The sequence below is a fragment of the Vigna unguiculata genome, chromosome 10 (genome assembly GCF_004118075.2).
Source record: "Vigna unguiculata cultivar IT97K-499-35 chromosome 10, ASM411807v1, whole genome shotgun sequence".
In the NCBI taxonomy this organism is placed as follows: Eukaryota; Viridiplantae; Streptophyta; class Magnoliopsida; order Fabales; family Fabaceae; genus Vigna; species Vigna unguiculata.
The window spans coordinates 22315364-22387452 of record NC_040288.1 but is presented as its reverse complement, the minus strand read 5'-3'; the positions used below and the strand labels follow the sequence as shown (position 1 = coordinate 22387452).

Sequence of the window (72089 nt, the reverse complement as noted above, 5' to 3'; positions counted from 1 at the left end):
TTGGCTTCAAAATTTTCCTTTGAATGTCATAATAAAACCATAAATCATGTTTGCCTATATTTTACAAAACTACATGTGGGATTCAGTTATAATAGCTATGCACAATATATTTTCGAACCCCACCTTCATTGATGTTTGTGTCTTCAACTTTAACTAAATAATTTATAGTTTATTCAAATTTTAAAAATATATATAATGCTTCCGTAATAGTTTTTTTTTTTTATTACATTTTCAAAATCATTTTTGACACAGACACTTCAACATCGTAAAAGGGGTCACCTTGGTTAGAGTCCATTTGCAACTAAGTTGATTTTGTTCCGACATGGAAGTGTTTTATTTCTTTTGTTCATTTTTTTTCTGACGTTATTTGGGCCTTTTTCTCTGCGATGGCCCGCCATAATATCGTTCACACATTGATGTGGAGACTATCCAAATAGAGACAACATTTCATTTCACACCCCATTTCGTCTTTTTTTTTTTTTTTAATGTTGATTACATTTATTTTATGTTCACAGTGACAACGATAGCCAGAGACGGATATATGGTCTCCTATAACTTAGTGTACAAGAATACTAATAGAATAAGAACGAGAAATTATATATATATATATATATATATATATATATATATATATATATATATATATATATATATATATATATATATTAAATTTAAGGTTATATTCTTGATCTAAAAATATTACTGGATAGCTTTGTTTCATTTGTTGAAGGATCACGAGTTAGAGTTGATGAGATTAAAAGAAGAAAAAGCGTTTAGCATTTAAAACTACTACATCAAGAAGATATCTTGGAGAGAAATAATAATATTAAGAAAATGAGCATTTGAATTTAATGGTTTATAATTTTTTAAGATTTTTTAGGAAACAAAAAAGTAATTTTTTTAACATAAAAGATGTTGAAAGTTTTCCAAGAGAGGATTCTTACTATACACAAATACAATGGATATGTGTCCCTTTGAGCTCCATGTGTTCTTTGTCTACTCAAAAGGTAAAACTTATTTAACATATTTTCTTTGATTTTCTATTATTGTCTACTATTGGTTGGAGAGGACGTTGAAAGTTCCACGTCAACTAAATATAAGGTCAATTTAAAATATATAAGTAGGCGCAAACAGTGACCGAACACTATGATGGCAAGGTTTGAAATTTTTTTATATTATAGATATTTTAAAAATTTTTATATTATAGATATTTTAAATTTTTATATTATAAATATTAGAAAATATATTACAAATTAATGATTAAATCAAATATTTTATCTTTTATAAAAATAATAATTAATGTTAATAAATAATAAAATAAAATTAAACATAATAAAAAATAAAGAATAAAAAGATTTATCAAGATATTTTTTATTTTTTTATTTATTATGGTTTGAATTTATCACAAATTGTTCTCGTATCCCATTTTTGTAATAAAATTAGTAAAAATATTATGAGAAAATAAATAGGTAAATTTCTAAGGCATGTTGAAAACACTGCCCTTAAGAATTTATCTGCAGTATATGTGCAAATCCCCCAGAATACAATAGAAACTTTTCAAAATTACTGAGGATCTTAGAAACTAGCAAGATAACTCTTAGATAGAGTAGGTATAACCAGGATATAAGAGAAGAGAGAAAAGAAAGAAGATAAGAAAATGAGAGATGAAAAAAGGTTGTGTTTTGGAAGAGGATTTCAGCATCTATTTAGAGGTGATGAGTGGATTTAAAAAATCCATGCTCCATAACTGAAGCCTGGTGTGAAAAATAATATCCCATAAAATGTGGATGTGGGGTCAATCTTGTGGAGGAGATCCCGCTGCAACAACATACATTATCCAAAAAGGAGGGAGGCTTGCTAACCTTGCAACAACTACAACATTATTATTTTTGCAATAAAATTATAAATATAACAATTTTTAGCTGTTTTCTTTTGTTCTTGAAGAGAAAAAGATATATTATTTTTGCTCTTATTTCTCCTTTGTCTTCTTCCATTCTCGTGGGAGAAAAGAAGAAGGTAATTCTTTGGTCTCAATTGATAGTGAAATATTAGTTTAATAATTTATTTAATGAGCCTCTTTTATATTCATTTTTTATTTTATGAACATAGAAGAAAAAATATTATACTGTGTGTTTTTTTATAATCGAATTTTAATTGTGGTTCCATTATATGTCTTGAGTTTTTCACAAATTGTTCTCATATCTCATTCTCACCTGTTTTCTTTTGTTTTTGAAGAGAAAAAAAAAATATTATTTTTGCTCTTATTTCTCCCCTGTTCTCTTCCATTTTCAAGGGAGAAGAGAATGAGGTCATTCTTTGGTCTCAATTGATAGTGAAATATTAGTTTAATAATTTATTTAATGAGCCTCTTTTATATTAATTTTTTATTTTATGAATATAGAAGAAAAAATATTATACTGTGTGTTTTTTATAACCGAATTTTAATTGTGGTTCCATTATATGTCTTGAGTTTCTCATAAATTGTTCTCATCTCTCATTGTCACCTATTTAATTTTGTTTTTGAAGAGAAAAAGATATATTACTTTTGCTCTCATCTCTCAACTGTTCTCTTCCATTCTCGAAGAAATAAGAAGAAATAAAGAAAGTAATTCTCTCTTGACTCACTTGACAGTGAAATATTAGTTTAATCATTTATTTAATGAGCCTCTTGTATATTAATTATTTCTTTTATGAACATAGAAGAAAAAGAATTGTACTGTGTGTTTTTTTATAACTGAATTTTAAGTGTGGTTTGATTATCATCGAATTTTCTTTTGACAATCTTTTAGATATGTGTGATTTCTTTTTTTAGTTATCGTTATACTAAATTATGTATTCATTTTTATTTTATTAGTGACAATAATTAAATGTATCAATTTTGGATGTATTATTTTGGTTCCCCAAACAATGTTGGTCAAGATCCGCCACTGGGTGCAAACCTTACCTTATAAGTCAGTTTTGTAAGGTTCAGTTGGACTTAAAGTTCACTATTTAACATGGTATCAAAGTCATGAGTTAGAGCCTAGTCTCACGCTTGAGATTTATATGCCCCAACATGAGTGAGATGTGTTTAAAGTCCCACATTGACTAGAGATAAAACAAATTTACAATATATATATATATATATATATATATATATATATATATATATATATATATATATATATATATATATATTTGCAAACCTTACTTTATAAACCAATTTTCTAATAAAATTCAAATTCTAATGTTTTCTAAATTAAATATACATGAAGTTGACAAGATACTCTAGTTGCAATGTTGGTTGCAAGGCAAGCTGATACCAAAATTCATCTCCACATGCCTAATTAATGCTTTTCAAATGGAGTACAAATGAAACTTCTCATGGCCATGAATGTTATGGTTAGGTCATCTATGGTTGACTCATTTTAAGGTCCATGGTTAGCCCAATTTGAAACCCGAATTAATTTACATCTCTACTAAAGATAGATAAAAATAATTTTCTCCCTACACTTGCCTTTTTTTTTTCTAACACCCATAAACCTATAATCTTCAAATTACCCTTCATTATTAAAATTATAATAAAAACCCCACACCTCCCTTTTCTAATACCTTTTGGACCGATTATTCTTGGAAATACCTTCCAAAATACTCAATCTGATATGAATAACAAAATATATTTTGGATTGAATGTTCCGAAAGGTATTTTCAAATCAAAAAATATCTTTTGGAACATCTTTTCCAAAATATAAAAATAATTTTTAGACTATTATTTCGAAAGATATTTCTTGATATGGAAATATATTTCGAAACACTTAATTTAGAATAGATATTCTCGATTGAATGTTTCAAAAGTATTTTCGGATCTAAAAAACCTTTTGGAATATTTATTATGAAATATTTAAAACAAAATTCTTCCTATAATGGTGAATCTGGAATGCATGATTCTTCCCTTTCAAAAAATTACGAACAACTTCGTTCACTATGTTGCTTCCTCCACCTTCACACTTCCTCTCCGTCCTCCTTGCCCCGTCTTCTTCCCCTTCCTTGCTGGACTTCACAACCCTTTGCAGAATCATTACACGCTTCTTCCCCCTCACTTACCTCCCATCCAATCACCTGCCTCCTACTCGTGTCCTACATAATTAGATTCACCTTGTTTTTCCCTTCCCGCCTTCTTGCCATACATCATCTTCACCACACATTACACCTTTTCCCTCGCCATCTCCATTATGTACACCGCCTCCAGTATGCCTAGGAGTAGCTAACTCTCTCAATCACGAGGGTTAGGTGTAATGTATTCTTAATTCTGTGTGAATTCTTCATTCCATATAATTCTTTTCTATAATCTCTTATGTTTGATTCTTGTTTTAATTGCATAGTATATGAATTTTTCACATGCGGGTGTCCATACCAATTCGAAGATAGTTTGGAAACCTAATTTATGATCTTATGTTCTAGATATGATGCATATGTGGGAGTACCGATTGATCCGAAAAATAGCTTGGGAAACTTGAGTAGGATAAAACAACTTTTGATTTTACATGCTAGACATGGATGTGGTTATTGGTCATTCTTAAGCATTAGCATATTGGTCATTAATGCAAACATAACAATAAAAATTGCTAAACATAGAATTTTTATTATTTTAGTTTAGGCTTGTCTGCGACGAAATCGAGGCATGTTACAAATGATGTTAGTGTGAGACACGAAAATTGAATTATATTGTTTGTTGATTTTTCCTTTGAATGGAATCGTGAAACCCAATTTCGATGAAGCTTTTATCTTATATTTTTTTAAATCAAACTATTTACTTCCATTGTGTCAATTCTCATTATATTTTATATTCTACATTTATTTTTCCTTTAACCCATAAATGTTTTGTTATTCTCACCCTTTATCAAGAACTAACCAATTAATTTAGATCACATTAGTCCCTGTGGGATACGATATTTGGACTTGTCCATTGTATTACTTGTGCAATTTGGTACACTTGACAATTACGTAACAAGATTCCACATTATAAAAATTGAAAGACTCATGAAAATAAAATTGAGTATTTTGTTTTTTGAAAACCCTTGCAAATAGGCATGACAAATAAATTTGTACCTATGGGTATTGTCCAAACTTATCCCTATTATGTCAGAAAATCCCTACATTGATTGGATATGAGTATGGGTATCAATAATGTCCAATGTTTTCAATTGGAAATGAGGATGTACATATTTGCGTCGTCCTCATACTCGCCATAATACCCATCCCCACCTCATCTCCATTCTCGTTTAAATTACCAAAATACCTATAAGTTATTAGGTAACAATATATATATATATATATATATATATATATATATATATATTATTCTTAGTCTTTAGTTTTATAACTCTAGTTTTGTTTAGCTATACACATTTTTTCTCTTTCTAATTGTTTGGCTTGCCACAAAATTCATTCACATTTCTAAGATACTTTTCCTTTCATCACAACCTTTATGTAGTTATGTTTGAATAATGTATCCTAATTAAATATTTTTTTATGTCTCACATTTGAATACTTTTATTCATTTTTAATATTTTTATTTATTTATTATTTATTTATTTATTTCATATCATAATGTTTTATTCACAATTTAAGTGTTCAATAAAATAATCATTTATTTACTAGGTAATATAAAATACTTATTCTCTTATTCTTAGTTTTTGCTTAATTTGAAGAATATTTTGTTTTTCTAAAATAATTTTCATTATTTCTCGATTGTTAGACTAGTTTGATATTTGGAAAGATTTCTTAAATCTCTAAGGTATTTTTCATCTTATCATACATTTAATTATACATTTGTTTTCCTTTATGTGATTTGGATGGTGTATCAAATTATTTCCAAGACACACATTTGATTATATTTACTTGTTTTTAGTATTTTTATTTGCTTTTTATTTTTATCATATTGAATATTGTTTTAATAATTTTTATTTTCTAACTCATTATCATAAGTGTAATTTTATCAATGTAATTCTATAAAGACATTTCATTTACCATAATATATATTAATTAATGTTATTGCCATAATCTTGTTTATCACCACCTAATATACATTGAAATTCAAAAGATGTAATATCTATTCTAAATTTCAATTATTATTAGTGTAATTTTTGTTCTTTGTTTGATTTCGTTCAAGTGATGTATTATATTTTTATTACTGTATAAATAAAAGATTTCATTAGAATTTAAAGAATAAAAGTAAAAAGACATTTAAAATATTTTTTAAATTTGAACATCTGTTTTCTTTTTAAATTTGTAAAAATGTTTGTAAATTTTATCAACTTTGTTTCATCTAATTTAATAAATGTTTTGGTTTTTATGAAAATTTATTTAATACACTAATTTGAAATGTATACAATTATAATAATTTCTTTCTAAATATTTAATATTGAAAAAACGACAATATATCCTTTGAATGTTAAATATTTGATAAGATTTATCTTTCATTTGCCATAATTTTTTATGATTTTATAAAAATTAATTAATTAATATTCAAATTGTAAGAAAACAGGTAGAAGTATAAATATACGAGTATACTCGTTATTCGATGGAGATCATGATAAGATAAAAAAATTATACCTATTAGATTTGAGAATAGGAATAATGATATACGGATATCTATTCTTGTATGACAAAAGTGTCATGGATAGAGATAGAATTGGATATTCATACAAAAATAAATGAAAAGGACATACTTCTAGTACATGCTTTATGAAAATTCATTTTGTCAAAGTAGGAAATTTGTCCGGTTCTCAAGAAAAATCACAGTACCGAATTGTGCGAGTACCGAAAGGAATGAATTGAGTACCGAAAACTATTGATTAACTTGTTTTGCAGGTTTATCCTCTTGCTGCTAAAGAGATGGATATACAAGAGTTTTTTTTTTCTTTTTCCATTTCCTTTTCTAAACCTTTTACTAGCTAGTTTTGACTAATCATATTTATATTTTGTGGTGTATTGTTGGTAAGCTGTGTATTTTCCGTTCTTGTGGCTACTAGAATATATTCTTAGTACTTGAAAATTTGCAAAGGATTGTTAATGGATAATTCATGTGTGTCTTTAGATGCTAATTTTTTTTTCTAACAATGCCTAATGGATTATTTCATTGATTGATTAAATGCATCAACGCATTTAATTGATAAAAGAATTTCGACATATAAATAAGCAATTATTCAAAGTGTTAATCAATAAAATGTGTCACACATTTACATTGTTTTTCTACTTAAAATAATCGCTGCTAGATAATTAATTATATAATATCAAGAAATTTCTCTATAACTGTATATATGGTATCTATATATAGATTTTAATTTCTAATAGTTAAACATGGTTGTTTAAGAAATCTGGATAATAGATGAATAATTTATATTATCGCAAAAATAAAAATACTAACCTCGATAATTTTTATAATGTGGTAATTAATTATTCTTTATATTGACAAGATTTACACATAAACTATCCAAACTTTCTCCTAAACCGATCAAACGAGTCAACAAAGCTAGAAAATGTAAAACGAAAATAAAAGATAAAAATCTCAAGATAATTATAAAATGTAGGAAAAAATTGAGTGTTCATGAAGAGTGAAGTCTAATGGGTTGCCATCTCTTTTTGTGTCCCGACAAGGCACAAGGAAAGTGATTGAGGTTTACGTAAACACGTTTTGAAATGGAGGGTAGCCTAGTGCAATCAAACATCACAATGCAATTGCTATATATTTTCCTTGCACGCATAAAATTCATAGGCATATCTTATCACAAAACCTTCTCATTTCATTGCCTCACCCATCTTCCAAAGTGAAATGTATTATTGTAAGTAACCATTATTACGAAATATTCATGCATTTGTTTGTCACTTTATGTTATAGTTGAAAGCGAGGAATGAGACCAAAGAAGAATAAAAAATGCGGGTTCTAGGATTTTAATGTAAATTAATGTGTAGTTTTCTTACATTCTTATTTTATTTCAAAAAACTATTCTAAGACCTTATAAAATTTACGATTCTCACAATATAATCATAGTAAAATACTAACGTTGATCCATAAGAGATCTTATGGGAACACGTTCTTCAATTTGTCTTTCTCTAATCTCCGTTTCTAAATCTCAATCTCTCTCTTTGCCTTTCTTTCTCCTCTCACACTTACTTGTTGGGTAATTGTAAAAGAACCTTATGGCCAGAGATAGAGCTCTAATCCCTTTTATAAACCAATGTCTATCAAGTTGGATTTTATTTTATCTTTATTTTATTTTATTATAAGTTTCCAAAATAATCAATAAGTCCTTATATCTTACTAAATCATATTTGGACCCAACATAATATTTCAAATGATTCACGTAATATAATTAATTCGTCAATTAATAATAACATTCTTCCACTTAACTCATATGATGTCATAACATTATGTGATTTAATAGATACACATTTTGTGCATTAAAGGACCTTACATAAATTGCTTCCATTATTATTCATAAAGACACAAAGTGGTTGCACACCATTTAATATGACATGTTCCCTTGTATGTACTATTGTATTATTCTTTTCTCCTTAATATGACTTTACAATGAGAAGTCCATAATGTGTTCAAACATAATATCAACATAATTTGTTTTCTTCATCATAATCTAGATGTACAAACATAAAGAAGAAAACACAAATTTAAGAAGCTTATACGTTAAATAGCTAAGAGTGTCACATAAGCATTAATAACATCAATATTCAACATTTAACATTCACTAGTAGACATATTGCCCATATTCTTTACATGACCAACAAACAATTTTAGCGATAACTCTTTTATTAAAGGGTCAATAATCATAATATCAGTGCTAATATGTTCTTTTGAAACTTTACGTTTTTGAACTTCTTTAATGACAAAGTATTTCAATTCCATGTGCTTATCACCTTTGGAATACTTATCGTTATTAGAAAAGAAGACTATTACAGAATTATCAAAATAAATTTTCTATGGCTTGGCAATACTGTCGACTACTCCTAGCCTTAAATAAAGTTCCGTAACAAATTAGTCTGAACAATGGCCTTAAAACATGCCACAAATTCAACTTCCATGGTGGATGCAACAATAATGGACTACTTCGCACTTTTCCATGAAATCGCTCCTCTAGCTAAAAGATAGACATAACCAAATGTAGACTTTCTTGTATCCATACAACCGAAAAAGTCTGAATCTGTATAACCAATCACCTCAAGGTGATCATATTTCTTATAATTAGGCATGTGACTATTTTTTCCTTGTAGGTATCTTAAAACTTCCTTTGTAGCTTTCCAATGATGCATAATTGAATTACTTTGGTATCTACTAAGCATGCCACTTGCAAAACTAATATATGGCCTCGTACATGTTTGAGCATACATCAAACTCCCAACAACAAATGCATAAAGGTTATCTTCCATTTATTTCCGTTCCAAACCATTATTTGGACATTGCATGAGACTAAACTTGTCTCCTTTCTGTATTGGAATGGGAGATGAACATTTATCCATTTTGAATCTCTCTAAAACTTTCTTAATATATGTTTTCTGAGACAAACCTAACAATCCTATCACATGGTATGCCTCATCTATATCTTTTATTTCAAAGTTATTAGAGAGAAACCTCTCAGTCTCACTTAATAGACCAAGATCATTAGTCGCAAGCAAGATATAATCAATATACAGAATTGGAAATATAAATTTGTTCCCACTAACCTTCAAATATATACACTAATCAACAATGTTTTCCTTAAATCCAAAGGATATTATAGTATCATTGAACTTAAGATACTATTGTCGAGATACTTGCTTAAGTCCATATATTGATTTCTTAAGTTTACACACCATGTGTTTCTTTCCTTCTTTAGTGAACCCCACTAGTTGGTCCATATAAACATTCTCTTCTAATTTCCATTTAGACAACTAGTTTTAACATCCATTTGATGCCACTATAGATCATAATGAGCTACTAATGTCATGATAATTCTAAAGGAATCTTTCTTAGAAACAAGCGAAAATGTTTCCTTATAGTCAATGTTATCTTTTTTAGTAAAACCTTTGGCAACAAGTCTGGCTTTATAACCTTCGATATTCCCATGAGAGTCAAGTTTAATCTTAAAGGCCCATTTACACGTAACTCTTTTGCATCCTTATGGCAATTCCACAAGGTCCCATACGCCACTTTGTGTCATTGATTTAAGCTCATCTTTTGTAGTATCTTACCACTTATCAGAATTGTCATGATTAATGGCTTTTAAAAATGAAACTAGATCATTATCAATACTTACATCATTTTCTGATTCTTGTAGATAAATCACATAGTCATTCGAAATAACAAACTTTCTTTTTCTGCAAGATCTTCTTAATACTTGTTCTTATGGTGTTCTACTACCGACTCATAATTAACCTCAGGATCATAAATTTGTTGGTTCTTATTGATTGTTGTGTGGTTCTAAAACATGGGGAACAATAACTCTCGAAGAAGATATACTAGCTACAAGAACTTGTACTCTAACTTTCTTAATCTCCACATTTCGTGAATCTTCACACCCACATATACCCTTTTGATTTTTCTAGATAGCCAAAGAAATATCCAATGATTGTTCTTTCATCCAATTTCTTTTCTTACGAATTGTAAATTCTTACTTTTGCTTGACAGCCCCAAACACGCAGATGTCTCAAACTGGGTTTCCTACTTGTCCATAACTCAAAAGGTGTCTTTTGAACAACTTTACTAGGAACCCTATTCAATAACTACATGATAGTCTTTAATGCATACATCCACATCGATACAAGTTAAGATGAACTACTTAACATACTCCTAATTGTATCCATTAAGGTTTGATGACGCCTCTCTGACACACAATTCTGTTATGGTGTGTCTAGCATTGTGTATTCAGCACAATTGCCGAGTTTCTTAAGGAACTTAGCAAATGGACCAGGGTGTTGTCCACTTTGATTGTAATACCCGTGAAATTTAATTAATTAATAAATGTGATTAGTGGGAGCCTTTATGACATTAAATGTTGAGTATTGTGATGTAGAAAAGTCATACCTCAAGTGGCTGAGAGTACTTAGTTATGTTGAGAGGACTTGGTCAAGTCCTATTTATGCCATTTATGTGTTATTTGATTGATTATTATTTTAATAATATGCTTGATCATGGTGAATGGTAATATAATCCTATATTTATTGAAATTATCACGAAACATGAATTGCTTGGATGGTTATACATTGAGTTGACATTGACATGGTTATGGGTTTGAACCTTGGTAGAACAAAATTAAGCTTTCTTTTTGCCAAAATTTTCTTGTTTAATTGGCAAATTTAGGGGAAAAAGAGAGGGGTTGAAGGCTGCCATTGTAATTGCATAGAGAGCTAAAGCCAGCCATTGGGAGCAAGGAAGGAGCCAATAATATTCAAGTTTTAGCTTGGAAACCAGGTTAGGGGAGTTGTTACTCGTTAATTTTTATGTTTAAGAATAAATTGCATGCTATATCCATGATTATACATGAATACTTCCTGTCTTGATTGAATTTCGGATTTCTGGAAAATTTTCAGAAACCGCTTGGTGGGCCATGAACTATCGCCATGCGACACATGCATTTCTGAGTCATTCTGGGTTCCTGAAGAGGAACCACCTAGCGGCATGAACCTTATTGTCAAGCGACGCATCCTTGATCAACCCAATTTCTGGGTTTCGGCATGAACTACCTCGTGGTGATGAACACCCGCTAGGCGACGCGAACCTGTTTCCTCATTTTTTATGTTTTGGGGTTTCTGGGATGATTTTGATTGATGGAAAAGGTGTTTTAATCATAGATTGATTAAAAGGAGGGGAGAAGTTGTGAAATTTAAGTGGGGTGCGTGGGACTTAAATGAAAATGGTTATGTATGATAACTAGGGCTGAGAATTTGGGGGTTTTTAGGATTTGATAATAATTTCGAGTTGAACAACAATATGATTAGATGTAATTGTGATTTAATGCTATAATTGTGAACTTAAGCACATAATGAGGATATATTGAGTGTATAATTGAAAGACTAGATGAATTGTGGAGAAGAGGGTTCGTGCTTGTGCAGTATAAATTCTAGAATTTTTCCAGAAATATATGCACCGCTTGGCAGCAAGCTACGAGCCGCTAGGCAATAAAGGTGACAACAATGTTGGAGGTGATTCTACGAGGCGAGTTGGGAGTTTTCATTTGAGGGTTCAAAAGAGTATCAGACAAGAGGATTATTGGTGAAACTGGAATCCTTGGAGGCTCATCTATGTTAGGCATTAACATGGAATTTTAATGGAGGGATTGAGATCTCAGGAGTAAAACGAAAATATAGAATACAATTGGGATATACCTTGCTACTGCATGAACTATACATATGGATAGGCTACGTTGTACAATTTCAGAAACTTAGCTGCTAGTCGTTGTGGTTTAAGATGGTGATTTGGGCTTTAATATACACGTAAGCTATAAAGAGGGAAAAGTGAAGTTATGACTATTAAGTGACATAGGACTTGGGCGTGGTATATATCACTGTTGAATTGGGAATTTGTTTAGAGGATAGTGGTGTGAATATTTGGGTGATGGCCAATTCAAGAGTCATTGGTACCTAAATTGGGAAAATATAGGAGTAGGCACATTCATGATAACATCGATAAGGATTTTGCATAATGGGTGATTTAGCATTGTGTCGATGCTTGCAAGTGGCCACTGGATTGTTCTAGATGTGGGTTATTGCAAACGTAAAGTGCTAGAACCTTATCAAAGTGTGCAAAACCAGTATTGCACAAGTACGGTGGTAACTGACCCGCCAGGCGATAGCTATGAAAATAATGGGGTTCTAGAGAGCATAGCACCTGGCGGTGAGGGTGGTCCCGCTAGGCGATGTCTGCAACATCAGTGGGCTGTGAGTCGCTTGGCGCTTGGCAGTACGTGTCCCCCGCTAGGCGATCTGGAGGCGTGTTTCGCCTTATGGCTCAAGATCAACGCCAAGCGATAATGCAGAGATCAGACCTTTGTTTTGCTTGTTTTGGATGTGCATGGTCTACAAGGCTTTGGTGATACTTCGAAGGTCATCTTATTGGTGTTCCTGATGAGATGCCTCTAGCCAAGGGACCTACAACAAGAGCAATGGCTAGGAGGATACAAGAGGAATGGGCTACTAATGCACATAAAAGGCCCAAGATGAACTTCACATGGGCCAAGGAAGATGTGAAGACCTAGCCTAGGACTCTTTGTTTGTAAATATTAGAATAGGGTTTATTTTTTCATGATGAGTCCATCTTCAAGAGTAAAGAAGCCAAGAAGAAGCCATGCAGAATTGATGAGGCTTCCACAGAGAAGGGTAAAGGTGCGGAAGCTAGAAGATGAGAGGAGGAGTGGTGCGGAAATGGTGTTTGGAGAAGCTCTCAAGTGAGGTTAGGCCAACACTCAAGGAAGGAGGCTAGAGGAAACCAAGAAGGAGAACTCTAGCCTAAGTTGATTCATAAAAAGAGAGGAGGTTGGAGTCATCTCAACAAAGTTTCTCTACTATATTCATGAATGAAAATACAAGGGTCCTAAGCTCTCTATTTATAGTAGAAAAGGATAGCTAAGTGGTCTAGAAAAATGGAGGGAAAAAGGATCTAGAATGTGGTATTTTGAGACAAAAAGAGAGCATGAGGCAAGTGTTAATTGCCACCTAAGCAAGTCACAAGGAGCATGCATGTAGGCGCATAGGAGAAGCTTGGTGACCAAGCTTTGCAAGAGAAGGATCCCGATCCTCTTAAAATGCGCTCTCCTTTTTGGTGACCCAATTTCAAGCCCAACTCTCCTTTGGTCCAATTCACTTCAAGGCCCAAAAACCCTCCAAGGCCCAATACATGGCCCAAACAAAACTCTATTCTACTAAGCCCAGAATACAAGGCTCAAAAAATAAACCCTATTATAATATTTACAAACAAAGAGTCCTAGGCTAGGTCTTTACATCTTCCTTGGCCCATGTGAAGTTCATCTTGGGCCTGGTATATGCATTGGATGCCCATTCCTCTTGTATCCTCCTAGCCATTGCTCTTGTTGTAGGTCCCTTGGCTAGAGGCATCTCATCAGTTCCTTGAGTTGTGGCTCGAAAGGTATCCCTTGAGTTGTAGCTCAGGATAGGGGTTAAGCACGTGGCATTCCTTGAGTTGTGGCTCGGAATGACATCTCTTGAGTTGTGGCTCGGGATGGCGGATGAACACGAAAAGCTCTTGAGTTGTGGTTCGGGTTGGTGAGTGTTGTCGGTATGAGTGTGCGTGTTGTGACACGTACGAATCGATCCAGTTAGATTGCCCTCCTTAGTACTGAGCTGATGAGTTTGGTAGTCTTGGGACTTTAGGAATGTTGTTTGTATTGGGAACTCCACCTAGCATTACAGAGTGTGGTCCATAGCATGGTTTCCCTCATGTGCTCTACCAGTTATGGTTGGTAGGTGTGTTAACAAGACATTTTGAGGTACTCATCCTTGATTTAATGTTTCAACCATCTGACTTGTGCACATCCATGTCCAACTGTTGTGTATTCAACTTCAGCAGTGGAGAATGTCACCCATGCTTGCTTTGTGCTATTCCATGAGATTATACTTGAGCCAAATAGGTGGCAAGTGCCACTTGTGTTTTTCCTATCCAATTTGCACCATGCATAGCCAGAATCTAAAAGAACACTAAGAGTTATGTTAGAATCACATGGATATCATAAACCAACATTAATTGTTCCTTTCATATACTTTAGAATCCTTTTTTCAACTTTTAGGTGCGACTCTGGTAGACAGCTTTTGTCGCCTAAACTGTCCCAAACAAACTGAATTAATCACCCTTTACTAATGCAGTATAAGGATCCACTCAGGTTAGTCCAAGGATGGAGCCAATGTAATGAGTGGATTGAATGCTAAATATATGTTTTTGGGGGATTTTTTTAAGCTTAAAAGATAGATAATGAAACTGAAATAAAAGCAATTAAAAAGTACTAAACTAAGAAAACTAAATTCATTTAAAATACTAGACTGTTACACATATAATTCAAAAAAAAAGAAATAACTCAAGACTAAAGATTAACTCCACAAACTAAACTAAACTACATGCAAGAATGTAAACTGAATTAAGAGTATGCCATGACAAGAATAAATGCAATGCAGAATACATGATGTGATATGGAATCTGAATGGGAATGGTGGATGGTGCATTAGATCTAAAAAGAGAGTGAAAGTGAACCTAGATGAAATAAAGCACGCGTGAATGCGTAGCTGCAATTCAGTCAAATGCAGCCACGCTCAAACTATTGAGAATGCAGCCCCTACACATACAACATTAATGTTGCTGTTGTTTGAAAAAAAATAAAACTGGAAGAATATGGCAGCAGAGAAATTAGAGCTTGCAGCAACAGAAATGCATGACTGCAGAATCAGAATTGAGCAATAACAGTGGACCGTAAATGATGCTAAAATGAATGCAAGATAAGCTTCACACAAGTACAAGTTGATATGCATGAATAAGTGGATCCTAGGTTGTTACAAGTGCAAACTGATCATTGAAAGTGGTAAATGATAACAGATTTGGGACAGCAAAAACATGTTAGTTTGAACAAGTTGAATAAGTTAAGCATTATTGAATGATGAAACACAAGTCACTAACGAAGAAATATTCCTAATGCATGATACCCTCAAAGCAATAAAACAGTGCCATGATCTTCATATTTCAGTCCAGTAAAACCAATCCCAAAATATCATTCATATAGAATTGTGCAAAAATTAGCATTGTATTGAAAATCCCATAGAACCCAAAGAAAAACTCGAGAGCTCCCATGCTCTCTCTATTCCCCTTTTTTTCCAAATTCCAGCCCCCTCCACTTTGCCCCAATTGTCTCTCCAAATTTCCAACAAAATCCTGCCAAAAGCTGCAAAAGCTGATCCTACTTTTCTGAGTGTGTGTGATGCTAGTCCTCACAAAATTTTCTTTTGTTTTGTCTGCTGATGTGGCAATGATGGCCAACCCTAGATCAGCTCCCTTTTTGGGCCATTCCATGTGCAGAGAAGAAGCCCATTAGGTGAAGAAAGGGTATGCTTCAAGGCTTTACTAAATGCACCAAATTTTCAACGAAAACATGAGGTGGTTTTTGCCTTTGTAACTACTGCCATCTTCCAGAGTACACTGCATCTCGCACAGAATTCCAAAAATTGTGTTCTACCACTTCCATTAAAGCTCTTTGAGTGTAGAGTCCAACGTAACAAGAACCAACTCATTTGGACACTTGTAGAGAAAGTTATGATCAAAACAAGTAGCAAAGGTCAGTGCTTAAAAATCAGCATTTTTCCGCTAGCGCCTAGCGTTAGCAGGGTAGTGCCAGGCGGGAACGTGATAGTGGAAAATTCTCCTTTAAGACGCGCCGGGCGGTAATAAATACCGCCAGGTGATATTGCAGCTTCTGAAAACAACTTAAAATATCACATTTTTAAGCTAAGATTGAAAGATAAAAGAAACTAAAATGCCAAGTGAGTGCAATAAGCTTCAATATGAAGGTATAAAAATTGAGTTATCAGACTCCTTTGGATTGGATTAGAATCTTGCATATAAGCACACACTAAACTGAATATCAGGCCTACTTGTTGTAAGATAGAGCAAAGACCCAATCAACCCTTTATATTTGGTTGAATCAACTTGTTGCCCAGCCTCATTTCCATCCATAAGACAAATTATAGCAATTGGAGTGGCAGCTTCCTTGCAATCCTCCATTTTTTAACTTTTTCAACAAGTCAAAACAGTATTTTGATTGACTTAAAAATGTTCCATTCTTGAGTTGCTTGACTTGCAACCCTAGAAAGTAGGTAAGCTCACCCATCATGGACATCTCAAATTCTCCCTACATAGCTGCAACAAACTCTTCACACAAGGTATTATTATTCGAGCCAAATATGATATCATCAACATACACTTGAACAAGTATAATATCACTTTCATATTTTCTAATGAAAAGTGTTTTATCAACTACACCTCTAGCATAACCTTTTGATAAAAGAAAGTTGCTTAGCCTTTCATACCACTGTCGTGGTGCTTGTTTCAAACCATAAAAGGTCTTTTTCAACATGAAAACGTGGTTAGGATATAGGTGATCCTCAAAATTAGGAGGTTATGATACATAAACTTCTTCATTTAAGAAAACATTCAAGAATGTAGTTTTCACATCCATTTGATGCAATTTAAAGTTACACATGCAAGCATATTTTAATAGTAATCTCACAGCTTCTAGCCTAGCTATAGGGGCATATGTTTCATCAAAATTAATGGCTTCTTCTTGATTATACCATGTAGCAACTAGTCTAGCTTTGTTTCTTACTATGTTACCATCTTTATCCATTTTGTTTCTAAAAACCCATTTAGTTCCAATTATATTCATGTCATCACTTCTACGAACTAGAAACCCCACATCATTTCTTGTGAATTGATTGAGTTCATCTTGCATAGCAACAATCCAATTATTATCATTTAAAGCATCATTCACATTCTTAGGTTCAATTTGAGATACAAAAGCAACATGTTCACAAAATATAAGTTTGCGTCTAGTGGATACTCCCTGTCTAATATCACCAATGATGTTCTCCTTTGGAAGCCCTTTGGGTTCAATACAATCCTTAGGTAAGTTATTGTTTGTAGCTTTTTCAGTCGGCTAGTTTTCATTTTCAGTCGATTGATTTATTGCAGCATATTACTTTTCTATAGCATATCTTCTTCATCTGCATTCTTTGACCCTTAATCTTGCAGCTTTGGGTTAGTTTCATAAAATACAACATGCATGGATTCATCAACAGTTATTAGTCTTTCATTATAAACTCTGTATGCATGATTGTGTATAGCATAACCAAGAAAAACACCTTCATCTGCTTTAGCATCAAACTTGCCAAGTTGCTCTTCGCCATTATTCAAGATGAAACACTTGCAACCAAATAATTTTAGGTGGCTTAAAACTTACCTTCTCCCTTTGAAAAGCTCATAGGGGGTTTTCTTTAAAATAGGCCTAATCAACACACGATTTAACATATAACAAGTTGTGTTGACTACATTAGCCCAAAAGTACTTTGGTAGTGAGTTTTCATTGATCATGGTTCTAGCTAGACCAGCTACTTTCTTCCATACGTCAATTGTAATATCCATTTGTACTCTTTTGGCGTTGGATTTTAGAAATTTCTCTAGAAAACTGAAGATTGGTTAAAAATACGCTTACCAAATCAAGATAAATGAATCCATACAATTCTAGAAAAGTTTTCACATGTCGCTTCTTCGGTAGCTTGTACAAATTGTTGGGATTTTCAACCTTTAGCCAAGAAAATCTAAGAACCTTTGATATGTTGATATGTTTCTTAGTCATTTGCAACAAGAATACCTAAACTTTTGCTTCATTACCACCGAACCAAGATTGTAGACGTCCTATCCTTGAGGCTCTGGAAGATCTAAGAGGAGTATGAGTGGATTGATCCTCCTCCTATTAAGAGTTGTGACAAGAACTTCTTCTGGCATTTTGATTCATCTGGCTATAATTCTAAAATGATTGATGCAAAGAATGAATGCACATATGTATTTTTATATTGTAATGCATTGAATGCAGGAACCATCCAATTCAATTCAAACAAATATTGGCATGTCTAATGGGAAATGTAGAAGACTGGTTTTTCGTAAAAGCTTAGCAAAATAAGAATAGATCATATTGTACTTATTAATGCATTAGAATCAAATGTAACACTCTTTGACTAATTCAATAGAATAAAAACTTTTTTCATTAATTAGACGATGACACGTCGTATGAGAAAGCTTGGAATAGTAAACAAAAGGCGTTGGCTAAAGAATTTAGAGATTGGGAAGACCCGTACAATGAACTTCCCAAGTGGTATCAAGCTCTATAAGAAACAAACTCACCCATAATAATTCAATGCACTGGATCTCCCATAGTAGTTTTTGGTCAGTCTGACCTTTCTTGTTGTATTTTGGAACGAGTATTTTGGTCTTTGGACCATGCATCCAAGGGTTTAATTATTGCAAGCCCATTATACAAGTAGATGAGACATTTCTCAAAGGAAGATATCAAGGGACATTTCTCACAATGCTCGCTAATGATGGGTCTCGTAACATATTTCCTTTGGCCTTCACGGTAGCGGAAGGAGAGACAAATGAGGCTTTAATCTAGTTTTTTAGCTATTACGGGAGCATGTCACACTACAATAAAACCTCTACTTGATAACGGACAAGGGGAAAGGCATATTGGCAACCCTACGATCTAAGGAATAGGATGGGAAGGAGATGGGCCACAATCATTATATCGCTTTGAACTTCAACAAGAAGTTCAAAAATCATGAGTTAAAGAACCGGTTAATTAACATGGGTAATAAAATTACTCTTTCATTGACAATCGTATTTTAGATTAAAATAAATAATTTATTTCCATTGTCACAACTTACGAGGTCAAACAACCCATATTGGATCCAAATTGTTGGCATTGAGATCTCATTCAACCTAGTGGCTTCTTGGATCGACAAGATACCATTACAAAAGTGGACTTAGGCCTACGACGAGGGTAGTAGATACGATCACATGACAACAAACCTAGCTGAATGTAGGAACTTTGTTTTAAAACGAGTTCGGTCATTACTAGTTTGTTCTCTAATTAGGACAACATTTGAAAGGACTGTAATATGATTTGTTGAGCGAGTCGTTAAAGTAAAATCCATGTTACGAGCAAGCACCAATATCCTAAAGACATAAATGCTATTAATAAGAAAATAACAAAAAGTAGGGAATGCGTCAAGTGTGTCGATATTCAAGAAAAAATAATGAATTTTAGGTTCAAGAGATGTTTTCTCCACATGATCAACTTCAACCAATGTCTTTCACAATAAATTAAATGACTGGTGGTGTGATTATGGTCATTTCCAAGCTCTTTGACTGCCTTATCATCAAGTAATAGTTGTTTGCTCTTTCTCACATATAGGCTTAACCACATACATTCTTCAAGTTTATAGCCTCTACACCATCAATAAAGCATATGAACTCCAGTTTCATCCAATTAAGAATAAAGATTATTAGTCCACACACACGGAACATAATTTCATTCCAGACCCAAACATGCGTCATAGGGCCCTGTGAAGACCTCCAACAACTCGTATCCACAATGAAATGGATCAACACAATCCCAACAGATAAAACAAATGTTCATATTGTAGAAATGAAGGACATCACAGGGGCAATTGTCGTTATCGTTAGTAGTTTTTCTATATCTAGTTTTTCATTGTGGTATATTATCAAACACCCATATTGCTTGTAATTTTTCATTATCTAATATAATCATAGCACAATTTCTAGTTTAATTAAAAATTTCCCAAATTATTAATTATGATCAACTTTATCTATAATTTATAAATTTCTACCAATTACTTATCCCAAAATTTCAAATCAACCCCCCCCTGCGTGTTTGACCAACTTTGTAATTTTGGGCAAGATTTACTTGATAATTATCTAGATATTTTTAGATATTTAATCAGATGATATTAACTGAGAATATCTTCTAAATATTTTTTAAGCTGATAAAATCTATTAATTATTTGAAAGATATTATATCAATCCATAAAAGATTTTAGCAAAAGAAAAGATAAAGTCCAAGTTCAATCAAGTCCTATAAAAGGAAACTTAGGGGAAGTAGATAGGGGCATTAGTAACTCTCTGGTTTTGGCAGCTACAATCCACCACATCTCTCATTTTTTTTCCTTCATTTTTATATTTTTCTCTCATTCATCATTTGTCATGTATTCCATCCAATCCACGGAGGGCTAAGCTTCAAGGGTTAGTTCCACTATAATTTCTTAATTGAATTCTAAGGTTAGATGAATAAATTTGTTTGTTCTTTAGATTCTTGTTGTGAGTTATTTTCATCTATGTCTTTTGGTTCCTAATTTAGTAAAAGTAATTATTTTTACATTTTAGCAAGTTAGCATAGTCTTAAATCTACATAACGTAATAATCATGAGTCCAAAGACTTTTAAATTTTAATTGAGAAGTTACTTTGATTAAATTTAGAAATTTCATATGATTGAATGAGATTTTGCTAATAATTGAGAAGTTACTTTGATTAAAAGTGAAACTTTGATTAGAATTAATTAAGAAATTACTTTGGTTAATTAACTTTTTACTAGATATAAGAGGTAAAAGAATAGACATGATTAGGCATAATATTTAATTAAGAAGTTACTTTGATTAAATTTACTATGATTAATCTATAAAGTTATTGCTTTTGATAGAGAAGTTACTTTGGTTAAAAGGGAAGATGCCAACAAATTAAATAAGAAGTTACAATGATTAGTTTGAAATCTTAAACAAGAAATCAATAACAATAATCTTTAGAAAACCAATGATGAATCCTAGTTTGAAAGTAGTGGAATTAGCTTGCTTTACTATAATTGTTTTAAAATCTTTTATTAATCTACTATTTCATTACTCTCAAATTATTCTCTAAATTTTTTCATATTATTCATATAGTTTTAATTGCATTAGATTAGATTTTTATGAGAATTAAATATTGAAAATCAATTTCGTATTTGTTGGGATACGACTCAGGATTAGCTTAACCCTATATAGTTTGTTCACTACTACCTTAGAAATACTAAATTTCTTATAGTTTAGTAGTACTAATTTGATCATTTCACGAAAGCGTTATCAAATTTGGCATCGTTGTCGCGGTACGGTTAGTATTTTTTTTATTCTTATTTATTTATAAATTCATTCATTTTGTTTTTTTGTTTTTTTTTAACGCATATACGTTTAATATAGTTTTTTTTGTAGTCTTTAGTTTTTTTAATATTTCTAGCATATACGTTTGTTTTGTAGCTCTAGAAATCCTAAAAATGAGAACTTTCCCTTTTACTCTTCAAGGAGCACCCCAGTATTGGTGGTACTACCTTTCTATAATAATTGCCAATTCGGAAACTTTGGAAAGACTTTTTTCTTCAGAAATGTTTCCCTGCATCTCGCGTAGGCGTCATTCGTAGAGAAATTTATGGAATTAAGTAGCGAGATAGAGAAACCCTTCGTGAATATTGGGAGAGGTTCAACAAACTCGGTGCATCTTGTTCTCAGCATCAAATACAAGAGCATGCCCTCAATCAATACTTTTATGAAGGTATGAATTCGTCAAACACGCAATAGGCAGATGCTGCAAGCAGAGGATCTTTCCTAGATAAATTGCCACGAGCTACTAGAGAGCTGATAGAATGAAAGTCATATGATAGCCAACAATTTGAAACAAGAGAAAATGAGAAAAACATAGATGAAAGAATATATGGGTTAAAGAAGAAGCTTGATGAGATTGTAAGCATTTTCAAAATTGCAACTCCACAAATAGCAAAGGTGTGTGGAATTTGCAATTCAACAAACCATTATACTGATGAATATCCCATCTTAATATGAACTATTGTGGAGGAACCATCTTAAGCTTTTGTTGCTAACATATGTTTGGAGGAAATAAAACATCTTAGAATAACTATGACTTGTCCTCCAATAGGTATGATCCAAGTTTGAAAAATCATCCAAATCTGAAATGGTTTAATTAGTAACACCAACAACCATATCTTCCACCTCAAATGAGACAACAACGTCAACTAGATGTTACATCTAATAATTTGATGGTAGAAAATTTTATGAAGATGGTGGTTGAGCAGAATGTTGAAGTGAAGAAAATGATTGTTGGCTTGACTCAAAGGATGGAGAAGTTGGAATCTAAAGTTAATTAGTTTAATGTTACAGGATCAAGTCAACTGCTTGCATAAACTATGATCAACCTATAAAATATAAGTGTTATTATGTTAAGAACGGTTAAACATGTAAAAGGTCTTGAGGATGCCCTGAAGATAAAGAGAGGATGCCCTGAAGATAAAGAGAACGAAGTTGCACTTATTGATAAAAGTGGAAGATCAAGCAAACCAACACAAGTTATAGTAGAGACGCCTACACCCACTAATAACTTTAGGTTAGTATCCTCTAATCCTTCTTCTAAAAACTCTTCTTCATCTTATTCTCCACCTCCTCCCTATCCAAATATTTTGAAACTTAAAACTAAAAAGATGGAGGAGGTAGGAAAAGAAATCTTGAATACTTTCAAGAAGATGGAGATAAACAAATAGAAGGTATGTTATGGATAATAAGATTGTGAACTTAGGAAGAAATGTGACAAGCATGATTAAGAGACTTATTGAGATACCACAAAAATGCACAGATCCAAGTATATTTTTTGTTCCTTATATGATAGGAAGTACTAAGTTTGACAGTGCCAAGTTAGATCTAGAAGCTTCTATAAATGTGATGTCTTTGTCAGTTCTTACTTCTCTTCATCTCGAACCTCTTAAGACTACAGTTGTGGTCATTCAATTGACCAACTATAGTACAGTTAACCCTGCAAGTTTGCTTGAGGATGTACTTACTCGTGTAGACAAGTTTACTTTTCCTGCAGTTTTCTACGTACTGGACATGAAGGATGATGAAGGAATGAGTTCAATCACTATTATCTTTGGAAGATCATTCATGATAATAGCACAAACCAAGATAGATGTGCATGCAGGATCATTGACTATGGAGATAGGAGATGAGATAGTACAAATCAATGTATTGGAAGCCATGAAGCACCCAACTGAACACCATTCTTTGTTTTGTATTGATATACTAAGTGATGTAGTAAAAAAAAATTCTTATGCTTTTTTAGACGTTTTTTGTAGTTTTTCTTCTTCTTTGAATTTTTCTTTTTCGAGTCACCCTCACGCTTATCATTTTGCACTCCTTGGCAAAACTAGGTAATTTCAAAACTTGTTATGGGTTATTTTATTTCATATTCACACTGAATCTAAGGAATTAACATCAATGAAAACAAATCAATCTTTTAGAAATCAACAAAAAGTTTAATTTTTAACACATGAGTTAATCTTTGGAATTAACAAAAAAATAAAATATGAAAGAGACCACTCAAGTTTGGATGTATATTTTCTATCCAAAATTCGCTCAAGTGTTTTGGCATGTGTTTTCACTCAAATTACCCATGTAAGTAGGCACTCCTGATATTTAACAAGACTTTCCAATATTGACAACTGGAATTGTTTTCTCAAAAGACTCTATAATATTCACAACTTGAATTGTTTTTAGTGATGTTCATTCCTTCGATTCAGTGTGAATATAAAATAAACTAACCTAGAAAAAGTTTTGAAATTACTCAGTTTTGCCCAGGAGTGCAAAAGGATAGGCGTCGAGTGATTCGAAAAAGAAAAACCCAAAAAAGAAGAAAAACTAGAAAAAATGTCTAAAAAACTAGAAGAAAAATTGTTTACTACATCACTTAGTATATCAAAAACAAAATAAAGAATGGTCTTTAGTTAAGTTCATCATGGCTTCCAATCTCCTATCTCCATAGTCAATGATCATTCATGCACATCTATCTTGGTTTGTGTTGTCATCATGAACCGTCTTCCAAAGATAATAGTGGTCAAACTCATTCCTTCATCGTCCTTCAAATCCAATATATAGAAATTTGCAGGAAAAAAAACTTTTCTACACGGGTAAGTACATCCTCAAGCACACCTCCAAGCTTAATAGTGCTACAATTGGCCAATTGAATGACCACAATTGTAGTCTTAACATGTTCGAGATGAAGAAAAGTAAAAAATGAAAAAGGCATCACATTTATAGAAGCTCCTAAATCTAACATGGCACTGTCAAACTTAGTACTTCCAATCACACAAGGAACAAAAAACATACCAAGATCATTGCATTTTCATGGTATCTAAATAGGTCTCTTAATCAAGCTTGACACATTTCTTCCCAAGTTCACAACCTCATTATCCCTAACACGTCTTCTATTTGTGCAAAGTTCTTTCAAAAATTTGGCGTATTTGGGAATTTGTCTCACAACATCTAACAAAAGGATGCTTATCTCCACCTTCTAAGTATTCAAGATTTTTTTGTCTAACTCCTCCATCTTTTAGCTTTCGGTTTCAAACGATTTGGATAGGGAAGAGGAGGAGAATAAGATAAAGAAGAGTTTTTAGAAGAAGGATAGAGGATACTAACCTGGAGTCATTAGTGATTGTAGGCTTCTCTAGTGTAACTTTTGTTGGTTTGCTTGATCCTCCACTTTTAAAAATATTTGAAACTTCGTCCTCTTTATCTTCGTCCTTTTGGCCATCCTCAAGACCTTGTACCTGATTACCTGTTCTGAACGTAATAGCACTTACATTATGGGAGTTTATCATAGTTTGTGCATGTGGTTGACTTGATCCTGTAGCATTAAATAAATTAACTTTAGATTCTAACTTCTCCATCCTTTGAGTCAAGCCAATAATCATTTTCTTCAATTCAACGTTCTACTCAACCATCATCTTCATAAATTTTTCTACCATCTAATTATTAGATGTAATATCTGGTTAAGATTGTTGTCTCATTTGAGGTGGAACATAGGGCTATTGGTGTTGCTGATTAGCTTATTTTAGATTTGGATAATTTCTAAAACTTGGATCATGCTTATTGGAGGACAAGTCATAGTTATTTTGGGATGTTTTATTTCCTCCAAACATGTTAGCAACAAAAGCTTAAAATGGTTCCTCCATAGTAGTTCCTGTTAAGTTAGGACATTCACAAATATAATGGTTTGTTGAAGTACAAATTCCACACACCTTTGCTACTTATGGAGTTGAAGTTTTGAACAAGCTTACAATCTCATCAAGCTTCTTCTTTAACCCATCTATTCTTTCATCTATCTTTTTTTCCATTTGTTGCACAAGTCTACATTTTGTGAACTCCCCTTAACGAAGTCGCTAAATTTTCTCTTGTTTCACATTGTTGGCTATCAGATGCATTTTTTTCTATCAGCTCTCTAGCAGCTTGTGGCAATTTATCTAGGAAAGATTCACCGCTTGTAGCATTTGCCCATTGCGTGTTTGACGAATTCATGCCTTCATAAAAGTATTGAATAAGGGCATGCTCTTGTCTTTGATGTTGAGAACAAGATGCACAAAGTTTGTTGAACCTCTCCCAATATTCACGAAGGGTTTCCCTATCTCGCTACTTAATTCCATAAATTTCTCTACAAACGACGCCTACTCGAGATGCAAGGAAATATTTCTCAAGAAAAAAAGTCTTTCCAAAGTTTCCCAGTTGGCAATTATTATTGAAAGGTAGTACCACCAATCCTGGGTTGCTCCATGAAGAGTAAAAGGGAAAGCTCTCATTTTTAGGGTTTCTAGAGTGATTGTGGGAGATCTAAAATTCTCATAGATCATATGAAATTGTCTTAAGTGTTTTTGTGGATTCTCTCCTGATAACCCATTGAATTTTGGCAAGGCATTTAGTAGATAAGTTCTAAGCTCACACTTCCCATCTGGGTATTGTATGTTGTTGTTTATGATGGTATTCTTGGATGCGGCTAACTATCTGATGGTTCTCTAAACTATTACGTTTGGGTTTGACTCAAAGGAAGGATCATAAGATATGTTTGTGAATGGAAGGGATGAAGGTGGTATGGTTTCTACAATGGCATCAGATGTTGAAGATGCCCCCTCAGTAGAACACTAGAAATTCAATCTTTTGTGCAATTTACACAAGTTTCGTTCAACTTCCGAATCAATTTGATAAAATTCACCCGCGTTGGCTCAAGTCATGCACTATGCAATCCGCTTGAAGATGTTCCTCTATTGTTGACCTATTTTTTTTCCTTCTTGTTCTTGGTTTGGAGAAAGACTTTAAGAAAGAAATAAGTTAAGATGTTGTTGGGTTCACTCCCAAGAAAGAGAGGTATGTCACAATGGATAACTTAAATACCAAGTCTTTCCTAACTAGAGTTTTCCAACTAATATCAAAAATTTTCTCAAAAGAAATTTTTAATCAAAAAAAAAAGAAACTTTGTAGAAATATTTAAAAAACTAAAGACTGCAAAAAAAAAAAAAGAAGCACAAACTTTATTAAAGGTAAAACCGTTAAGAAAATAAAATAAAATAAAATAAAAACAAAATGAATAAATTAGGAAATAAAAAAGAATAAAAAACATACTAACTGTATTCCTCGACAACGATGCTAAATTTTTGATAACGCTATCGTGAAGCGATCAAATCAATACTACTAAATTATAGCAACTTTAGTACTGCTAAGATAGTAGTGAACACTAGATAGGATTAAGTTAACTTGAGTCGTATCCCAACGAATACAGAATTTATTTTCAATATTTGATTCTTATAAAAATCTAACCTAATGCAATTAAAACTATGTGAATGATATGCAAAAATTTAGAGAATAATTTGAGAGTAATGAAACAGCATATTAATAAAAGACTCTAAAACAATTATAGTAAAACAAGCTAATTCTATTGCTTTCAAAAAAGGATTCATCATTGGTTTTCTAAATATCATTGTTATTGATTTCTTGTTTAAGATTTCAAATTAATCAATGTAACTTCTCAATTAATTTGTTGGCGTCTTCCCTTTTAACCAAAGTAACTTTTCCATCAAAAGCAAGAAATTTATATATTAATCATAATAAATTTAACCAAAATAACTTCTCAATTAAATATTACTATATCTAATCGTGTCTATTCTTTTACCTCTTGTATCTAGTAAAAAGTTAATTAACCAAAGTAATTTCTTGATAAATTTTAATCAAAGTTTTCATCTTTAATTAAAGTAACTTCTCAATTATTAGCTAAAACTCATTCAATCATATGAAAGTTTCTAAATTTAACCAAAGTAATTTCTCAATTGAAATTTAAAAACCTTTAGACTCATATGATTGTTATGTTATGTAGATTTAACATTGTGGTAACTTGCTACCATGTAAAAGTCAATACTTTTACTAGATTAAGAACTAAAAGATATAGATGAAAATAAATCACAACAAGAATCAAAAGAACAAACAATTTATTCATCTAACCTCAAAATCCAATTAAGAAATTACGTGAAACTAACCCTTGAAGCTTAGCCCTCCATGGATTGGATAGAGTATATGACAAATGATGAATGAGAGAAAAAATAAAAGGATGGAAAAAATGAGAGATGTGATGGATGGTAGTTGCCAAAATCAGAGAGTTGTTAATGCCTCATTTATTTCTCCTAGGTCTCTTTATATAGGACATGATTGGATTTGGACTTTATCTTTTCTATCGCTCAAATCTTTCATGGATTGATATAATATATTTGAACAATTAACAGATTTTATCTATTTAAAAAATATCTAAAATATATTCTTAGTTAATTATTATTTGAATAATTATCTAAAAATATCTAAATAATTATCAAGAACTAAATCATGTTCAAAATTTCAATTCATTCATGTTTGACCAACTTTGCAATTTTGACTGGAATTTAAATATTTTACTCGCTTTGATTCATCGCCTATGCAATGAGCACCTGATTCGTGGCAGTCTTATCTTGTTCTCAAATGAAGCTTCTCTCTTCTTCCCTTAGGGTTTCTACTGCCAGGTTTTCGTGAAGGGAGGCCAGTGCGTTGCCGGAGCTGGTGGTTGCAGCCTTTTTCTAGTCTGGTTTTTCTTTTCTTTTCAGGTGACGCATACGTTTTAGAGATGTAATTTATACTTTTATCTATAATTTATATTTAAAATATTAATTTGTTTTCTATAATTACTTGATCATTTAATATAATTTTTAATTATTTGATTATTTAATATTTTTTACTTTTATTTTATAAAATAATATAATTTAAATAAATTATTTATTTTTCTATACTATTAAAAAGTTACCTTTTTATCCATGTTTATTTTGTTGAAAAGTGTCTTAATTGTTAATTGTATAGTCTTTTTTTAATATTTTTGCTGCTACATGTCTCAAAGATGTAATTTACATTTTTACTCATTATTTATATTTAAAATATTAATTAGTTTTTCTATAATTACTTGATTTTTTACTACCTATTATAAATAACTATAAATATAAAAATCTATCAAATATAAATATAAGAAAAGAAGATACCGGGAAGTTACCTTTTTATCCAATTGTCAGTTTCTTAGTCATTTGATGTTTTTAATTTTTTTTCTTTTTCTTCTTTTGTACTGTTACATGTCTTTAGAGTATTAATTCTTTTCTTCTATAATTACTTGATCATAAAGTATTAATTCTTTTCGTCTATAATTACTTGATTATAATTTTTTTTTCTTTTTTATAAGTAGTTGATCATTTATTTACTGCAAATATAAGAAAAAAAATAAAAGTACGTCAAACTAACGGTTGTCGAGCCAAAATAGATGGTTGAGTTGAAATTTTTAACATGTTCCGTCCAATTTTACACGTGCTGACGAGCCGACCCGTTAGGCCCAGTTTAGTTTGTCTTCCTTGGAAATTATCCTCTTATCTATGTTTATTTTCTTTACGAGAGTCCCAATTATTAATTTTTTAGCCATTTGATAATTTTAATTTTTTCTTATTCTTTTTTTGTCAGATGTTCCTAAGTGTAATTTACCTTCTTGTCCATGATTTATATTTAAAGTATTAATTATTTTTTCTATAATCACTTAATCATTTAATATAATTTATAATTATTTGATTATTCAATATATTTAACTTTTATTTCATAAAAGAATATTATTTAAATCTAGGTATAATTAGTCGTATAGTACCCAGTTTGGGGCTAGAGTGTCAAATAGGTACCTGGTTTAAAAAAAGTGTCATTTTATTAAGTCATTTTTAATAATAAAAAAAATTAGTATAACATTCAAACCAATAGAAATTTTGGTTTAAAATTAGTAAGAGACAATATTGTTCAATTTAAAAAAAATTAACAAAACATGAGTACTTAATAAAAAAGTAATTAATAAAGTAATATGTTAAAAAGTCGTTTTTAATAAAAAATATTAGTATAACATTTATATAAATAATAAATTTGGTCTGAAATTGAGAGGAACAATATAAATATAAGTACTTAATTTTGTAAAATATTTATATTTAATTATTTTTAATCTTATAAAAAATGAATTACAAAAATAATTTAATTATTAAAAAAAATTGGGACAAAATTGAATCAGATACACATACTTAGGTACTAAATTGAAACAAAAAGACATATATGGGGACTAAATCGAAATCAATACAATGACATCTGACAGTGACACTGACACGTGGCATTGCAATGCTACGTGGCACTGACAATGACACGTGTCACACACAGGACTTGACACGTGGCATTTTTATTTTTATTTTTCAAAAAATTTAAAAGAAATTTAAAAAATTTAAAAAAATCAAAAAACCCACATACTGACACGTGGCATGTTGACTAACGGCATTAGTCAACTCTATCCAAAAAAGACCTAATTGAAGCATTTTTTCAAAAGTTGGATACTATACGACTAATTATACCTTAAATCTATTATATCTACCGTCTGCTATAAATATAAGAAAGAATATATTAGAAAAGTTACCTTCTTATTCATATTTATTTTATTGACAAGCGATTCGATGGTTAATTTTTCAGTCATTTGATATTTATAATCTTTTTCTTTTTCTTTTTTCGTTTAACATGTATCTAGATATGTACTTTACGTTTTTACCCATGATTTATTTTTAAAGTATTAATTTTTTTTCTATAATTATATGATCATATATCTATTTATTTTAAGTTCACTATAAATATAAAAAAATAAGATATTAAGAAAATGACCTTCTTATCCATATTTATTTTATTGACAAGTGTCTCAATGATTAGTTTTTGTCATTCGATATTTTTAATTTGTTCTTTTTCTTTTTTTCGTTTCGTTTCATATGTATCTGGAGATGTAGTTTACGCTTTTACCCATTATTTATGTTTAAAGTAGTAATTCTTTTTTTTTTATATATAATTACTTGATCATATATCTATCGGCTATAAATATAAGACAAGAATATAGCAGGCAAGTTACCTTCTTATCTATATATCATTTCATTTTTTTTTTGCTGTCACATATCTCTACAAACGTTATTTACCTTTTTATCCATACTTTACATTTAAAGTATTTTTTTCTACAATTACGTGATCATTTAATATAATTTCTAATTATTTAATTATGGGTTAAATATATTTTTGGTTCCTTAACTTTCAGTGAATTTTGGAATTAGTTCATTTCAAAATTTTGGACCAATTTAGTTCTTCATCTTTCGAAATACGTAGATTTAGTCTTTTTAATCAATTTTTAAATTTATTTGATATTTCAAACGCGTTTCATAATAATATTTGACTTGACATTAAAGCAAAACTGTGTCAAAAAATATAAACAACTCAAATATAATCCTGAAATGCATACGAAACATCAAATAAACCTAACAAAATTTGATTAAAATGACTAAATTCATGCATTATGCATTTCGAAAGATGAATGACTAAATTGGTCCAAAATTTCGAAATGGACTAATTCCAAAATTCACTGAAAGTTAAGGGACCAAAAACATATTTAACCCTTTAATTATTTAAATTTTATTTTAAAAAATAATATTATTTAAATAAATAAATTTTTTTCTATACTACTTTTCTTTCTTTTATGATATGCCATTGGTTAGTCATGTAATAAAATTAAATTTAAAAAATGTGTTTTAATTTGATTTTGTAAAATACTTTTATTTAAAAATAGTAATAATAATTGTATCTTAAAGAAATTATCGACAATAAAACATATTTATATTAAATTATAATATAGATATTTTTATTATTGAATATTCTTCATATTTTAAGTAAAATTTAAGTTGATATCTATTTTAAATCTGCTATAAATATAAGAAAAGGAAATGATAAGAAAGTTACATTCTTAATTTACTTTTTTTTTATATATACCAGTGAAAATATATTCTTTAAATAGAAATAATTTTTATAAATTTTAATATTGTTATGAATTAATGGTCGCCCATTGATTTGATACAATTACTCATATAATTGATACGATTGATACTCATATAATTCATTATTGTTTATGTAATATTCTGTATTAACTATTTGATTTATATTTTTTTTGGATTACCATTGTATCTATAAATATGACTCGTCATATCAGTAATAAGACACACATACAAATAGAAGTTGCTCCCTACTCTCTCATTCTCTATTATTCCTCTCCTTCTTCTCTCTCTTATTAGCTTTATTTTATAACATGTTATCAGCACGAGGGTTATCCAACTGAGCGTGAAGGCATATGTTTTTTTCTCCCTAAGGACAACGTTCTATATTCCTCAACTGAGGTTCTTTCTAATCTTTTTTTCATTCACAAACTTTATCTTTTATATATTTTTTTGTGTGATGATAATTGTTTGATTTTTTTTCTTCTGTCTTATTATTATTATTATTATTATTATTTGATTTCAGCAATTTCATACATGAAATTTGATTATATTAATATTTTATGTGTTAGTTCTAAAACATGTCAAATCTTGCAAAGCTTGAATTTGCAGCCCTTGATATTTCGAGGAAGAATTATTTATCATGGATTTTAGATGCTGAAGATAAAGCTAAAGCTATGATTTTCTTTCGTCGCCATCTTTATGAAGGGTTGAAAATTGAATACCTTACTGTAAAAGACCCTTCTGTATTGTGGAAAAATTTGAAAGTAAGATATGACCACCAGAAAATTGTGATTTTGCCAAAAGCTCGTTATGATTGGATGCATTTACGGTTGCAAGATTTTAAAACTGTAAGTGAATATAATTTTGCAATGTTTAGAATTACTTCTCAATTGACTCTATATGGAGAAAGAATTACTGATGAGGATATGTTGGTAAAAACATTCTCAACTTTTCATGCAACTAATTTGCTTTTGCAACAATAATATCGTGAAAAAGGTTTTCACACATATTCTGAGTTGATTTCATGCCTTCTTGTAGCTGAACAAAATAATGAGCTCTTGATGAAAAATCATGAGGCCCGACCAACTAGTTTTGCTTCATTCCCAAAAGTGAATGCAACAACATCTGATCCACATAATCATGGACGAGGTCAAGACCATAATAATAATCGTGGTTGTAATTTTGATCGTGGTCGTAGCCATGGTCGTGGTCGTGGTTGTGCTATTATTCATGGTCGTGGAGATGGTTATAAAGGAAATTTCGAAGAGAAACTTCATCAACATAAGTGGAACAAGAATGTTGTCGCAACTAAAATCGTGATGGGACGACGAACCAAAAATAAAACTTGAAAAAATAAGAGTTTGGAGTCGCCACCATAGTTTATTCTGGAAAACTACAGAAAAACCAAAAAGAGAAGACAAGGTCTGCAAAAAACCAAATTTTGGGTCCGGGAGTGGGTTACACGTGGGGAATGTATTAGCACCCCACAACGTCCGTCCTAAGACGGTACCTTTAATTAAATATGCAAAAGTTATGTGGTTTTTCAAAATATTTATTTTCCCCAAAAATAATAATAAATGAATTTACAAAAGAAATAAAATATTTTTTTTTGTTTTTTGGGCCCGACGAGGATTAATCTTCACTCCTATATATCTCCATGTGAATGGAGAATCAGGGTTATGTAGTTCTTTATGAAAAACTAATTTAATTTGTTTTATAATTTTGAAAACCTTTTTATTTAAATTTTAGTATTATTTTAAAACTAGTGTCACGCGATGCGAGCGGCCGGACAGACACTTGAAATAAATTCTTTTTTTCTAATCTTTTATTTTTTATTTTTTTTAATTATTTATAAATTTTTAATATTTTTTTAAATTTATTTTAAAGTAGTTGTGGATATCATTGCGACGTGAGCAACCAAATAGATATAAAAGAGCAAACAAAGAAAACTATTTTTTATTTTTAAATCATCTGTATATATTTTTTAGAAAAAACAAAAGTCTAAATCGGATGTCATGCGATGCGAGCGGCCGGGCAGACAGTAAAGAAAGGAGGAAAAATATTTTTTATGATTAAAAAAAGAATGAAAATTAAAAAAAAAACTAAATCAAAAGATGAAAGAATTGAGAGTGATGTACCTTAAAAAAATTTCAATTTCTCCTCACATTTTCTCTTTTATTTTTTTTTTTGCTTCCTTTTCTAATATTTTTGTGTTTATTTTTCCAATAGAGATAAAGATGAGAGGTGTCTATATGGGTGGTAATGAGAGAATTAGAAAAGTGTAGAGAATATTTTCTTCTTCTTTTTTCTACCTCCTTCAATATGTTTTTTTTTTGAAAGAGAGATGAAAAAGGAGGTGTGTGTGGGAGTGGTGAAGGAAAAGAATTAGAGAAGTATAGAGAATATTTTTTCGGTCCCTTTTTCATATGACAGAGTGCGTATTTATACTCACACCTTGCAATATCAATGCAATCTCAGTTTTAATTGTAATGAACAATATAAGAAGGAATTGGTCATGATTGCAACACATTATGGAGATCAAATCGCAGCAAATCAGAGCACAAAATCAATCAAGATCGGTAATATTCATTCTAATCATTAACAAATCAGAGCACAAAATCAATCTCAATCTCAATCTCAATTAGTATTATTGATTCTTATCATTTGAAGAAATATTGCTTCTAATGATCAGAATCATATCACTAATTTCTCTATCAAGAACAAAGGGTATAAAATATTTGAGTTGTTGGGCTCATGAAGGAGTGCGATAACAAATTAGGCTCTTCCTTCTTTTTTCCTTTTTTTTTCTTTTTTCAATCTCTCTTTTTTTTCTTTTTTTTTCTAAAATTAAAGTTTGAAAAACCTTTGAAGAAAAAAAAATAGAAAATAATGTTTCATATTTTTTATTTATTTTATTTTTTGAAAATAAATTTATTCACCCGGACAAAATTAGGTGTTGAGAAATGCGAAAAAGGAAAAAGAAAAGGGTGAAAATAATGGCAAAAAAGATAAAAATATATGTTATCGTTGTGGCAGTAAAGGTCATTGGACCCGTGGCTATTATACACCAAAGCATCTTGTCGAACTCTACCAAGAATCACTTAAAAAGAAGAACATAGAAACACACTTTGCTTATGAAGATGGTATTTTGATTATGGCCATATGGATACTACTCATCTTGATATTGGTGATTTCTTTTCTAAACTCGATAGAAGCAATGATCACCTTATTGGTGATGGGAGTGTTAAAAAATAGTTTTATTTTATTTTATATTATGTTATTAAATTTTAAGACAATGTTTTATATTTAATTCATGTTGCCTTTATATTTATAAGTTTTTATGTTTTTATGAATAAAATCCTCTATTTTTATTTATTTATTTTTTGTTATTTTCCTCTTTCAAAGTAATATCTAATATTGATATTTATGTTTATATGAAGAATGAATATTGGCATTAACACCAATGATGAGGATCTGTGCCTTGCTAATAATGCAACAACACATACAATTCTCAAGAGAAATTAATTTTTCTTATGTTTGGTAATGCGAGAAGTCAATGTTAGTACTATTTCTGGTACTACAAATATAATTGAAGGCTCCGGAAGAGCTATTATACTTCTATCAAGAGGTACAAGATTGCATATTAAAAATGCATTTTATTCTCCTAAGTCCAATAGAAACTTATTAAGTTTCAAGGATATTTGTCTAAATGGATATTATATTGAGACAAATAATGAAGGAGATATTGAATATCTTTATATCACTCGAATTGAGTCAAATAAAAAATGTGTATTGGAGAAATTATCAGCCTTCTCTTATGGCTTGTACTACACATATATTAATGCGATTGAGACACATGTCATTGTAAGCTAGAAGCTTACAAATAAGAATGAATTTCTTGTTTGGCATGATCGGTTGGGTCATCCTAGATATATCATGATGCAAAAAATAGTTAGAAACTCATGTGGACATCTACTTAAAAGTCAAAAACTTCTTCAGTCCAATGATTTCTCATGTACATGTTCGTAGGGAAAGTTGATAATAAGACCATCGCCAGAAAAAATTAGAAATGAGTCAATCTCATTTTTAGAACGAATACAAGGTGATATTTGTGGTCCAATACACCCACCATCTGGATCATTTAGATATTTCATGGTATTAATTGATGTGTCCACTAGATGGTCACATATTTGTTTACTATCAACTCAAAATCAAGCATTTGCTAAGTTATTAGCACAATTGATCAAGTTGAGAGCCCATTTCCTAGATTATCCAATTAAGAAAATTCGTCTTGATAATGCTGGTGAATTTACATCTCATGCTTTTAATGAGTATTGTATGTCAATTGGAATTGAAGTTGAACATCTAGTAGCACATGTTCATACTCAAAATGGACTTGCAGAATCATTGATAAAACATCTAAAATTGATTACAAGACCTTTACTTATGAAAGTTAATCTTCCAATGACTACTTGGGGATATGCAATTCTGCATGTTGTAGTATTGATTCGCATCAGACCCACAACTTATCACAAATACTTTCCACTGCAGTTGGTTTTCAGTTAGCAACCTAATATTTCTCATTTAAGAATTTTTGGGTATGCTGTATATGTCCCAGTTTCCCCACCAAAAAGAACTATGATGGGTCCTCAAAGACGTTTGGGAATATATGTTGGATATGATTCTCCATCGATAATAAAATATCTTGAACCATCAACAGGTGACTTATTTACAGCTCGATTTGTTGATAGTCATTTTGATGAATCAGTTTTTTCAACGTTTGAGGGAGAAAGAAAGAAATTGGAAAAGGATATTGGTTGGAATGAATTATCATTATCTCATCTTGATCCTCGTACAAAAGAGTGTGAACTAGAAGTTCAACGGATAATTCATTTACAAAAATTGGCCAACCAATTACCATATGCTTTTATTGACACAAAAAGGGTAACTAAGTTGCATATATCCGCTGCTAATGCTCCAATCAGAATTGATATTCCTGTTGGACAATCTAATATAGCAAATGAATCTCAAACACGCCTGAAGCGTGGTATGCTTGTCGGTTCCAAAGATAAAAATCCTCGGATGAGAAAAAGGAAAAAAAGGCAAGATGGCCTAATCGAGGGGGTAAAAGTCCCAAAATATTCTTTTGACATAATTAATGATTTGGTTCTAAAAGAACCTCAAGTACCTAAAATTATTGAAAATGATGAGATCTCAATAAATTATGTCATGAATCATAAAATATGGAACCGAAATAAAGTCAATATTGACGAGGTTTTTGCATATAATGTAGCAAAGGATGTTATAAGTGACAATGAGGATCAAGAACCAATGACAATTGAAGATTGTCGGCAAAGAAATGATTGGCCAATATGAAAAGATGTAATCCAAGTAGAATTAGATTTGCTTGCTAAACGAAAGGTTTTTGGACCTGTAGTTCGCACACCTGAGGGTGTAAAACCTATTGGGTATAGATGGGTTTTGTACAAAAACGAAATGAGAATGGTGAAATTGTTAGATATAAAGCACGGTTAGTTGCTCAAGGTTTTTCACAAAGACTTGGTATTGATTTTGAGGAGACATATTCTCTAGTGTTGGATGCAACAACATTTAGATATTTAATTAGCCTTGTTGCACAAGAAAGTCTGAATTTACACCTCATGGATGTTGTTACAACCTATTTATATGGCTCTTTGGAGAATGTTATTTATATGAAACTCCCTGAAGGATTTACTTTTCCCATTAAAGCAAATTCTAAAGAGGATTATTCAATAAAATTGAATAAGTCCCTTTATGGATTGAAACAATCAGGACGTATGTGGTATAATCGTCTTAGTGAGTACTTGTTAAAGGAAGGGTATAAAAATGACCCTATTTGTCCTTGTATTTATATGAAAAGATCCGATAATTTGCCATAATTGTATTTTATGTAGATGACATAAACATAGTTGGAACTCCTAATGAGCTCACAAAGGCCATTGATTGTTTAAAGAAAGAATTTTGAGATGAAGGATCTTGGAAGGACAAAGTTTTGTTTGAGATTACAAATTAAGTATTTAAATAAAGGTGTTTTTGTACATTAAGAAGCTTATATAATGAAAGTGCTTAAAAAGTTCTATATGGACAAATCACATTCATTATGCATTCCAATGGTGTTGAGGTCATTAGATGTTGATAAAGACCCTTTTAGACCTCAAGAAAAAGATGAAGAACTACTTGGTCTTGAAGTACCATATCTTAGTGCTATAGGAGCACTAATGTATCTTGCTAATTATACTCGACCTGATATAGCATTTGCTGTAAATTTGTTAGCAAGATATAGTTCTTCACCTACAAGAAGACATTGGAATAGAGTAAATCAAATACTTTGTTACCTTAAGGGCACTATGAATATGGACTTATTTTACCCAAATGATTCAAAATTAGATCTATTAGGTTATGCAGATGCGGGTTATTTATCAGATCCTCAAAATGGTCAATCACAAACAGGATATTTGTTCACATGTGATGGCACAACGATTTCATGGCGATCTGTGAAACAAAAAATAACAACAACATCGTCAAATCATGCAGAAATCTTAGCATTACATGAGGCAAGTCATGAATGTGTTTGGTTAAGGCCTATAATTCAACATGTGCGACAAACTTGTGGTTTATCCTTGGAAAAAATGAAACCAACAACCATATATGAAGACAATAGTGCATGCATTGCTCAATTGAAAGAAGGATATATTAAAGGAGACAAAACAAAACATATTCTTCCGAAATTTTTTTGAACTCATGATCTTCAAAGAATTGGTGATGTAGAGATCCAAAAGATTTGCTCATGTGAAAATGTAGTAGATTTATTGAAAAAGTCTTTGCTAAGAAGAACTTTTGAGCAATTGGTTCACAAGATTGAACTCTGTCATCTTGATGATGTAAATTTACATGAGGGGAAAAAATAGAAGATGTAAAGAACAATATTATATAGAATTATGTACTATTTTTCCTTCACTAGGTTTTTATCCCAAAGAGTTTTTCCTAGTAAGGTTTTAACGAGGAACATTCTTTTATCAATGGACACCCAAGGGGGAGTGTTGTGAATTAATGGTCGTTCATTGATTTGATACAATTACTCATATAATTGATACGATTGATACTCATATAATTCATTACTCTTTATGTAATATTTTGTATTAACTATTTGATTTATATCCTTTCTAGGTTACCATGTTGTATATATAAATAGGACTCGTCCTATCAATAATAAGACACACATACAGACGAAAGTTGTTCCATACTCTCTCATTCTCTATTATTCCTCTCCTTCTTCTCTCTCTTATTAGCTTTATTTTATAACAAATATAAGTATTTTTTTTTATTTGTAGGTATCTTTTTTATTAAAGATACTTATTTTAGTTTAAAAAATAATTTATTTAAAAGAAAAGGTGTAACGTCCCATTTAATAAATAAACTTAATTAAATGAAACATCGCACAATATAATATAAAAAGCAAAGTTGCGGAGTATCAAAGTCACTCCTTGCGGTTGTTCAGAATAAACGAGGAAAGAACCCAAGGCACACCATGATGCCAACAACAATACGAGTAAGAAGTTTAATAGTAGTAAAGTAAGTGCCCTAAGGGCAAAGAAATACATGGGCTACGACCCTAAAGTAAATTCAGAAAAAGGTGGGGTCCAGCCCAAGATGAGCTATGCAGCGGAATCTCCATTACCCTGTTGACCATGAGGAGTTCTCGCATTTGCTCCCATCAATAAATTGATGATCATCACAAAAATAGAAGACCACACACAGAACATACAACAAGCAGGAAGGGTAAGCTAGAGTAGAAAGTGATTTTATCATACAATTGCATACTTTTTCATAGTCCAAGATACATACAACAACCAATCATGTGATGACTCACAAACAATACACTAAGACTCAAGACACGACTTATCCGAATACATATAATTAGTCAGATTCACTAGATGCTTGCACTTGTGGTGGCCTCTACTACTCTGCAAAGCCAATTGCCAATGAGTTTCACCCTACCACTCACAAGGTTAGCCTTAAAATATCTAAGGTCTCCTGCTACTCTCACCACTTGAGTCAGTATGCTCTACGTGAGACTAACTGACTCTTTAAAGTGTCAGGATGCAATCCTTACCTTGAATCCTTACTAAATTATATAATGAGGCACCACCACGAACTTTATGGAATTACGTCCTAAGAATGAGGCACCACCATGAAACTTCCACTAACATAGGTCATGGAATTACGTCCTAACCATAAGGCACCACCATGCAACCATCGTGGAATTACGTCCTGACCAATGAGGCACCACCATGAGATCTCGCCTAGAGATCCATGGAATTACGCCCTGACCAATGAGGCACCACCACACAACCGTGGAATTACGTCTTGATCACACCAAAATCATGTTTCTCCAACCAACATAAAGTCATTTAACATACCAATTTAACAATTTTTTATTATATTATTATTATTATCATTAATTATATATATATATATATATATATTAATAATAATAATAATAAATATATTATTAATTATTATATATTAATCATTATATTTTTAATAATATTTTAATTATTATATGTAGTTATAATTATAAATATTATAATTATTATATATTATTAAAAATAATTCTTAAATTTGTATTATTATATTATTTATTATTATAAATTATTATTATATATATATATATATATAATAAAATATTATTTATAACGTATAATAGAATATTAAAGTGTAAGGAGAAAAAGGTCAAAAATGATATATCCGCACAAATTTTTTTTGTGTGATGAGATGAAATTGTGATAACTTTTTCTAAATCCATCTGCACAAATCTTTGCATATCTTCTAAAACGAACAGAGTTTCACTTCTTAATTTGTCCTTCAAATTTGCTTCTATAGTACTATTTATTTAAAGGAACACTGCGTAAAAGTTTTTCTAATCTTCAACATATTTATTATTAAAAAATAACTTATATTAAAAGTATTAATTCCTATTTTTTTATACTAATTTTTTCGCTCTTAATTTTATCATTTTATAATTTATAATTAGTTGGTCATTTATTAAAATATTAAAGAATAATGTATATTTAAAGTTTTTTTTTATACTATTGTTTTTATTTTTAATTGTATCTCTTTGTGACTTCTAATTACTTGATCATTTAAAAAATTAAATTTTTAAAAATATATTTTAATTTTATTTATCTAAATAATGTTATTTAACAAAAATAATATATATTTATTAATGATACCAATTTTTTATAATGTCATATAAAAAATTGTCTCTCTAAAGAATTATTTCACTATGTTATCCGCTTGTTTTTGTTTATAAATTGATTTACCGTAAGAATAAAAATTTCAAATCTATCATTTAATTTTTAATAAATTATTATTTTAATTCTTAAATAGCATAATTAATTTCTCAAATTTTAAATTTTTATATCAAACTTTAAAACATCAATTATATATAAAGTTTGAATATTTTTTGTTAATCAAATTAATCTATGATATGAATTCCTAAAAATTATTTTAGAAATTAGTTTATTTTTAAAATATATAAATAATTACTTATTTTAATTTGTGCACTTAAACACATTCAGTCATCAAAAAAATTTCTCTTATATTTAAAGTATTAATGTTTTTATACTATTTTGTCTTCATTTTTAATTTTTTCCCTTTATGAAGTCTAATTACTTGGTCCTTTTATATTAAATTATTATATAAATATTAATATTCTTCCTATTTTATGGCTTAACTATGTTTTAATCCTCTCATAAATTTGGAAACTTTTGATTGATTAATTGATAAATTTTCATGATTGATTGAGTATTCAATAAATTTAGATTTTTCAATTGATCCCTGAACTTTTTTTGCTTTTTTTTTTTGCTTGGGGGTGATGGACCAGTAAGAAGCTGACATGATTATTATTTTATAATGTGATTAAATATGTTTTTGATCCCTTAACAGTTTGTAAATTTTGGAATTAATCCATTTGGAAACTTTAGACTAATTTAGTTTCATAATAGTATTTGATTTAACATTAAAGCCAAAATGTGTCAAATAGTATAAACAAATCAGATATAATCCTGAAATGCATACGAAACATGAAATAAACCTAATAAAATTTGATTAAAAGGACTAAATCCAAGTATTTCAAGATATGAAGAACTAAATTGGTTCAAAGTTTCGAAATGGACTAATTTCAAAATTTACTGAAAGTCAAGTGACTAAAAACATATTTAACCATTTTATAATGTCACTTTGTTGACATGTCATTTTATTGTTTTATTATTTTAAAATTTTAAAATTTATAATTTTATAATTTAAATTTTATAAATTTACAATTTTATAATTGTATAATTTATTATTATTTTTATTCAAAATTGTATAATTATAAAATTATGATTTTATTATTTCAATAATATATCATAATTTTATATTTTATAAAATTATAATATTTTTATTTTTGAGAAATTCTTATAAACTTTTACCTTGGAAGAGATATTTTATGAATCTTTCAGAAGTTAGTTTTACATTTTTTTAATGTTGGAAATTGAACTCCATTGAGACAAATGCTAATAAGTAATAATATATACTTTAAGCAAACGTTACATTTGGGAAAAAATTTATTTTATCTAACACATGAGAAAATATAATTATGAGAAAATATAATTATCATGTTTAAATTTTTAAATAATATTTCCAGAAAATAACGATTTTAAAAATATATATTTAGATTAGCCTCTAATTTAATAGTTATAAAAAATTCGTACTAGCGCGTAAACTTAAACTTAAACCTAACTTAAAAATTTTAGTTAAAATAAGTCTAATGTATAATATATCATGTAATCAATAATTTTTTAATAAAATTATATATTAATTTTCATATCCATGAAATTCATACAAACTTTCTCAAATCATATTTTTATTTAACCAAATAGATTTTTAATTGTTTTTGAGAGAAAAAAAATCTTAAATTATACCCTGGACAATTATAATTTTATGGTTTTAATTTTTAAGTATAATTATAAAATTATAATTTTATTATATGAATAAAATTTGAAAATATATCATAATTTTATATTTTACAAAATCATAATTTCATAATCATATAGTTTTGAATTAAAATATTAAAATTATAAAAATATAAAAATATAAATCATACAATTATAAAATTATAAATTATAAACTATATTATGAAATTATGAAATTACAAAATAATAAAATAATAAAACGACATGTGACTACATGAGTAATTGATATGACAAGATAATAATCATATCAGCCATATTAACCACATCACCAAGTTAAAAAACAAAGTTAACAACTTCGAAAAAATTAAATTTATTGAATACTCAATACATCACAATAAATTACCAGGAACTCAATTAAAAAATTTCTAAATTTATTAAAGACTTAAAATTTAATTAAGCCTATATTTATTATGTCAAAATTAAATCTATATTATTTAATAAATAATTAACATGAATCATATATACTTAAAATTTCGTATAAGGTTTTAACTAATTATATTTGTAACAAAATAAATTAAAAGATCGTACTTAATATAATTCATTTCAAGTGTTTAAAATATACATTTATAATAAAAAAATTATAATAAAAAAATTACGCTTCTAATATTATAATTTTTCTTTTATATTCATTGAATTCATGTTCTATTATTTACAACTTGAAATTGTCAAAGTTGGTTACTTTAATAAGACTGAAAAAAAAATTAAAAGCTAACATACCAATTGCCTTAAAATATAATATATTTATATTGTCATCAGATAAATTAGACAAATTTAACAACAAAACTCAGACCAATATAACAAAAAAATTAGAAGAAAATAAAATATATTTAAAGTATTAATTCATTTTTAATACTATTTTTTTCATTTTTCATTTTATGATTTCTAATTACATGGTAATTTATTAAAATTAAATTTAAAAAATATATTTACTTTTATTTCTTAAAATAATATTATTTAAAAAATAATATATTTTTATTGGTAACACAAATTGTTAACAGTACCATAATAATATTTTCTTAAAATATTGTCAAAATAAAATTACATTTATTTTTTTATACTAAATTATAATATAAATATTCTTGTCGTTGATTTTCTTTTTATATTTTTAGTATGTAAAAAATTAGTTGGTATCTTGATAAGACGAGTCTAGTAATAAGCATTTGACGAGTCTAGCAATAGACATTTGACAAGTCGTTCATATATTGATTAAACGACTTTAGTAATATACATTAGATAAGTCTTTCCACACACAAATTAAACAATTATAGAGAAAAACATTAGATGAGTCATTCCATACATTGATTATATAATTTGAAGAATACACATTAGACGAGTATATTCAAACACTGATTAGACAAGTCTATCAATATACATTAGATAAGTCTGTTTAAACACATATTAATTGAATTTATTAATACACATTACAATACTATATCCATTATCTGGTTAGACGGGTCTTACAATATATATTAGACAAATTTGTCGATATACTAATTAGACGAGTTTAACAATACAGATTAGACAAGTGTGTCCATATCATAATTAGACGAGTCTAACAACACATATTAGATGAGTTTATCAATGCATTAATTACAGGAGTCTAACAATACATATTAGATCAGATTGTTCATACACTAATTTATATTTTTAGTGACTCTAATTTTACATATTTTTGCACACATTCTTTATACTTTAGAGTGTCTACTCTATATTTATGCATATGCTTTATCTTTTATATATTTACAAAGTTTACTATTTATATTTTTTATAGACATATTTACTTTTTAAACTTAGAAATCATTTTTCACATTGATTATATTCAAAACTTAATTATAAACTTAAAATTGTTTATTGTTTCTTTCCTGAACCTCTAAATCTCTTTTAATAAACACAGCCAAATACCAACCCGTGCTTACACAAATCTTGATAATTTTAGTGTAGACATTGTATTTTTCACATAACAAATACAATGTCTACATTTATGCATATGCTTTATCCTTTATATTTTTACAAAGTTTACTATTTATATTTTTATAGACATATTGACTTTCTAAACTTAGAAATCGTTTTTCACATTGATTATATTCAAAACTTAATTATAAACTTAAAATTATGTATTGTTTCTTTCCTCAACCTCTAAATCTCTTTTAATAAATATAGCCAAATACCAACACGTGCTTAGACAAATATTTAAAACTAGTTTATTGTGTTGTTACTAAGAGAATGTATTACGTTGTTTGATGATGTCCACTTGAAAAAGATAATCTAGGATATGTGTACTCTAACAACATTTAGATATTTTTAACCAAATTAAGTTTATTTAAATTTAAATGTTGCATTGAACTTTATTTAAAAAAATTGTTTTAATCATTTCTAAGCAACTTTATAAATTCAAATGTAAAATTTTGAAATAGTTTTATATAAGTTACAAAATTCAAATGTAAAAATATAATTATAATATTTATATAAAAGTTAAATTTGGTTTCAATTTAGAAGGGATGAAATTACTACAATTTACAAAGAGATTAAGACTAAATTGAGACAAAATATCAAATACAGGGACTAAATTGAGAATTTTTACATAAACAATTGACATGTGGTAGAACTATAATTTGACATGTGATAGTTTTTTTTTTAAATTTAAAAAATTACAAAAAATTTAAAAAATTTAAAAAATTTAAAAAATAAAAAAATAAAAAAATCACAAACTGACACATGGCAAAATTCTAATTTGACATGTGTCAGCTACTTTTTAAGAAAATAAATGTAAAACATTATAAAAAAAATAAAGAAACCACACGCAATGGCGGACCTTGGTGGGGACAAAAGGGAGCCATGGCTCCCCAAACTTTTAATTATATATATATATATATATATATATATATATATAATTTTTATTATTTTTATTAAGTTATATATATATATATATATATATATTGTTTAAAAAGTAAAATAAAAATTAATTTGATGGATTAATAACTGGATTAAAGAGATTAAGGTTTTATATCTGGTTATAAGGTTTATCCACAACAAGTCATAAAAAGGTATGAAATAAAAGAAAGACAGATTAGGAAAAAGAAATTGGAGAACAAAGATGACAAATATGCATACTCACACGATCTCATGAATAAGTATCCTAATATGATATATCTATGTTAGATTTATGATTCTTCCATTATGATTTTTCTCCCAAATTAAGTTTTCCCAAATTAGTATGAACCCTAACTATGATTTTAGGAATTTTTGGTATGAAATTGGCATGAACCCTAATTATATTTTCTCAAATTAGTATAACCCAACATTATAAAATGTTGATATTTTGTATTTTCAACTACATACAATAAATTAGTTGAATACTCTTGAATTGAAATAAAAATTAGAATACTCATTTATGTGAATTCAACAAATTAAGAAAATTAAAAATTGAAAAGTTTGAATTGCATGATTTAAATAAAGAAAATAATTTTTTTAATTAAAAAAATTATCTATAAAACATCTAATTTGGCATCCCTACATATTTTCTTCAAGTTCCGCCACTGACCACATGTAGCACACAATTAACGTTGTTGATGATGTTTTAACGGAAATGACCAAATTATAACAAATTTTCAAAAAATAAGATCTAATTAGGACGACTTAGAAATTAAGGACTTAATTGAGATTTTTTTAAAGAAAACAAAGACCTTCCCTATTATTAAACCAAAAGAAAAATTAAACAAGAGGTGCTAGTGCTAAATAGGGTGTGCTAATAGGAATAACTTTATTTAGAAGCCACTTCTTTCGTTGAGTTTGCTCTGAGAACCCAAAGTCAGATAATGGACCTTTCCTTAAATCGGTATTTTCATTTCCTGCGCCTAACCTATGACTTGTGTGAATGTTTTTCATGAGTATATCTTTCTTCTTGCATCCCATATTTTCTTTCTACACCGCATAGTCATATGAAAATAACTTAATTATCCTTAATTAAAATATATTAAAAATCTTAATATTTTCCCTTCATTCACAGCATCAGCATCACTATCACTTTGACCACCTTCGTAATTTGTATTAGTCATGTTCACACGATCTTTTAGTTATTTTTCTATTAAAAATTAAATGAATTATATAAATATGAAATGCGGTTGAAATATTATGTGCTAAAAAACATAAAAATAAACATAAAAGATTTTTGTGTATATATATATATATATATATATATATATATATATATATTAGTATTTGAACAGATAAATTAATAATTAATAAATATAAATATAAATATATCCTGAAAGGTGTGATGGAAACCGTGACGGAATCTGAATAAAAATTTTAGGAGGCCAAATTATATTTGTTATATATAAATTATTTTTCATTTCTTTACATCATTTTTCTATTCAAAACAAGCACTCATAATAATAGAATCCAAACAATATGAAAATAATATATATGAAAGAATAACATAAAATTTATCATCAACAATAATATATTATAAAAAAACAAAAGTTACCTTTAGTTAGAGTACTACTCTAGGCTCTTTCAGTGATTTAAAATTTTCAATAATTGAATCAGAACTGAAGCTAGCTTTTTCAATAACTTAAAATCTTCAATAATTGAATTAGAACGGAAGCTAGTTGTAATATCCCTTTCAGCTTCCATCTTATTTCTTAGCTTCTTCTTGATTATTTTCATTACAGAAAAATATCTTTCAGTTATAGATGTAGAATTTGGAAGAGTCATGATAAGACGAAGTAATAAATATAAATAAGGTAATAATATATAAATATATTTTTTTAAATATATAAAAAATAAAATAAAATAAAAATTATTAAGATTAATATAAATAAAATAATAATATATAAATATTATTTTTTAAATATATAAAAAATAAAGTAAAAAAAAAAATATTAGTGGAGTCGTTGCTCTCCTGTCAATGCTATCTTCCGCCACTGGATGGGAAGTATATTGAACATCTAACTTACATATTTTAGTTCCTAAAACTTATATTCATTATTTTTTAATTGTCCTAATATAATTATATCCAGTATATTTACATTTTGTAAACGTATACTAATGTGCGTCAATTTTTTGATAAATATCCTCATAATATTATTAATTCTAATAATGTATAGTTTTATTTAGTAATAATTGAAACGTACGTAATTTCATTTTCCACATCATAACAAAAATACATTAACTCATTGATTAAATATTATTGTGGTAGTTAAAGGAACATTGTTTCACATGTGATCTTTACCATTTGATAATTTATTCTCTTATTTTTCAATCATGATATGACGTCCCTCACATTACGTTAATGTCATAGTACATATCTACGTCACATTAACAAAACCCTATAATTTTTCAACACATGGGACTTGACTCATGCAACTACAATTTTCTCATTCACATATTACAGTTAGCATTTTTATTTTCTAAGCAAAATAAATGTGGAAAGAAAACCTAACCATTCTTCATTCTCCACTCAATTCCGGCGCAGCATTGCGGTTTCCATTGAAGACATTGTTTCTTATTATCTTCAGCCAAAATATAAGACAAAACTCAAATTCATCTCTATGATAAAAGTTATTTATAGTTGCGTGATATTTGAATATTCTTTTTCAAAGACACATTATTTCTCTTTCAAAGCAGAAAGAAAACAACAAACAAAATGTGTAAGGAAAAAGGAATATGTGTATATAAGGGAAAGTATGAGACCACGTGTATGGACATTTATAAACAGACTTTTTCGACTATTATTTTTTTCTAAATAGACTTTTTATACAAATATTTTTGGCTAAATTGTTATAAAAGTATTTTTCATAGTTATTTTTAGTGTAATAAAAAATAAGTTTAATTAAGTCTTTGATTTCTATTTTCGTACATAAATTTCAAATTGGTTTCCCTATATTTTTTTTCTCAGTTAGGCCTATTTTTAAAAAGTGATATGATTGGACTTTTTATACAAATATTTTTGGCTAAATTGTTATAAAAGTATTTTTCATAGTTATTTTTAGTGTAATAAAAAATAAGTTTAATTAAGTCTTTGATTTCTATTTTCGTACATAAATTTCAAATTGGTTTCCCTATATTTTTTTTCTCAATTAGGCCTATTTTTAAAAAGTGATATGATTGGTCATTTTTGTTAGTACGGTTAAAAAAAAACTCTTAAATAATAAATTAATTTTAGTAAAAAAATTATTAGTTATTATAATGACCAATTTAGATATCAATTTACAAAATAAAAATTATTTGTTGTTAAAATAATTACTATTATAAATAAAATATTATAATTCGTCAATAAATTGGTTACTAATTAATTGAAGACTAATTCAAAAATTAATTTTTTTGGTAGTCAAAACTTGGTAGCTAATGTTTAATGACCAATTTATAAACTGATTCCTTTGGTAACTAAATTTTAGATACCAATTATAATTTTTATTCATAATAGTGACTATTTTAATAACCACTAATTATTTATTTTGTAAATTGGTCACTAAAATTGGTTATTAATGAGAAATTTTATTGTAGTGTGTAATAACAATATTAACACTAGTTCAATTTTACGTTTTGACAACGCCTTATATGCCTCGGTTCTAGTGCAAACGAGGCATATCATGATGCAATGACATTTTTTTTAATTCAAGTGAATTTTTATGCCTCGGGTCTCATTAAAACTGAGGCAGAATAGGTGTTATTGTCTTAGTTATAATTACAATCGAGACAGATCTCACTCAAATTTTTTAATTTCCCATTGTTTTAAATATTTTAAAATGATCACATACAACCGAGACATTCCTTCAGTGTCTTCTTCTTGCTTCTACAACACGAACTGCGTGCGCGCCAGGCTCTCCACCGCTCCCTGTGCCAGCCACTACACTGCTTTGTGAGCTACCCACTCCGTTCCCCCTTCCACCGTAGTTTGGCCGTCGAACAGGGCGTTGTTGGGCCACCTCCATTGTCGCGGGATTGAACAATATGTAGATGGAGGCCCTGCGCTAGGTTTTTGTCTTATGTGCTTGGCTCTTTGAACACTTTCTCCACCCGTAAGCACTTTCAAAATTCAATCTTTCCAACTTTTCATTTCCATTTCCATGGTTCTTTGCCTTGAAACTTGTTGAACTTATCTGGTTTGAGCTACCCCAAGGACTCCGAAAAACACATGCTTCCACCAAGAACATTCCCGAGCCAAATATTATTATTAGAGAAGATGGAGCACTCAAAGGTAGCACCACCAGCAACACCAATTCCCGTGTCGGAAATTATGAACTGGGTCAGACAGTGGGCAAAGGAAACTTCTCCACTATGAAGCTTGCACGTTGCCTACTCAACAGCTGTGTAAAAGTTTCTCCTTTTACCACTGCAAAGATTATTAGAATGTGTGTTTTGTATATTGAAAATTGGAAATGGAACAGGTTTTAAATTGGTTCATAAATGCTCGAGTTCGGCTTTAGAGGCCAATAGTTGAGGAAATGTACTTGGAGGAGATGAAAGAACACGAACTAAACTACAATTTTTTTTTTTAATTTTTGATGTCTATTAGGTCTCGGTTGAAGTAAGACCCGAGGCAATAATTTTCGTATATGCCTTGGTTATGAACCGAGGCATAAACCTCTCCTTTTTTACCTCACCAAGATATGCCTCGGTTATGAACCCGTGATAAAAAGGCCAAAATAACCACGACCAAATCTACTCTCTATACTAGCGTAAAGATGCGTCACGTGTCAATTCGTAATTTTTTTAATTAAAAAAAATTGCTATGTGTTAAGTTAACGTCGTATCACTTGGCAGTGACGTTGTGAAGTGACAGTGACAACGTGTAATTGTTAAGTCAAGCATTATTATCTTAATCTCAGTCCTTGTATTTATAATTTTGATTCAATTTAGTCCATTTTTTTTAAATTTAGCAATCTCACCCCTTTCCAAATTAAAACAAATTGTGTAGATGTTATATTGATATTTTTATTAAAATTTACATTTTTATTAAATTTTATTAACGAGATAAAGTTTATTTAAATTTATATTTTACATTGAACTTTATTTAAAATTATCTTAAGTTTTAAATTTATTTGTTCTAAATTGTTCTAAAATTTTACAATTGAATTTATGAAATTGTTATTTTCAAATCAGCTCTAAGATTTGTATAGAAATTATTGACTTTTACACATTTAAAAAATACAATTATTTGAAATATAAAATCGAATAAGAAACAAATTAAAGTATGATGTAATAAAATATCAATACAAATAAAATTCAACGTAAAATATAAATTTTAAAACAAAATTTCAATAAAGTTCAATGTGAAGTATAAATTTCAATAAACTTAATAATGTTAAATATATTTAAAAAAAAATCATTTTTAATAAAAATAACAGTATAACATTTATATGAAATTTAATTTGGTCTTATTTTGGAGAGGGACGAAATTGCTCAATTTAAAAAAAATGAACTAAATTGAATCAAAATAACAAATACATGGATCAAATTGAGATTGAGACAATGACACTTGGTATGACAGTGACTCGTATCACTATCACTACCACATTAAATTGTTATTGCCACGTGGCATCATACTGACTTGATATGAGACAATGTTTTTTAAAAGAATTTATAAAAAAAATAAAAAAAAAATAATCATGAACTGGCACATAACATGTAACACCCCAATTTTGGGATGTCACGGATAGTTTGAAAATTAACGTATTTGACGGAAAATGATTATCATTGAAAATGTACTAATAAAAAAACTTTTAATTTGATAAATAACCATTTCAAACAAAAGAAAATTACATAGTCTTCAATATCTGATTTAAAACCACTAATAAATTATAAAAACTCCCGAGTTCACCCCAGCCTCTCTCCAATCCACTTCATGCCAAAATTATCTGCAATATCCTCTGCTTCCATATAACACACACGTTATACCATCATCGCACATATAACAAACACACAAACAAACAAATAGGGGTAAGTTAATCATAAACAATGATATATATAAAATAATTTCGTAAATAAAACATGACAAATAATACTCAACATCTCATTCAAGTAACACTTAAGCATTAAGATCACAATCAAACTTTATTTTGAGCACACAACCCTCAACATCCAAGCAACCATATCAAACCAACAAACTATCACATTCATATAAAATCCTTAACCATAATCATCATAATCAAGCTCTTTTTTTCCGCGACCTTTTACCCCACAACAACATCTAGTTTCCTAGAAATAGATGGTTCGATGTGTCCACTATCGTAGCCAGGCTGTCTCCTTTATTCCTTAAGGAATTATGAGTGCGAAGTAGATTTTGCTTCTGTTAATACTACCCTTCCATGTGGGTCTCAGTCATTTATTGAGAGACAATTTCAAGATGAATACACTCATGCGAAGTTTGGTGAAGTGCAAAATGAGCTTAGGTGTAAGATGAATTGTAATATAAAAAGTGTTGAAGTTCATGGTTGTAAGGCAAAATATATTGTTAAAGAGGCGTTGATATGGAAAGACCAAAGTGCAAAAAAATATAATGAAGTTATATTGATGTTGTGACAAAAAACATTGAATGCACTTGTTGGCTTTTCGAGTTTAGAGAAGTTCTTTGCCGCCACAGCTTGATGGTCCTTGCCCAAGAGGAGGTAAAATTTGTATCACAAAAGTATATTTTGAGTCCACGGAGCAAACACATATTGCGAAGGCATACTTTGATAAGAGCATCATATAACACTAAGAAAGACGAACCCATTGTTCATAGGTATGACTTATTGTGTAAAAAGTTCTATGACATTGCTGAGTTTGCATGCCAAAGCGAGAGGAGTACATAATTCTTGTGTTCCCAATTAGACTTATTATCAAGGAATCCTTCGTTATCTTGTTCCACAACATTAGAAAACTGTGAACAAACAAATGTGCAAATTTCTTCTCCAATTAATAGTGGTGCTCACCAAACAACGATCCGAAGTCCAATTCACGTTAAAAGAAAGGGTCGACCACGAGGTACAAGGATACAATCAACGGTAGAGAAGATATGCAAAAAAAAAATTTGCAGCAACTAGGAATAAAGCTTCTCGAAATGCCACTGTATGTATTTATTATTTGTATTCAGAGTACAATTTTTTAATATGCAGGTTGTCCAATTGTTAATTTGATTTGTGGACATGCACTTTAGGATGGAGAACTTCATACTTCAATTGCACCAGCTAATGAAATTTTGAATGCTCAAAGTGGTACCACAACCAACATGGTTAGTATTCGTTTCATAACTACATCTTCTTATGCTATTTAATGGAAATAATTAATTACCCCTATGCCATGCCCAGGTTTATGATGTCCAGTGCACAGACTTTTTATCACTTTTAACATCAATAGAAAGTAATCAACAACTTATTGGTACAAAACAGATCATTAGGTATGCCACAGTACAAACATGTTTAATTTTGCCTTATATTTATGATAGCTTAATATTGTAATTGTTTTATTTTTCAGGAACTAGTATCAACAAAAACGACATTTTTTGGATCATTTGGGATGATCAACATGGCATAACCAAACACCTTTTGTTATTAGAGTTTGTGTTTGTCAATGACATGTTTATTTATTCATACGGTCAAAGTATTTGTACTGATTACTGTTTACTACATTCAACTTCAGCAGTAGTGATTAATATTATTCACAGTTTTCATTGTCACTGATTTTGATTGAAAATTCACAATATAGTTGCTTATAAAAAAGCTGTACAACCCTGGCATTTTAATACAATCATGTTATCAGAATTTATAATCATATTGAAGTCATGGTGTTCTTCAGTTAATTTAATTAATAGGCTCCAAAATAAGGGATACCAACGTACTTATCATCAGTTACCTGGTAAGAAAAATATAAAGTGGGTACACACTTAGATGGAAGTCAGTCATCACAAAATAAACTGCATGTAACTTTAATATATAACCACAAATTGAATCCATAACAGAACTGTTTGTTAAAACCATAATTTACAAAATTGATTCTAGTCATTGTCACCCTCAACACTGTATAAAGGAGTGCAACTAACAATTCATTTGCACGTCATCCATATCCAAAAAGACCTAAAAGTTACGCTATAAATCAACACTAAAATATTGACATCTCTACTTCTTTAAATATGGTTTAAATATTTCAAGGACAGCCTCCCTATGCTTATTTTTTGGGTGAAGAATCCAATCACAAATGTACTGCTGCCTGAATTGTTGTAGATCCTCCTGCCACCAAAGAATAACTACTTAATTACATATTCATATCAAAATAACTTTATGCAACTTAAATGTAAACAGTTCCGAGGGTATTATACTCACATCAGTGTAAGCTGACATGCTTTTCCCATCAAATCTTTTGACGCCGTCCCATATCTCAAGATACTTCAACACCATAATACCACAATCATGCCTGCAAGTGATTACCAAAACATTTATTGAAAACTTCCTAATTACGTAACCAAGTTGTATGAATATCCTACTCAATTAAAGTTGTGCTTACAAATTTAGCTGTTCAGGAACGTCTTCAATGTGGACTTCATATGTTGGCTTCAATTGTTTTTTGTCATTTAGTAAGAGCCAAAAATGGTGTTCCGCATTTTGTACGTATAACAGATATAAATCGAACATAAATAATGTGAACACAATAAACATCAGTAATGGAAATTTATAATGTCACAAATGGACTTACCACATGACTATTAATTTGTTTTCGCCTTCGACATTTGTGTGCAAGTGAATCTAAGACAAAGAACTCTTTCGTTTGACAATTAAAAGCATAACACCACCAATGTTCAACATAAATCATTGGGGCAAACAATTGAATAGAAGTAACATTAACAAACACATTTTATTTTATAACAAAATATAACAGCATTTAACAAGTAAGGATACTCACAAAATCTGCTGTTAATATATCCTGCATTGAAACCAAATCACGTGTCAGGTAATGCCTGTAGTCATCTAGACATCACACACGTCTATTCACCTTTCTTTTGTTACAATCAAGGATAACTGCATTTTGAACCACAACAAATGTCAATACTTATACATTAATTTAAGCATAAATATTAAAAGGAAAAAATAAAAAACTTACTGTATAGAAAGGATTGAATATAACCCTGCTAATCTTCCCAGTCAGCCTTTTCTGTTTATACATGAACTCGTAAGCTGCAAACATTATATACTGAACACAAAAACAATAATTATATCAGTACATGGTTGTAGTAAAAATATAAATAGTCATAAACTTAAGTTTCATAATTTACCATGTTATCAATCCAACCACGAGGACGAAAACATTGACATTCATCGCTCCTCAATATTTCACCATTCACATGAACATGAATAGTTCTGAAAAGTCAAAAGTAGCAACTTCAAGTATTAACTATTAGTGCGTGTTGATGTTGAATACATTATAAAAAAAAATAGCATACCTGGCACAACCAACAGCAGTCACATCCTTATACAATTTAGCCTTATCTATAAATAGTGTATTACTTTGACCTTCAGTGTTAGGCTTAATAGCTTTGTCGTCTCCATTATGGTTGGATTTTGGTTTGTCATTCAGGTCATCTTCCTCACACTGATGAGGTTGCGGACTCTCTTTCCGGTGTGAAGGACAACCCTGGCCTTCATCACACTTCCTTTGCTTAGAAGGACAACCCTCTTCTTCATTAACATCATTTCCTTTACCTGCACAGGAGTCAGGTTCAGGAGCATCAAAAAATTCATCACGCATCTTCTTTATCTGTTCTTTCATGTCTAGAATTATCCATTCATGTTTTTCAAATTTTTCTTCCAAATCCACTTGCTGTTTGGAATGAGAAACACCCTGAATGCCATCATTTTTAACATTGTATTGGTCCTCAATATGAACGACATTTTGCACTATTGGGTTGTTCTTCTCCTCTGCAGTTAGGGCCCAACCAAACACAATCTACAAATAAAAAAATCAGTTTTTGAACACATTTCGTAATAAAACCAAATTTAACCAAACATATACAAAGACAACTCAAATAAAACCTTATTCTTTTCAAAAGCAGACTCAATATTAGGTGTCCTAATCTTCACCGACGGCCACCGTAGAAATCTTGGGAATTGAACCCCACCCTCTACATCTTCTAAGCCAAGACAACGAGCAGCCCAAACCTATAACACTGTTAGACAAATCAATAAATTATAATAATGCATAAGGAAAATAAAGGTTCTTAAAACAATAATTACCTGAACAACTACAACAGATCCGGCTAAGTTAAGGCTACGAGTATTTATCTTTTCTCGTACAACCTTACATCCATGATTGAGTGTAGAGATAAAAAAACTATGCACTGACTCTGCCCAGTTATAGTCGCTTAAGTTGTCAAGGTTGTCTAAGACTTTGAAAGGCATATTGGTCACTGTCCTAGAGGTCCTAGGAAAATAAAATACAGTAAAAAAAGTAACAGATACAACCTACAAGTATTGTCTACATCATCATCACTAACCACTAAGTTCTTAATCTTGTTAATTATGTCTCACAAGGTGATTGGTTTCTTCTCAAAAAGTGAACCTACTACCCCATTTACATCAACATCAAATTCAACACATTTACCAACCATACTAAGACCTAGCCATATACAAACATCATAAACCGATAACCCCACCAAATGCTGACCTACACGAATGTATTCCCCTTGTGGAACCCATCTACGCAACACTTCCCTCAACAAAGGACAATTTATTTCCAATGCGTTGTCCACCTCCAAACACCATCTAAATGGTGTTGCCTGAATCCGCTTACGGTGGGTTTCTTTTAGTACATTGTTTACTTCAACAATGTACTTGCTTTCGCACCTATGCACAATTCGCACCTATAGCACCATGAACAAAATATTATTTATTATAAATAATAAAAAAAGTTAAATCACTTAAAGATACCAATTATACCTGATCAGCATTTTCACCACCTTCTTCTTCTTCCCTTTATTGCCTGCTTCCGGAATACATTTGCGTTCACGTTTACTAGACATCTTACTTAAAATTCCTAAATAACATACCAAGTTCATTGAAATTTATCAAACATATATCCACAAAGGACCAAATATAACTGAAAATTTATCACATGCACCAAAGTAAATAACCTCATAAACAATTATTCACTGCTATAACAAAATAGATAAAAAAATTGATTCATAAACTCATTGCAAAAAATGCAGCACAGGTCATCACTTGGGTGCACAAAAGTCATCACCAACAAATCAGACATCTTTAACCCCACTTATTATAAATCACATCTTATTAACCAACGTCATTCACCCCAAAAACACGAATTGGCATCTATAGTATGAGTTCAAAAAATTGAGTCAAACCACATTGTTGCAAAAAATGTTGCACAAGTCAACACTTAGTTGCACACAAGTCATCACACACAAAAATGTTGCTTATAAGAAAGTGAAATCAATGTTCAAGAGGGTTCAACGCAACAAATGATCCAATGGGGCCTTTAAGGATCAGACGGTCTATAGATCCACACATCAGGTGGTCTAGTCCACTGGACTTGTCATAAATCAAGTTATCCTATCAATCTTCAAAACACTATATTTCTTCATTCAGCTCAAAATCCTAGTTTCCCAAAGTATGGAATTATTATAGCCATTATTGGAAAATCAATTGTTGATATTGTGACAGAATATATTTACATCAATAACAATTATAAAGTTAAAATCTTAAATGTTTTTTTTCTATCAATGGTTATAAGTTCGCCTTCTCTCTATATCATGCAGTTTTTCCATTAGAGAAGTCAAATCCTAACAATTTACTATCTTAGTATCTATTAATAAAAGGTAATTAAAAAGGTAATATTATAAATTAAAAAGAAAATTTGAATTTGAATCTGAATTTTGTAGAAAAGGTAATTAAAAAGATGATGAGTAATTACTTTTTTAATAAACATGAATTATTACTGATATAATATAATGAATATAAAACAAGGAAATGCTGTAAATTTTAATTCAATGAGATTTATAATCTGAAGGAACAATATTTTACACGTTATATATGACAATTTTCACACTTTGTTTAATAACCCATTACCGATGCAAAACTTCAGAGGAAATCAATATATACACAGAGAACTATATATCTTATCTTATCTTATCAATGCTTCTTCCTAAATATCATTCTGTATTAGGAAGCTCTGAAGTAGACCATGATAAAACAAAACCTACATTCTTATTCATTTCATTTTGGGTGAGGTTAGATGTGTTTGATATTTGAATTTTAAATTATATACAGTATTTTTTCTACTGAAGAATGGGGTGGAGCTAAGATGCAGGTGCAAGCATGCTTAGTAGTCAATGTGCCTGTATGGAAAATAGAATGGCCAAGCATACATTTGGAGGTGATATGCAGCGAAGCCAGAAAGAGAAAAACAACGGTAATTCCTTAATGTTTCAAACATTACCAAATTCATTTGAACTTTCAAAAAATTGTAAAACCAGCGAGACACAGGGACATAGAGAAACTTCTGTGCTACACACAACACATATATTGATATTCGATAACAACCAAACATTCAAAAATCACACACAGAGTTTGATCCCAAAGAAAACGAAAAACTTCACATCAAATAAACACACGATATCAGAAAGAAATTTCAGATTCTAATACTCCTCATCTCCATCACCATCTTCTCCATCGCCAGATCCATCAAGTTATCATCTAAGAATTATATTGATGCACTTAAACAACCCCTAAGACAACAAATACAAAACAAAATGGTCATACCTACAATCTGCTACAAAGCCGGTCCTTCATAGAACTGCGACCTTTGAAAACAGTGGTTGAATAATGGAGGAGATGCTTCGTCAGAACTCCCTTTCACTCCAAAAACAATTGCGACCACAAAAGGGGGTCAAACGAGAACTCATACCAGTGAGCGCGGGGGAGAAAGGAAAGAATGTTCAAATTTTCGACCAAAAAACCATTCGCCATCTAGACTGAACACCTTGTCGGTGGGAAGAAAAATGACGACTGTGCGGAGAGAAGAGGGTTTTCGACTGAATGCGCGGGAGAAGGACAAAAGAGAAACGGTTCAACTCCTCCACAGCAAATGCCCTCCCTGTCCGCAAACCCTAACCCTTTCAAGGTTTAGCCGCCACAGAGATTCCGCAAACCCACACTATGCTATCTTCTGCTATCTTCCTTTGCCAGACGAACCACTCCAAAAATCGTTCGCGTTGCCAGTGACAAGAGAACCTACAACTGCGACCACAAAAGGGGGTAAAGTGAGAACTCATACAAGTGAGCGCAGGGGAGAAAGGAAAGAATGTTAAAATTTTTGACCAAAAAACCATTCACCATTTACAATGAACACCCTGCCGGTGAGAAGAGGGTTTTCGTGCGCGGGAGAAGGAGAAAAGAGAAACGGTTCAACTCCTCCACTAAGCCACGTCTGACGTAAAATGCTTCAATAAAATTAATTTTAATTTAAAAAATAAAATCCACATGTGCATGCCACGTCATGGAGTCAAGTATGGAGTCAAAATATGGAGTCAGGATATCATTTTCCAAAAGAAAAAGAGAAGTCCTATGGCTGCCCTATCATAAAATGAACCAATGTGAATGATGCCTCCTAAACGTGGAACCCAAAATACCCAGCCTGTGAGATGCACACCTGAGGCCATGCTATGTGAAGACCAACAATAAGACCTTGATGCAACAATAGGAAAAACCGTGCAGAACCTGAATGATGCGGGAAAAATTTAAACACTATGCATGAAATAAAACCTTATTCATTAAACGTGAAAACCTCTGCAATAAAAGGATGCACCCACAAACCACTTTACCACTACATGTAAGACCCGAGAAAATTAAATAGTTATTTAAATAATTATTTAATTATGGCGGGTAATAGAAACATTTAAAGCAATTAATGTGAGGAACTATGACATGGAAAAGTACTAGCTCAAGTGGTTGAGAGTACTTTATTGTATGTGAGAACTTGGGTTTGAGTCCTATGTGTGCCACTTGGGTGTTATTTAAATTATGCGTTTTTGTGTGTTTATATATTGAATGCATGGGGTGATGATAAATTCCTAGAATTGTAGGAGTTATCATGAAATTTGGATTGGTTGAATGGTTTGGCCTTGGTTTGGTATGTGCATGGGTGTGGGTTCAAACCTTGTTGAGAACTAAATAATTTCTTTTTGCCAATTTTTCCTTTGGCATGAATGTGAAAAGGTTTGGAAAACCTAGTAGCCAAGAAGGCAGCGTGCTGGAAAAATACACTGTGAGGGATATTGAGTAGACATTAACACACACTTTTATTGTAATTTTCTTTTTAAAAGGTTAAGTGAAATTAAGGGTGGAATGAATTAGAGTGAGAGAGGATAATTAAGGGATTAAGGGTCTGAGACAGGGGGTGCATACGGAATCACAGACTTCTGGGTGATTGGCACGAATTGTAGAGGAGAATTGGAGTGGGAAACCATTGTGGAAGAGTGAGGCAAGAGCAAGGGTGAGTTTGAATTAAAAGTCACGTGCAATCCGTGTTTGGAGCGAGGATTAGAGGTTAGGATAGCTGGAATTGTACCTTTAATTGCGTACTGTTTAATTTCATGAACTGTATGATTAAATTGATGCATGTACAATGCCCTGCTGTGTATAATTCGTGTTTCTGGAATTTTCCAGAAACTGCCTGGCGGACGATGAACTGCCGCCAGGCGACTCATCCAATTTTTACTTGTTTCCTGGGTTCCAGAGAGGAACCGCCTGGCGGTGAGCGTTGTGCCGCCAGGCGACGCGTGACGACCAACCCAGATTCTGGGTTTTTGCTTGAACTGCCTGGCGGTGATGAACACCCGCCAGGCGACGCGGACCAATTTTGGTTCGGTTTTGGTGTTTTGAGTGTTCTGATTGGATTCTAAATGGAAGGAAAGGGATCCTTAACTTTTAATTGAATACTTGACTAAAGAAATTGGGGAATTTCACTATCAATTAGAGTTAATTTGAGAGAACTGTTAAGAACACCCTTTTAAGGTTGATGAATTGGGGATTTCGAAAAAGACACTCATCTAAATGGAAAAATGTGAATGAATTCGGGTATGGAAAGTGTTAGAGATGAATTGTAATCCTAAAAGATAGAATCGGATCTTATAGAGTCAAAAATTGATGGAAATTAGAGTTGTTGTGAAGGGGTAAGGTTCGTAGGTGCAGGAACCGCCTGGCGGCACCCATTTGGCCGCTAGGCTCCATACCAGTGAGACATGGTGCTCTGATTCACGAAAATCGCTGTTTTTCGTACTTTTCGTGGAACAGGAACCACCCGGCTGTAGTTCATGCCGCCAGGCGCCACCGATTTTTCTGGTCTGCGCAGTTTTCGTAAAACTGCATTTCCCGCTTCGTTAACCGTCCGATTTGGGTGAAATTTTGTAAGGTGTTTCACAACATGTTGTTCTTAACTTTGAACGGTGGAGATTCAAATTGGATGCCTGAAGAGGGAGATATACGTCACTCATGATTGGTTGTTGAATTCCCTAATAGTATGATTACTAATGGATGATTAAGTGTGATCAAGTGCTGGTATGACCTTGATTGGTGAATGTATATATATAAATATATTGATGCATGATTGATGAGTATGTTTTTGGTAGTGCTTGTTGAGACATGTTGAATATATGAACCTATATATGTTAGCTCGAATGTAAGATGTTATAAGTGTGGGAATAAGGCCACAATTGATGATATCACTATGACCGAGTGTTGCATGATCATGACGGGTTTTGGAAAAGTATGGGAACATGATAATCATACTTTAAATGTAATGGAATTATAAGCATGCAAAGGGTTGGGAAAATGAGAAGGTGAAAATAAAGTGTGTGTTGGAATTAATTTAAGAGGTAAGTATATATGAATTATAAAAGAGAGGAATGTGTGCTTATACTTGAAAGATGCATATGTGTTTTGATGTTTGAATTTGGAATATATGAATGTGTATGTTGATTTCTGGATGTTTGAGAATTAAATGGTTGAATTCTAGGAAATGAATTAGAGTACCTAAAACCAGTAGTGTCACATTACTGGTGTAGCGCCTAGCGGTGTAGACTGAACCGCCAGGCGATAGTATGAAACAGGAATGTCTCATAAGTTGTGGCGCCTGACGGTGATGTGGAACCGCCAGGCGGTCTGTACTGCCATTTCGCCTAGCGGTGCTTAGGCTACGCTAGGCGATGGTGTAGTGGTAGGGTGCATTGTGATATGTTTTGCATGGTTTGTGGTGTGGGTCCTGGTCTGGGATATGCTTGATGTTGTCATGAGCGGGTAGGTTCATGACTGGTGATGAACACGTGATGATATGAGCGGGGAGGTTCATATTTTATTACTCTCGTGTGGGGATACGAGCGAGGTAGGTTCGTATGTTCCGTGCTCACACTTGAGAGATGCTGCATGCGGGGAGGTACGTAGCTGGTGGATCATGTGTGTTGGACTACGAGCGAGGAGGTTCGTAGAGTTAGACCACGAGCGGGCAGGTTCGTGGAAGCATTGGAATCCCTAAGACCAGCTTGAGTATATACCTAGTGTAGGGTGGTGTGCTTTGCTTGTTTTCTTTATCATGTTGTGTTGTGAAACTTAGATCAGGGGATGCTGTGCCATGAGCGGGTAGGTTCATGGATGGTGGTGAACACGTGATGATATGAGCGGGGATGTTCATATCATGTTACTCTCGTGTGGGGATACGAGCGAGGTAGGTTCGTATGTTCCGTGCTCACACTTGAGAGATGCTGCGTGCGGGGAGGTACGTAGCTGGTGGATCACGTGTGTTGGACTACGGGCGGGTAGGTCCGTAGAGCAGGACTACGAGCGGGAAGGTTCGTAGAGGCAGGACCACGAGCGGGCAGGTTCGTGTGAGCATCATAAACCCTGAATCTGAGGCTAATTATTTATGTGTTGTGAAGGTTGAAAAGCCTTGGGGATTAAGGTCTGGGCCAAGAATTAACTAGAATAAAATAGATGGGTGTATCTTGACTTTTTTTATTAACTTATATGTTAATTATTTATGAGCTCACCCTATCTGCTTGTGTTTGGCGATGATCGTGTAATACGTTACACGGGAGCAGATGATGTTGCAGGTGGTGCTGATGAGGCATAGCATCGGATAGAGGGTTAATTGGGAAAAGCTTTTACTGGAGTTTTACCATTATTGTTTTTATGAAATTTGTAAATAGTGTCTTACTGATTTGTGAATTTGGATACTGTATTGGAGTTTCATAAATTATGGATTTTTGGATAACATCCGATTAATAAATGTTTTAAAATTTCCCGCGTTTTTGGGAAGCGAAGTATAATAAATGATGTTTTCATCATATTTCTTAATTTTTATTACTTAAATTAGTAATATCTGACTGGAATGTTACACTACACGCGTAGAAGATAGAAACAATAAACAAAAAGAGTGGTTGCAACGTAAACATGCAGAGCTGATGTCCGAAAATAGAATCATGCTACTGCACCGTGAAACTTGAAACAACCATGCAGACCATATGTTTTCCAAAAACATCATGCGACCATAAAGAAAAGAAATTGATGACATACACAAGCATTAACGTGAAAACTTACCTATGCTTGGAGTGGAGAATCCGAGAGAAAAGAAAAGAAAATAAAGTCAGTAACAACATTCATCACCATTCCATGTACCCATGCATACTCCTCAAATTTTCATACATCAATCAAACAAGAATAATGAGAAAAACAAGGTTAAGCTTCATTCATCAAGCAACAAGAAACAAGAGAAGAAAACAAGGTTGACTTCCCCTACTTGGATTTGGTTCTTCACTAAGTGTTTCTCTCGCAGCCTCTTGTTTCCCTCTCCATGTTTCTCTCGTTTCTCCAACTCTCGTTCTCTCCCTCTTAATAAACCTAAAACTAAGGGTTTTTATCCATAACCCAAACTTAAACTTAAAAGAAAATATGGGAAGCAAAAGATAAATATTCTGGCCGTTTTTATTCTTCTAAAATATATGGCAGCAACCGTTTTTATTTTTAAAAGAACCATAACAGAGAAATAAAAAATATTGCACGTGAAATGAGGAGAAAACTAATTGAAAATTAGCGGGCCTCACCATTTAAATGAGAAAGAAAAAGCTTCACAAGAATATATATTTAATAAATTTCGCCGTCCAAGATTCAAACCCATGTACCTGCACACCCAAATTCATAACACTATCCACTAAACTAGACAAATTCTCGTGACATAAGGCACACCAATTATTTATATACCTATATAGTTTACATTCCATAATTAAGTAAATAACTAAAATAAACAAACCACCCTTAATTGAAATCAATCAATTAATTATTCCCTCATATATCAAAATTAAATAAAATACTTCTAAATAAATCCACAATCTCAAACAAGCCATCAATTTTTCTCTATGTTTCCCTTTAGTCTAATTTTTATTGGGTCTTACATGACACATATTTAACGTTGTTATGTGACACATATTTAACGTTGTAAGTACAATACTAACGAAAATGACCAAATTATATCACATTTCAAAAATAGAAACCTAATTGAGACAAAACACTATAGGGGGACCAATTTGAGATTTTTGTACGAAAATGGAGACAAAAAACCTAATTAAACCTAAAAAGTATTATATTTTAATATTAAAGTTTTAATTTTATTAATTTAATTGAATTATATTAAAATTAGTGTATTTAAACACTTTTTTAATAATTATTTATATAAATTTAATAAAAAAAGTAAAATTAATATGTAAAAATTTTATGTTTAGGATAACAGGTTTCCTTAAAATATCATTACATATTAACATCAATATTTTTTAGTGTGTCCACTTAATTATTAATGGAGTTAAAATAAAGTTAACAGAATTAATTATTATGATAATCTTTTATTATATTATAAATAAAATAAGTTAATATTTATAGTTAATCATTTAAGAATAATATAAATTTTATAGGTTAAAATTACTTTATACATAAATGAAAATGAAGATTTGGAAAGATATGAATAATAAATTATAAATTAATTTATATATCAAATGAGTTGTTGGTGGCAAGTAGAGATGATATTAGATTTTTAAAGATCCAATCCAGATCCATTTTAGATCTAAATAATTGGATAAGATTTTGGATTTAAATTCATTTTTTTTCTGAGCTACTTTGAATTTTATTCTAATTCCAAATATTTGGATCAAGATTTAAATCCATATCCAAATATTTGGATGAAGTTCAAAATACAAAATCCATTTTTTATAAAAAAAATTTAAATTGATTTTTCTAAAACTTGTGTCGTCGGGGCCAACAAAATCAAATTTTGTAGAATTTCGATCGAGGTCGACTCAAATTTCTGCTTTGCCGACTTGGCCGAATTTCAGTCGGGGCGACTTGGCCGAATACAACCCAATTTCGGACACAACTGACTTTGGCGAATTTGGTCGCATACGACCAAATATCATCCGGGGCCGACTCGGCCGAATACAACCAAATTTTAGTTGAGGTCGACTCAGCCATATACAGCTAAATTTGGGCCAAGGTCGTCTCGGGCAAATTTTGATTGAGGTCAACTTGACTTAATTTGGTCGAATGTTGGCTTGGACCAACTCAACTAAATTCGGCAAAATTTTCGTCGAGACTGACTCGACATAATACAACCAAATTAGAGTCGGGGTTGACTAAGGCCAAATACATCCAAATTTCGATTGCGACGGACACAACCGAATTTTCCTGAATATGGTCAAATTTCGACTAGGGTAGACTCGGCCGAATACGACCAAATTTCGATCGCGACCGACTCGGCCGAATACGAACAAATTTCGTCTTGTGTCGAATATGTCCAAATTTGGGTTAGGGTTGATTTGGTCGAGGTCGACTCGGTCGAATTCAGTCAAATTTTGGTCAGGACTAACTCGGCCGAATACACCAAAATTTTGATTGGGGTTGAATTCGACCAAATTTTGGTTGTGGTCAACTCGACTAAATTAGACTGAATTTTGGTAGGGGCTAACTTATTTGAATTTGGCTGATGGCGACTCGACCAAATTCGATCGATCTTTGGCTGTGACTGACTTAGTTAATTTCAACCACAGTCGACCTAGTCGAATTCTAGTAAGGGCCTACTCGACCGATTTCAGTTAGGGAAGACCTATCTCAACTTTCAGCTTGGACTGGTCCTTCTCGACCTTCGGTGTAGACTAGTCCATCTCGACCTTCAGCCTAATCCAACTAAAAATTCAGATTGAAAATTTGGATTGGATATTTTGGATTATCCATATTTGAAAATCTAGATTGAAAGAATGAATATCCAATCCATAAAATATATAAACTGTATATAAGATTGAAATCCAGATCCAATAAATAGATTTTAAATGGGTTGAGTTTTTAATAAAATGGATCTTAAATGGATTGAATTTGATGTGAATTGCATCATGGCCCAAATGGAGGACGACTAACGTGCCACGTTGATGCAATTTCTTTTATTTAAATAAGGGCCCAATGCTTTGTAAAATTGGTTGACCAAATTCTGTCTTGGCTTAACCAATTAATGAGCTTTAATTTTTCTTTATTTTCAAGTTAAATAAGAGCCCATTTGTCAAATTAAGAACTAGCCTTTGGAATACCAAGAGGACATTTGCTGAATGCTTGTGGATGACTTTTGGTTACCTTAATTTCAATTACAATCATACAGTAAGTAGTTGATCATTATTAGCTTGAGTTGATCATTAATAGCTTTAAGTGGACTGTAATTGAAATTTATGTGACTTTTTTTGTAATTATGATGGTTAAAGCTCCTATATAAGCTGAACCATTTTTATCAATGAAATCAAGTTGAGTTTTATTCAGAAAATATTAGAGTTTTATCTCTTCTATCTTAGTGAGAGTTATTCTCCCAAGTTCTTGAGTGATTCTCCTAAGTTCTTGAGTGATTCAAGAATCCCTAAGTTTTATCAAAGGTCCTTCCTCTCTTTGTGTGTTTAAACTTTTAGGCTTATCTTCCATTCTTGGATGTTTAGAAATGTGACATCTATCAATTTCCGTTCCATTTTTTTATCTATTTCCATTTTCTCGTTTTAAATAATTTCTCAAATTTCTTGTTTATTAGCATTCCAACCTAGATAGATCCATAAAACAAATCCACTCCTCTCGATTCACATTAGAATTGGAGTAAAAGTGGATTGGATCAAGAAAATTGGATTTTTTATCAATTCCTAATAGCAAACCTACATGAAGCTAACTCCCCTAATTTTGTTAAAATTATTATCAAATATCTGAAAAAAAATTATTTTGTATCCTGTAATTTTATATATTTGTTTCCGTAATTTTTCTCTCGTTAATTCTTTATTTTTGTTTTAAAAGGTCATTTGATCGCGCACTAACAATTTTTAATTGTTTCTACTTAAGTTCTAACGTCACCTAGTTTATGAAAAATATTTATTCTAATACATTTAATATGTTTTAAAAGTTCCTAGTTCACGTGAAGGATAAAGTATTAAGAACTTGAATCTCATCCTCTGATCATGACCTGCAACGAAATTGATTATTCCTTTCAACGAATTTGTATGATTATTTATCCTCAGGTAGTATGCATGGATTTGACTGAAGGAAGCATCAATGCCAATACATCTGGGTAGAAAAATTAGTGATCCAAAGCTCATGCAAGTTTTATCCCCTTCAATGAATTTGTACAAAATATAGTATGAATCTAGATTGTGAGAAAGATGGAATTTCATCTTATGTAGCATCAATTATAGAATATATTAAAAAAATTATAATGAGGGCTTATTTATTTATTTTTCTATAGTTTCAATTTTTTTTTTAATTTAAGACATTTTATCCGACTCGAATATTCTAACTCTTATTTCAATCACTTTTTATTGATGATAATCATGATAGAGATTAATAATGAATTAAAATAATAATAATAGCCTTACTTATTAGATATACCACACATCGATTCCAAAGATTATATTATAACTGTTATATAATGAGCAAACTTATTTAAAAAAATCTCAATTAAGCCATTTTTAATCTATATAAAGGTCTCATATGTATATACTATTTATTTTATTTTATTGCTAATTTGAGTGTCAAAAGTCACATTCCGGATATATTTGACATTCATTATGAGATTAGGTGAAACATTTATCAAAGGTCATGTATAATTTCCTATCACAAACTATATCACTAATACCCTTTCAATTTTCAGTGATACATCGAATATCTTCTGCCATAACAGGGGAATGGAAGTATAATATTAGATTAATTTGAAATTTTGTAAGAAGAGCATGAGATTTTCAAGTACAAAGTAGAACAATGAATGATTTCAACTAAGAGTCGCAAAGCGACCCAATCTGATCTATTTTGGCCTGCTCCATCCCTGACTTGCTAAAAACAGGTCGGATTGGACTGACCTACCATTTTTTTTTTAATTTTTTAAATTTTATTATAAAATTTATTTGTATCTATACTTATGGATGAATATTTAAAGTATATTTAATTGTATAAATATTTTTTAAGCTTTTAATTGATCAACTAATATTTTTAATTAGATAAATTAAAACAATTATTACATTTATATGTTAAATTATTATATTATAAGTAATAATTAGAACTTAGTTTGTAAGGGTTAATGATATAAATTATAATAGTATTGCATATTTACATATTTACAAAATATAATATAAATTTATTTATTTTAATTATTTTTAATTTAAAAAAAATGGGTCAGCGAGCCCGTCTTTAACTCGTCAATTTGGCGGGCTAGACGGTTCGGGCCAAAACAGACTGATGGGTTGAAAATGTCAACCCGACCCGTCCCATTTTGGTGGGTTGACTAGTTGGGCCCAATTCACTTTGCCACCCATAATTTCAACCCTCACTACTAACATATACATATTTATTGAACATGCACATATTTATTATGTCTAGTAACCCTCTCAATTCTTAAGAAGAGTATGATCATTATAGGCAATGACAAAGTTTACAAGGATATAGTTGATTAGGTTGCTGTTTTCACCGTTATATTTACTATTTTTGAAAATTTTTCTTTCAAAATAGAATTAAAGGTCAGTGTTATCGGTGATGAAAGTACGTTTACTTGTTCTATTTTCCTTTAATTACGTGTATTGTAAATGTAATCTAGTAAGAAAAACTCGTCAACACTACTAATACTGATAGAGAAAAGACTCTATTAGTTTTGCATAAAAATTAAACATTAAAATTATTAATCAAGATCAATCACTAATTATAGAAGAAACTCATCTTAATCAAAACTTCAAGAACTCCATGTAAATCCTCCCTTTTACATAAGTTCAACCTCTTTCACTTTAAAGTAATTCATTTGTGGCTTGTATATTGGACGTTGGTCTAGTTCAAAGTTGGAAACCTCTTTTTATAGAAAAATTCAATGGGACTTTGGACCCAAATGATCATGTAAATTTAATGAGATATCTTAGTTCACCAAACTACCTAGCTCATATGTCTATAGTTTTACCACCTTAATCCATAAGTTCAACATGAGCCATCACTGTCGTTTTGACAATAAAATGAATGTAGATCTCCAAATGTTGTAGTAATCTTCTATTGCTCAACACTAGTCGTCTAGTGCCTATAAATGGATTGTTTGCTACATAGAGAATTAATAGAAAGAGTATAAATAGGGTTAAGCTAACTTATAAGAGTCTGTAGAATGATGTTAGAAGCATAAAAACAACAAATAGGGGCTTTAAAAAGTAATAAATGAAAAAAAATATAAAAAATAGGTTGATTCTCCCACTTTCATAGTTAAATTCTTTATTGGCTACCATATGATTATTATTCATTTAATTTATAAATAAAGACCTCAAGTTAACTAAATAAGCTTAAATTAACTTGTTAAGACTCTCATTCATTCCAAGCATGTATGACTCAGATTCAATTATACTTTATTGATTTCAAGTCTTTATGATTAAAGTAGTAATATATTCTTCTATCTTTTTATTAAGCAAATCAATATACAAGTTAGAATTAACCAAACAAGTGTAAATTAATTTATCTAATTCCTCACTTGTTTCAAGTGTTTACAAGTGAGAACCTATAAACACTTTACTTGTTCCAAGCATCTACAAGTTAAGTGCTCTATTACACTACACATGTTCCAAGCATATACATGTGAAGATTTATTTTTTCACTTACACAAAAAGATTATCATAATTAAGCAAACGAATAAAAATTATAATTAAAGATTAAGACTTAATTATTAACAAATGTTCTTAGACAATCTTAAAAGCAACAATTGCAACTAAAAAAGAATAGATAAAAATAGACTTGGTCTGAATAAAATAAAAGAACAACACATTTATTGTACACAAACCTAAAATTAACTAGAAGAATCAACCAATAAGATTTAATCTTCCATGTGAAAGACCACCCAAAATGAGAAGGAAAGTGGTGGTGGATGGATGAAATGATTGATCGATGATGGAAAAAGAGTGAGGCTAACCTTTTATAGTAGTGTTGGACGATCAGGTTTAATGCTCATAAATGTACTCATCCATGCTTTACGTAGGTGATTTCATAGTAACCATCTTCAACTATTGGACTTTGAGAACCACGTAACTAAGCTGGTTTTGTTTAGATTTTATAAGGAGATTTTTATGCAAAGATTTAATGGATAAAGTTTAGTTGAAGTTTATAAACTATAATGTTATGTTGGTAAAAAATTCCTTAAATCTTACACCAAATAATAACCAAAGCAAAAGCTTTATCAATAATAACCAAAGTCCAAATCAGTAAACGATCCAATGGACCCCCAATGCATATGATAATATGTGTAGACTAGGTCCTCTAGACAACCCATGTTAGACGAAACCACCATATGATATAAAGTAGACGATAACATTAGACAATTGCATTAGATGACTTCATGAGACGATTCATACTAGACGAGTTCATTAGATGATACACATATATTTAATGATATCATCATAAGATTCTTGGGAAATATTGAGTAGACAAGTGTAATAATGTACTGTTTAGACCATATGAGCATCAAATGATACATTGACTACCTAAATGACTTGTCTTTTATAATTTTCTCTTCACCATCTTTAACAACACTGTTAAAACAGATCTGTCTAATACTCTTAACCACAAAGGGATCTGTGTTGATTAATTAGTTTCTTACTTGTTTAATGTGAATCTTGAAGGAGTCTTTAAGGTTTAAGGCTTAGTTAATCAAACACACAGTTCTGGGTTAATGGACTGTTTTAAAACAATCAAGAAGAATTAAAAGAGAGAAGAGGAATCAAAACACACAATTTATACTGGTTCGATTCAAGGCGAATCTACATCCAGTCTTCTCCTAAGTAATACACTTAGGAGGATTCCACTAAACACAAAGGTTCCAAGAATTACAAGCACACCTATGTAATTCTAACCCCCAAAACCCAAGAACTTGATTCAACAATCAAGAACTCCCCCTAGGAGCAATGCATCCACACAATTGCACCTAGATCCACACTTCAACCACTGAAGCTACTGTAATAAAAAATACAGAAAACAAAACAAGAAACGAAAACACCTAAGTTGTGCAGATTTGACTTGATGCTCCTTGAATCAAGCAAGATCCATCATGGTAGAGTCAATCATCAATCATTCTTGGATCTGTGCTTGGGTTATTGCAGAATCTTCTGAAGCTCTTGTGTCTCTCAGATGGCTCTTTTTCAGATGAAGACTGCGTGATCTCTCTCAAAAATTCAGACCCAAAACAGATTACAAAACAGCTTTTATACAAAGGTTTTTGCTGTCACTAATTCAATTAGCCATTTACCTAATCGATTATCGTGAGTATATTTTCACTTACTTTGAACATTACTCACAGCTAATCCATTAGTTAAAGAACTAATCATATGCAGAATTACACAGCAGGCCTGAAATACATTTGATAAAGAGAAACTAATTGCCTAATGCATATCCTAACTGGACCAAGCTATGTTTTATCCTAGATCAGTAGACATCATCAAAATTGTTCTTCATTTATGGATGAAAGGCTCCCCCTTTCAACAATCTCCCCCTTTTTGATGATGTCCAAAACATGGACTGTGATAAGCCTGCCTGCAGCACATTAAGCAAACAACAAGAGCAGTACAAACACACAAAGCAAACAACAGCATAGGCATATAACAGATATCATTTTCATTACATACTCCCCCTACCAATAAACCATCAATATATCAAATTCTCC

The 72089-nt window shown here is 30.8% G+C and overlaps 1 protein-coding gene across 1 annotated transcript; it reads left to right on the top strand.

The window, feature by feature from the left end:
- The first annotated feature begins 32408 nt into the window (after positions 1-32408).
- On the top strand, positions 32409-53402 carry LOC114165409. Its single transcript, XM_028050046.1, has 3 exons — positions 32409-32678; positions 53026-53100; positions 53343-53402. Exons 1-3 carry the CDS (start codon positions 32409-32411, stop codon positions 53400-53402), a joined length of 405 nt encoding a protein of 134 aa, XP_027905847.1.
- Positions 53403-72089: the final 18687 nt, after the last annotated feature.

Coding starts and splice junctions, on each gene's coding strand:
- LOC114165409 (XM_028050046.1), top strand. CDS start 32,409: ATGTCAAATCTTGCAAAGCTTGAATTTGCAGCCCTTGATATTTCGAGG. Junction 32,679..53,025: donor GGTTGCAAGATTTTAAAACT/GTAAGTGAATAT, acceptor CATGCACTTTAG/GATGGAGAACTTCATACTTC. Junction 53,101..53,342: donor GTGGTACCACAACCAACATG/GTTAGTATTCGT, acceptor TTTATTTTTCAG/GAACTAGTATCAACAAAAAC.